At 36.9% G+C, this 59,082-nt stretch overlaps 4 protein-coding genes and 1 long non-coding RNA gene across 7 annotated transcripts; 2 read left to right on the forward strand and 3 right to left on the reverse strand.

Moving 5' to 3' along the window:
• The first annotated feature begins 4,344 nt into the window (after positions 1-4,344).
• Positions 4,345-8,820, forward strand: LOC130589775 (uncharacterized). Its single transcript, XM_057391337.1, has 3 exons — positions 4,345-5,523; positions 8,103-8,460; positions 8,552-8,820. The coding sequence occupies exon 1, from the start codon at positions 4,351-4,353 to the stop codon at positions 5,416-5,418; it is 1,068 nt and encodes a 355-aa protein (XP_057247320.1). The 5' UTR covers positions 4,345-4,350; the 3' UTR covers positions 5,419-5,523; positions 8,103-8,460; positions 8,552-8,820.
• A 746-nt stretch (positions 8,821-9,566) lies between these two features.
• LOC104884816 (uncharacterized) lies at positions 9,567-12,711 on the forward strand. Its single transcript, XM_057391338.1, has 8 exons — positions 9,567-9,688; positions 9,771-10,045; positions 10,143-10,462; positions 10,553-10,732; positions 10,819-10,929; positions 11,019-11,085; positions 11,173-11,271; positions 12,551-12,711. The coding sequence occupies exons 3-8, from the start codon at positions 10,251-10,253 to the stop codon at positions 12,641-12,643; spliced, it is 762 nt and encodes a 253-aa protein (XP_057247321.1). The 5' UTR covers positions 9,567-9,688; positions 9,771-10,045; positions 10,143-10,250; the 3' UTR covers positions 12,644-12,711.
• Positions 12,712-22,051: 9,340 nt separating this feature from the next.
• LOC125492566 (uncharacterized) lies at positions 22,052-25,241 on the reverse strand. Of its 2 annotated transcripts, none has more exons than XR_007269207.1 (2): positions 23,383-25,241; positions 22,052-23,274 (listed from the first exon to the last, which is right to left on the reverse strand). It is a non-coding gene; the product is annotated as an uncharacterized LOC125492566 (long non-coding RNA). The 2 variants fall into 2 exon arrangements; XR_007269208.1 differs by having other exon boundaries at positions 22,052-23,277.
• Positions 25,242-27,284: 2,043 nt separating this feature from the next.
• On the reverse strand, positions 27,285-32,815 carry LOC104909035 (probable pre-mRNA-splicing factor ATP-dependent RNA helicase DEAH5). Its single transcript, XM_010698212.4, has 2 exons — positions 29,426-32,815; positions 27,285-27,859 (listed from the first exon to the last, which is right to left on the reverse strand). Exons 1-2 carry the CDS (start codon positions 32,647-32,649, stop codon positions 27,466-27,468), a joined length of 3,618 nt encoding a protein of 1,205 aa, XP_010696514.1. The 5' UTR covers positions 32,650-32,815; the 3' UTR covers positions 27,285-27,465.
• Positions 32,816-49,341: 16,526 nt separating this feature from the next.
• LOC104909036 (DNA repair protein recA homolog 3, mitochondrial) lies at positions 49,342-55,968 on the reverse strand. Of its 2 annotated transcripts, none has more exons than XM_010698214.3 (8): positions 55,634-55,968; positions 54,948-55,005; positions 53,759-53,976; positions 53,331-53,418; positions 51,721-51,893; positions 51,258-51,404; positions 50,811-50,945; positions 49,342-50,153 (listed from the first exon to the last, which is right to left on the reverse strand). In XM_010698214.3, exons 1-8 carry the CDS (start codon positions 55,688-55,690, stop codon positions 49,776-49,778), a joined length of 1,254 nt encoding a protein of 417 aa, XP_010696516.1. In that variant the 5' UTR covers positions 55,691-55,968; the 3' UTR covers positions 49,342-49,775. The 2 variants fall into 2 exon arrangements, with proteins under 2 accessions (XP_010696516.1, XP_019102720.1); XM_019247175.3 differs by having other exon boundaries at positions 54,899-55,005; positions 55,634-55,840.
• Positions 55,969-59,082: the final 3,114 nt, after the last annotated feature.

The raw sequence follows: 59,082 nt of genomic DNA on the forward strand, positions 1-59,082 counted from the left end.
GGGTGAAACTACGGATAGATTGGTACGATGTTTAGTAAACAAGTCAGTAGATAGGCCCTCAGTAAAAATGTCTGCAACCTGAGACTGAGTAGGAACATGTCGAACAATAAGTCCTCCCTTGGCAACCATTTCTCGAACAAAATGATAATCCACGTCAATATGTTTGCTACGATCATGATGTACTGGGTTAGCAGTGAGATAAGTAGCAGAGACATTATCACAATAGACAATCACAAGACGACGAAGAAAATGACCAATGTCAGCAAGAAGTTGCTTGAGCCAAATAGTTTATGCAGCTGTGTAGGCAACATCCCTGTATTCAGCTTCAGTGGAGGATTTGGAGACAGTAGGTTGCTTTTTCGAACGCCAGGAAATTAAATTCTTCCCAAGAAAGACAGCATAACCAGTAGTAGAACGCCGTGTGCCAGGACATCTTACCCAGTCTGCATTAGAATAGGCAATAACAACAGTTGGAGAGCTGCTGCTATACAAATAGAGCCCATAATCCAAAGTGCCCTGCAGATATCTGAAATTTTTTTTCACAGCATGAAGGTGAGTAGTACGAGGAGCATGCATAAACTGAGACACCATATTAACAGCATAAGCAATATCAGGACAAGTCATAGTTAAGTACTGCAATGTACCAACCATACTACGATAATCTGTGGGATCAACAAGAAGTTCTCCATCAAGTAGAGACAACATTACTCTAGAGACAACAGGAGTGATAACTGGTTTAACAGTAAGAAGATGGAATTTACAAAGTAAATCAGAAACATACTTATGTTGAGAAAAAAATAAACCACTAGGGGAAAAAATCGAAAGGGCTGCGCAAGTAGGGCTGCGCTTTTTAAAAAAGCGCAGCCCTATTGATGAAGGGCTGCGCTTTTTAAAAAAAGCGCAGCCCTTCTGTGTGTAGGGCTGCGCTTTTTTGAAACTAGCGCAGCCCTTCATTCAAATTTTTTTTTCGATACAAGCTATGTAGCGCGCCTTACTTCATTATTTTCCCACTTTCATTCTCTCTCTTCACTTCTTACTACCCCAAGTGCGATATTCCTTCATTCTCTCTCTTCACTTCTTCGAGTTGCACCACCACCACCACCACCACACTTTGCTGCCTAATTCGAGCACCACCACCCTTCCGCACAATATTCGCGCACCACCACCCCTTCGCGCACCACCACCCCTTCGCACCACACATTTCGCGCACACACCACCCCAATTCGCACACCACATTTGCGCACCACCACCCCTTTGCGTACCACCCCTTGCGCACCACCCCCTTTGCGCACCACCCTCTTCTCTTCTCTTTTATTTTCTTCTCTTCTCCACCATTTGAGTGGTTAATTAGGTATGGATTAATTTTGTTTTTAAGTTACTTTTGTTTTTGTTAAATTGAATTAAATGGTTAATGTGCAATGTGGGTTTTGTCAATTGTAGGAAGAAGAGGCTAAGGAAGGCAAGTAAAGTTCCAAGTATCTCTTTTCTCTTCATTGCTCGTCGTTGGTGTTAAGAGGTAACTACTTTAACATGTAGACAAAGTTGATAATTTATTGAATGTATATGTATTTTTATAATGTATATATAATATATTATTTGTTGATATGAGATTGTATGAAAACGCAATGTGATTTAGCTATATATATGAAAATATATAAGTAGTTGTTTGAATCATCATCATATATGCCTAGATACCCGTTCAAGACTTACTCATTAGGGGTAAGTCTTGAATAGTCCCCGGTTTGGGACTGTTCTTGGACGTTTGATCTCACTTAGGTGGTGAATGTGTGTCTTCTTTTCAATTCTGAGGAAAATCTTGGCTTATCGTTTCGCTACATTGTTCTCTGGGTACATATGTAGATAAGCAATTATCTACATTGTGTACTTGGAGAACTGTAGGGAAATGCTGCCGGATTTTCCTTAGAATTGGAAAGTTGGCATATATTCACTAGTGAGATTAGACGTCCAAGGATGGGTTAGGTTGGAGTGATAAGGACCTTTGACTGCATGCATACAATTGAACATGTGACTATCTTAGCTTGTTGTATACGTGTGTGATTTGAATATGTGAGTGTATGTGTACTTTAATAATGATTGATGCATTATAATGAATGTTGTGTTTAATTATTAGAGGTGGTCTTCTTGAATGAGATGGATCGTACTTGGATGTATGGTAGTCGTGAATCGATTGAGTTTGTGAATGGGGTCTCGGAATTCTGTAGAAGTGCATTAGAATATCAAACATCCTCTGGAGCAGTCGACTTTTATTGTCCTTGTTTGGATTGTAGAAATGTGAGCAAGGTTAGTAGTATACATGTGGTTAGGGAGCATGTATTTCGCCGTGGGTTTAGGCCTCAATACCATGTATGGATTTGGCATGGTGAGCAGGGGAGGTATATGGGAAGCTCTGGATTAAAGAATGATGTATGTGAAGAAAGAAAAAGAAGGATGATGATGAGTTAGGGGATGAGAATTTGGATGATGAATTTGGAGATGATGATAGGGATCGGGTAGACGAGATGATACACGAGGTTGAAGATCAGTCGTGTAGACGACCTCGTATTTTTGAGTCTATGTCTAAGGCTGCTGAAAAGCCGTTGTATCCAGGTTGTACAAAGTACACCAAACTTTCTGCAGTGGTAACACTGTTCAACATTAAGTCGAACGCTGGTTGGACGGACTCTAGTTTCACATCGTTGTTGGAAGTTTTAGCTGAGATGCTCCCTGAAGGAAATGAACTGCCAAAGTCGTACTATTATGCGAAGAAGTTGATGTGTCCTTTGGGTTTAGAGTACGAGCGGATACATGCTTGTCCTAACGATTGTGTGCTCTATCGTAATGAGTATGAGCATTTACATGAGTGTCCACGTTGTGGATTGTCGAGGTACAAGCGTGAAGGAGCTGGAGGTAGTGAAGGACCACCAGCCAAGGTGTTGTGGTATCTACCCATAATACCTAGATTTAAGCGCATGTTCTCAATGAAAGGAGATGCGAAGAATTTGAGGTGGCATGCAGATCGTAGGAAGAAAGACGGTCTGCTCAAGCATCCGGCTGATTCGCCTGAGTGGAAAACTATCGACAGGGTGCATAAGTCATTTGGTAATGAGGATAGGAATCTGAGGCTTGGATTATGTACGGATGGCATGAACCCTTTTGGCAATCTCAGCTCGCAGCATAGCACATGGCCAGTAGTTTTAGTGGTTTATAACTTGCCTCCTTGGTTGTGCATGAAACGTAAGTACATGATGTTGTCGCTTCTTATATCGGGGCCCAAACAACCTGGAAATGACATAGATGTATACCTTCAGCCGCTTGTTGAAGATTTACAGAAGATGTGGAACGAAGGAGTGTTAGTATTTGATGCGTATGCTAATGAGATGTTCACTCTGCGTGCCATGCTTTTTTGTACTATGAACGATTATCCAGCTTATGGGAACTTATCTGGGTATAAGACTAAAGGAAAACAACCTTGCCCGATTTGTTTAGATGACATGAAATCTACACACCTTAAGGGCTGCAAACATGTGTATATGCGCACACGAAGGCTCCTCAGCCGCGACCATCCCTATCGGTTTAAGAAGAAGGCATTCGATGGGACGGTTGAAGAAGAAGTTGCTCGTAGACCATTAACTGGTACTGAAGTTTATAATCAGGTGAAGGGCATTGAAACAGTCTTTGGTAAACCTGCTAGTGAGGTTGATAGACCTACAGGATTATGGAAAAAACAGTCCATTTTTTGGAAACTCCCATATTGGAAAGATCTAAAGGTCAGACATTGTTTGGATGTCATGCACATAGAGAAGAATGTTTGTGAAGCTATTATCGCGACACTTATGAATATTCCGGGTAAGACAAAAGATGTTAAGGCGTCACGACTTTACTTGGAACAAGAGGGGATTCGACCAGAGTTGTGGGCTCAGAAAAGGGACGGAAGAAAGAAGAAAAGAGGGGAGGAAAGGGTTGATGATGATGAAACACAAAAAGTAAAAAGGTGGAGGATTCTGAGAGGAATTATTTGCCACCAGCTTGCTACACGATGTCGCGTGCAGAGAAACGGATTTTTTGCGAGTCATTGTATGGCATTAAGGTCCCTACTGGCTACTCATCGAATATGAAGCGCTTTGTTACCTTAAATGGTGAGTTGAAGTTATCGAGTATGAAATCGCACGATTGTCATGTCATGATGCAAGTATTCTTACCGATTGCAATTCGTGGGATACTTCCAAAGCATGTGAGGCACACCATTACAGAACTGTGTTCATTTTTTCATTCAATCTGCAGCAAAGTCCTAGACCCGTCGACCTCGATTCCTTGCAGACTAGAGTAGTTGAAACTCTATGCAAATTTGAGATGTATTTCCCCCCTGCATTCTTTGACATTATGGTCCATCTCATTGTCCATCTAGTTCGAGAAATTAAGCTGTGTGGTCCAGTGTTTTTGAGGTGGTGCTATCCTTTTGAGAGATATATGGGAACTTTGAAAGATAAAGTTCGTAATCCTGCACAACCAGAAGGTAGTATAATTCAAGGGATTGTGGGTGAAGAGATCAGTAATTTTGTGGCTGAGTATTTTGCTAGTGTTGATCCTGTTGGACTTCCGACATCCCGACACGAGGGCAGACTTGAGGGCAAGGGTACAATTGGTTCAAAATTGATCACACCTTCCGTAGAAAAGCGTAAACAAGCTCACTTATTTGTATTGCATCACGTACCAGATGTCCATCCTTATTTAAGTGAACATATGGAGGAATTACGTGTTAGCAATCCTGGAAAAGGAGTGAGGGCATTGACGCAAATGCATAACAAGACTTTCATTGATTGGTTTCATAAACGAGTACTCAATGATTTGGATGAAAGTGTTCCTGAAACAGTCAAGTGGTTAGCATTTGGTCCTCGTGAAGCTGTACGCTCTTATGAGGGTTATGATATTAATGGGTATACTTTTTGGACTGAACGTCAAGATCTCAAGTCAAGATCGCAACAAAATAGTGGTGTTTCACTTGTGGCGTCGTCTACACAATATGCAAGCTCGAAAGATAAGTCGCCTGTACATGCTGAAAGCAACTACTATGGGCGAATACAAGAAATCTGGGAGCTGGACTACTGTACATTTAATATTTGCCTCTTGTGTTGCACGTGGGTTGACAATAATCGCCGTTGTGTAAGAAACGATGATCCTTGCGGTTTCACCCTTGTTGACCTTAGTCGTTTACGTGAAACTGAGGAGCCATTTGTAATTGCATCACAAGTGAAGCAAGTATTTTTTGTAACTGATCCTGCTGATCATAAGTGGTCAATTGTTGTACCTGGTAAAAGGAGTATCCTCGGTATTGGTGATGTTGATAATGAGGAAGAATATGATGCATTTGAGGACCTCCCCCCTTTACCTATCCTGAAATTCGTGTGGAAGATGATGTAAATATGTCGGAGAATTATATGCGTGTAGATCACACGGAAGGGATACATGTACTTGAGGATCCTAAGAAAAGGCGGAAGCTCAATGAATCATGAGACATAAACTCAGGTGTGTGTAATTTCTCCAATTTTTAGGCTTCAATTTCTTGTTGGTTGCATTTTGGGAACGAAAAGGCCATTTCCGGCCTATTTTGGCCTATTTTGGCCTTTTCGCTCCCAAAATGTACTTATGAAGTGATTTAACCTCAAATTCTTTTTGAACATGATATATGATGTATAATGTAACTAGTATGTAGATTTTTAGGCTTTAATTTCTTGTTGGTTGCATTTTGGGAACGAAAAGGCCATTTCCGGCCTATTTTGGCCTATTTTGGCCTTTTCGCTCCCAAAATGTACTTATGAAGTGATTTAACCTCAAATTCTTTTTGAACATGATTATATGATGTATAATGTAACTAGTATGTAGATTTTTAGGCTTTAATTTCTTGTTGGTTGCATTTTGGGAACGAAAAGGCCATTTCCGGCCTATTTTGGCCTATTTTGGCCTTTTCGCTCCCAAAATGTACTTATGAAGTGATTTAACCTCAAATTCTTTTTGAACATGATATATGATGTATAATGTAACTAGTATGTAGATTTTTAGGCTTTAATTTCTTGTTGGTTCATTTTGGGAACGAAAAGGCCATTTCCGGCCTATTTTGGCCTATTTTGGCCTTTTCGCTCCCAAAATGTACTTATGAAGTGATTTAACCTCAAATTCTTTTTGAACATGATATATGATGTATAATGTAACTAGTATGTAGATTTTTAGGCTTTAATTTCTTGTTGGTTGCATTTTGGGAACGAAAAGGCCATTTCCGGCCTATTTGGCCTATTTTGGCCTTTTCGCTCCCAAAATGTACTTATGAAGTGATTTAACCTCAAATTCTTTTTGAACATGATATGATGTATAATGTAACTAGTATGTAGATTTTTAGGCTTTAATTTCTTGTTGGTTGCATTTTGGGAACGAAAAGGCCATTTCCGGCCTATTTGGCCTATTTTGGCCTTTTCGCTCCCAAAATGTACTTATGAAGTGATTTAACCTCAAATTCTTTTTGAACATGATATATGATGTATAATGTAACTAGTATGTAGATTTTTAGGCTTTAATTTCTTGTTGGTTGCATTTTGGGAACGAAAAGGCCATTTCCGGCCTATTTGGCCTATTTTGGCCTTTTCGCTCCCAAAATGTACTTATGAAGTGATTTAACCTCAAATTCTTTTTGAACATGATATATGATGTATAATGTAACTAGTATGTAGATTTTTAGGCTTTAATTTCTTGTTGGTTGCATTTGGGAACGAAAAGGCCATTTCCGGCCTATTTCGGCCTATTTTGGCCTTTTCGCTCCCAAAATGTACTTATGAAGTGATTTAACCTCAAATTCTTTTTGAACATGATCATATGATGTATAATGTAACTAGTATGTAGATTTTTAGGCTTTAATTTCTTGTTGGTTGATTTGGGAACGAAAAGGCCATTTCCGGCCTATTTCGGCCTATTTTGGCCTTTTCGCTCCCAAAATGTACTTATGAAGTGATTTAACCTCAAATTCTTTTTGAACATGATCATATGATGTATAATGTAACTAGTATGTAGATTTTTAGGCTTTAATTTCTTGTTGGTTGCATTTCGGGAACGAAAAGGCCATTTCCGGCCTATTTCGGCCTATTTTGGCCTTTTCGCTACCCATGCCCCGCCCCCACCCCCCCATGCCCACCCCCCACCCCCCCTTGCCCACCCTCCTCCCCCACCATGCTGCCCCCCCTTCCCCCACCCTGCTGCACACCCCCCTCCCCACCGCACTCCCGCCTCCCCACTATCCCCCCCACACCCCCTGCCCCCCACTTCCCCTGCACACCCCCAAACCCCCCCTGCCCCCCCTTTCCCCCCTGCAGACCCCCACACCCCCTGCCCCACTTCCCCCCCTGCAGACCCCCCACACCCCCCTGCCCCCACTTCCCCCTGCAGACCCCCACCCCCTGCCCCCTTTCCCCCCCCTGCAGAACCCCCACACCCCCCCCCTCTCGCCCCCCTTTCCCCCTGCAGACCCCCCCACACCCCCTGCTCCCCTTTCCCCCCTGCTGACCCCCATACCCCCCTGCCCCTTCCCCCTTGCAGACCCCCACCCCCCCCTGCCCCCCCTTTCCCCCCTGCAGACCCCCAACACCCCCCTGCCCCCTTTCCCCCCTGCAGACCCCCAACCCCCCCCTGCCCCCATTCCCCCCTGCAGACCCCCCAACCACCCCCTGCCCCCCCTTTCCCCCCCTGCAGACCCCCCCACACCCCCTGCCCCCCTTCCCCCCCTGCAGACCCCCCAACCCCCTGCCCCACCTTTCCCCCCCCAACCCCCTGCCCCACTTCCCCCCTGCAGACCCCCCCAACCCCCCGCCCCCTCCCCCCCTGCAGACCCCCCACCCCCCTGCCCCCACTTCCCCCTGAGACCCCCAACCCCCCCTGCCCCCTTTCCCCCCTGCAACCCCCACCCCCCTGCCCCCCTTCCCCCTGCAGACCCCCCACCCCCCCCCCGCCCCCCCTTCCCCCCCTGCAGACCCCCACCCCCCACCCCCACCTTACCACATACTAGTTACATTTTTTTTGCCAAATTTTTTTTAATTAATTCGTATGTTTTTTTACCATTTCAGGGACATGGAGGATGTGCATACGGATACGAGTGCGGAACACACTACCGAGGATGAGTGTTTCGATCACAAAAAGGAACAACGGCAAATGGTTATGGCTCGCCGTGAAGAAAAAGGTAAACAAACGTCAATTGCAAGTAAGAACTTGCAGACGAAAAAGAGGAAAGGAAGGGGACCTACAAAGTCACTAGGGAAACCCACCCTAATGACTTTGGAGTACGATCACTTGGGGCAACCTTGTGGAAAATGGCGTCAAAAGTATGCCATGCAAATTGGGATTTGCATGCATAAGCTCTCCATTCTCCACTCATGGAAAGAGGTCCCCGAGTCTTTGAAGAAGATGATTTGGGAAGATACTATGGTAAGATTCGCGTATACTTATTTAGAATTTTAACACTTTGGTTAAATATACTATGTAATATTGAGTAATTTGTGATATGCGTTCTTTGTAGAATCAATTCCATATTCCAAACGATGAAGCGAAGAAGAATTTGTTTCTATCCGCAGTTGCCCAAAGGTTCCGAGACTTCAAGGCCAAGCTAGTGTCGGGGTGGATCACGAAGCGGAGAAAAGTCGGGGGAACAAAGAAGAAGAAAATCTACGACGGGGAAGCAACACCTTCTTCTGAGGCTTCACGTGACACATCATTCGAGGATCCCTCCAAGCTTCCATATCAGATATGGAGGCATATCACAGCTGAGCAGTGGCATGCATTTGTTGCACAAAAAAAACTACCCCAGAAGTTGTTGTAAGAATTTTTTACTAGCTAAGATTTATTACTTCAGATCCAATATTATATAACACCATATCTAACCTTTGTTTATATTTGTGGTTTCAGGCAATTCGTGAGCAAAATAGCGCGAATGCAAAATCTAGGAAGCACTACCACCATCTGGGTGCTCATTCGTATGGTCAGGCGAGAGAATCGTGGATGTATGACCATTACCCCACGCTTGCGTCGACCACGACGCAATCGGGCACTAGCTCTACGACGACAGCTGCACAGCGGCAACCAGATAGAGTGCTCGATTGGTGGTGTTCCATGCATGGGGTTGATGCAAAGGGACAGAGAATCATACCTGATCCCGGAACAAAACAGATAGCTAATGCCATTGTAAGTACATATTATAAGTTATTGATAAGGTTTACATAATAATATAACTTCTGCGCTCACGAGTATTTCTCTCATCATTTATGCAGATTGGCTTGAAGGAAAAGGAGGCAGCTGGTGAGTTCACTCCTAGAGGACAAGTTGATGCCTTACACGAGACTCTAGGACGGGACCAGTATGGACGTGTGAGGGGCGTAGGAGGTGTCCGCCTCGGGGTGAGAAAGGTGTATGGTGATCAATACACCTCTACGTCCAGATCCACTACCTCCAGTGTCAATTCATCACCTTCCATAGATGTGGAGGCTATGAAAGCCGAACTTCGGGAGGAGCTCAGAGCGGAGATGACTCAGAATTTAACGCCATTTTGGCGCAGATGGGCTTACCGACTTTTGGTGCTTTCACGCAGGGCAATGTTCCTATGCAGCCTGTTCCTACGCAGCCTGTTCCTACGCAGCCTCGTCCACAACCGGAGTTAACGGTAATTGTTTAATATCACAACAACTATTGTTCTTAAATATGTTGTTTCATAGACTAACCTTGAATAGAGTTTTTTTTTAAAGGAAGAGACACCATGTGAGCTATGTAATCAAGGAGATGGTCATGGTAGATTCATTATCGTGGCTTATGGATCTGTACAGCCCCTAGGGACCGGCCACTATTGCACAACCAGCCAGTAGCTGATATTCACTATGTGGTCAGCGTTGAAGACATTGTGACCGGTTTCGAAGCATTTCCTCTTCCGCTGCCGAATGCAGCAGTTGGTCTACAGTTATTGTCTGATTCCATTGGCAGTTATATTCTATGGCCGCGTGCATTGGTGCGGTTAGCATATCAGGTACAATCTCTAACATAAGTTATATATATACATAGTTTTCTTTTATAGTTCCTATATATGATTGTCAGTAATATCTTTTAATTTAACTAATTACTAGGGTTCGGGGAAGGCCGACAGGAAGGGAAAGAAGGTAGCTTCACCTCAGGGAGGCCGACGTGCCCAAGTGGGAACGAATTCTTCAGCAAAGTATCCACTCATTACGGATATGGAGGTGGTGCAACGCCTTACTAAACCGTGCTTCTGGCTACATGAGTGCATTAGTGATGCAGCCGATGGAGCAATGATTGAGATTAAGTTGTCGCACCACCAATTCCACTACATTGATGAGGATACATCGACCTACATTTGTAAGGATGATATTAAAGAATTCTTACTTGGGGAAGAGTTGAATGTTTCCATGATACAAACATTCATGAGGTAATACTTTATTAATTAAGTAGTATTCAATCCAACTAATAATAACTTCCATAATAAGTAAGTTTTATTTTTATCAATATGAATTCTCAGGCTATTATACAATGATGTGAGGCGATCTAGTCAGCCAATCTTTGGTTGGTTATGTCCAAGCTTTGTACGAGATGACAGTTGCGTACAAAACGAAAAAGAGGTTAAAGTATATCTCAAGGATTCTTTGAACGCATGTTCTCGTCTTGGATATAAGATCGTTCTTCTTCCTTACATTGAATCGTATGCTTCGTAAACTGACTTTTTAATTAATTAAATTGACCTATTAGTTGTTCTACGATAACATAACATTATTTTTATTGCTGTAGGAACCATTGGACACTCATTGCAATATGTGTGTCAAGTAACGAAGTCTACCACTTTGATTCTTTGCGTAAAGAAACAATACGGTCCTTACTAGTCAAATCATTGTTAAATAGGTAGCCTAATTGAAACTATATATGCACACTTATTAGCTTATTAAATATTAAATGTACATCTAATCTTATAATAATGTGTATTGATGTAGTGTGATGAAGAAGATTACTTCATCTGGACTTCGACAAGGAAAAGCTCCTGTTTGGTATTTAGTCGAGGTAACATGTAATATTTTTTGCATCCTTTTATACAAACACATAATACACATATAACATGTCATTTATTGCATCTTTGGTGAATTTTAGTGTCCGGTACAAGAAGGTGGACTTGCGTGTGGGTATTACGTCATGAGGTTCATGCTTGATATCGTCAACTATTGCAAAGATGTTGTTGATCTTCGAAAGGTATGTAACTTTTAGGTTTCCAATTGTTGTTTCTTGTATTTCCGGCCTATTTTAGCCTTTTCGCTCCCAAAATGTAGTTATGATGTCATTTAACCTCAAATTCTCTTTGAACATGATTATATGAGTCATATTATAACTAGTATGTAGATTCTTAGGCTTTAATTTGTTGTTGGTTGCATTTCGGGAACGAAAAGGCCAATTCCGGCCTATTTTGGGCTATTTTGGCCTTTTCGCTCCCAAAATGTAGTTATGAAGTGATTTAACCTCAAATTCTCTTTGAACATGATTATATGAGGCATATTATAACTAGTATGTAGATTCTTAGGCTTTAATTTGTTGTTGGTTGCATTTCGGAACGAAAAGGCCAATTCCGGCCTATTTTGGGCTATTTTGGCCTTTTCGCTCCCAAAATGTAGTTATGAAGTGATTTAACCTCAAATTCTCTTTGAACATGATTATATGAGGCATATTATAACTAGTATGTAGATTCTTAGGATTTAATTTCTTGTTGGTTGCATTTCGGGAACGAAAAGGCCATTTCCGGCCTATTTCGGCCTATTTTGGCATTTTCGCTCCGAAAATGTATTTATGAAGTGATTTAACCTCAAATTCTCTTTGAACATGATTATATGAGGCATATTATAACTAGTATATAGATTCTTAGGCATTAATTTCTTGTTGGTTGCATTTTGGGAACGAAAAGGCCATTTCCGGCCAATTTTGGCCTATTTTGGCATTTTCGCTCCCAAAATGTATTTATGAAATGATTTAACCTCAAATTCTCTTTGAACATGATTATATGAGGCATATTATAACTAGTATATCGATTCTTAGGCTTTAATTTCTTGTTGGTTGGATTTTGGGAACGAAAAGGCCATTTCCGGCCTATTTTGGCATTTTCGCTCCCAAAATGTATTTATGAAGTGATTTAACCCCAAATTCTCTTTGAACATGATTATATGAGATATATTATAACTAGTGTGTAGACTTTTAGGCTTTAATTTCTTGTTGGTTGCATTTCGGGAACGAAAAAGGCCATTTCCGGCCTATTTTGGCCTAATTTGGCCTTTTCGCTCCCAAAATGTAGTTATGAAGTGATTTAACCTCAAATTCTCTTTGAACATGATTATATGAGATATATTATAACTAGTGTGTAGACTTTTAGGCTTGCATTTGATTTTGATTCCATTTCGGGAAGATATATGTCATTTTTAGAAGTACTAACTACGGTAAAATGATTGACTTTTTGTATATGTTTATTCCTTGGTTATTTTGCAAGGTTTATGCTAGTTCCAAACCACGTTTGAGGAACTTCACCAAAGAAGAAATTGACGAAGTTCGGGATAAGTTGGCGTCCTACATTACCGATTGATTGCATAGGATGAGATTTTCGCTCCAACAATAATGTACTAGCTAGTTTCTATCACCTATATATGTACACTTTTTACATTTTTAATATATTTGAAGTTAATTATTACCTTTCTCCACTTGTCATATATTATCGTATTGCAATTTGCATTTTTTTCTTGTCCAAGAGAGGTTATGGGTGGGGGTGGGGCTGGTGTGTGGGTGCAGGCTGTGCTGCTGGTATGTGCAGGCTGTGTGCAAGCAAAATAAAAAAAAAAAAAAATTATAGTGAAGGGCTGCGCTAGTTTAAAATAGCGCAGCCCTTCAAGTAAGAAGGGCTGCGCTAGTTTAAACTAGCGCAGCCCTTCTAGCAAGAAGGGCTGCGCTTGTGAAGGAGGCGCAGCCCTTCTATTAAGAAGGGCTGCGCTTTTTTCAAAAAGGCGCAGCCCTTCCTATCATGAAGGGCTGCGCCTTTTTGAAAAAAGCGCAGCCCTTCGTCTTGAAGGGCTGCGCTTTTCTAGCGCAGCCCTACTTGAATAATGAAGGGCTGCCCTCTAAAAGCGCAGCCCTACATACCATTTTCAGCGCAGCCCTACTGCTTTTTTCCACTAGTGAACCAGAGGGAGTACGCACAACCTGCACACCTAAGAAGTAATGAAGATACCCTAAATCCTTCATAGCAAATTGAGAAGAAAGAACAGAAATGAACTTGGCAACAAGAGGAGGACTACTACCAGTAAGGACAATGTCATCAACATATAATAGCAGAATAATGAGATGACCACGATATTTCAGAGTGAACACTAGCCTTCATATGCACGCGATGCGTGCGTTAATTTCAAAATTTGTTATTCTATTAGATACTTCATTCGTACTTTATTTATGATTAAACTTAAATGTGAAAAATTCAACAGTTAGATGAATTTAGATATATTAATTCGCTAATGTAAAAAAAATAAAAAGATTGTGAGTGATTGTTAACATTAATTTTTTGTGAATGAATATTGAACAGAATGAACAAAAAAATGAGTTGGTTTAACTGAATTAAAGAGTATTAAAGGTAGTGAATGTTCAGACTTTTCATGTGCACCTTATGTATGCCATCTTTTTTTATAAGGTATAAATATTTTGTCCATTTAATTATTGATTGAAGTATTTGATGCATATACCATTTTAAACTTGTTTTAAATGGCAAGTTGGAATGAGAATTTTTAAATGATTTGCTTTTGTAATTTTTTTCATTCCATTAATTAGATCATTAAGGGTATTTTAGTCACTTCAAAAGAGGACACCACACCTCCTCCCTTGGCTTATATAATAGAGATAGAAGTGTCACAACTGCTGCACTTGAAACCAATAGATAAGAGAAAATTGCTAAACTTAGAGAACCAAGCTCGAGGAGCTTGTTTCAAACCATAAATGGACTTACGAAGACGACCAATGTGAGTAGGTTTAGATGGATGAATAAAACCCGGAGGTTGACGCATATAAACCTCTTCATTAAGAAAACCATGAAGAAACACATTTTTGACATCTAACTGACGAATAGACCATTTAAGAGAAGCATCAATAGTAAGAACCAAGTGAACAGTAGTAGGTTTAACAACAGGACTAAAGGTTTCAAAGTAATCAATACCTTCCAGCTGATGATTTCCAAAGACAACAAGTCTGGCTTTGAACCGCTCCACAGAACCATCAGAATGATATTTAATCTGATAAACCCACTTGCAACCAAGTAAATTCTTATCATAGCTGCGAGGTACCAACTCCCATGTGTCATTATTAATCAAAGCATTATATTCATCTAACATAGCTTGACGCCAACGTGGGTCTTTAGAAGCTTGTTTAAAATTAGTAGGTTCAGACTCTACAAGTTCAGTTTTTAAGTTCATTAAGACAAGAGGCGTAGACACACCATCTTTAAGACGAGTAATTATGGGATGTTTGTTAGCAACAGAGATAGACGTAGAAGGAGGCAAGGAAGTGGAGGACACAGCAATATGTGGCGAGGGAGGTGGGGAGACGGGACTAGCCAGCGTTGGCGAGTTAGAAGCCAAGGGTGAGCTGGCGTGGGCAGCAACACTCAGCGATGAAGGCGAGGGAGGCCAAGCAGCAGCACGCAGCATGGGCGTGGGGGCGAGGAGACTCGAGGACGCTGGCCTGGCAGCATGAGGTGATGTTGAGCCGGCGTGCCAGCCAGCAGCACTCGTGTTCGAGGCCACGAGAGGCAAGGGCGAAGCTCGAGCCGACGATGCGAGGGGAGGGGAGTGAGGCACAGGGCTGGGCGAGCCAGACGACGCAGGAGACACATGAACAACATTGGTCAAATTCCAGTCAAAGGTAAGGACCAAGGGTGAAGTGTAAGGCACGGGTGACTCAGAGCTAGCCAACTAAAGCACGATACGGGAATTTATGTTCATGAAAAAGAACATGACGACTAGTGTATACTTTCTTGGTAGTAGGATCAAAACATCGATACCCTTTATATTCCAATGCATATCCAATAAAAACAGAGGTTTTAGATTTAGGTTGCAATTTGTGATTTTTAGAGTTCAGAAATAAAGGAAAGCATTCACATCCAAAGGTTTTCAAAAACTGATAGGAAGGGGGACAATGAAATAATTTTTCAAAAAGAGAAACACCCCCTAAAACCGAGCTGGATAATCGATTGATAGTGTAAGTGGCAGTATATGATGCATCAATCCAAAATTCCGCAGGATAAAGTCAGAATGAATAATCATAGCACGAGCCATTTCAATGATATGACGATGTTTGCATTCTGCAACACCGTTTTGAGCTGGAGTATGGGGACAAGTTTTTGGAAAAATAATACCATTGCCGGAAAAATGTTGAAGAAGAGGAGAATTGTCAAATTCTCTTCCTCCATCACTTTGAAATATTTTAATTTTGCAATTAAAAAGGTTTTCAACCATCTTTTGAAACATAAGGAATTCAGAATATGCTTCCGATTTTCGACGTAAAGGATAAATCTAGGAATAGCGCGAAAAATCATCAACAAACACAACATAGTAACGAAATAATTGATTTGACAAAATAGGAGATTGCCAAAGATCACTGTGAATTTTATATATAATGGATATGTAGAAATATGTTCAACTGAATCAAAAGATAAACGATGAATTTTTCCTAGCTTACATCCAACACAATCATCATGAAACTTAGAGGTATATGTGATATATTTATTTGAACATAAAGTTCCTAAAATGCTAGAAGATGTATGACCCAGACGAGCATGCCAAACATCACCCGAATCCTTAATGGCTAGGAAAGCAGGAACTGAAGGCTCGGGAGGGACAATGCTGGGCTGAAGAGGGTAGACACCTTGCTTACTGGTTCCCTGAAGCAGAAGCTCCCCCGTTATCTTATCCATAGCATAAACAGAATTTTTATCAAAACTCACAACACAATCATTTTCATGACACAACTTGTTAACTGATAATAAATTATGTTTTAAGTTAGGAACATGACAGACAGATGATAACTGGAGGGGACGACTTGTAGTTTTTAAAGTTAAATTTCTAGTACTTTTAATAGGGAGTAAGGTACCATTACCAACTACAACAGAACTAGACCCATATAAAGAGTTTTAGTAGAAAACGTACCATCCTGAGGAGTCATGTGAGATGCAGCTCCCGAATCCGGGTACCAGACTGAATCATTAGCTTCACCACCAACAGACAGTGCAACTAAGGCTCGAGTGACACTTTCAGAGGAAGAGGGAACAAAGCTGGAATTGAAACGTTGAGGACAATAGGTAGCTTGGTGACCTGGAAACCAACATAAACCACATGTATCGGAAGTATGGGTAGAGGTTACATTGTTACTTGATGAATTACTCCCTACAGACGACAAATTATTAGTAATATAATCTAGGCAAGGCATACTATAGGATGACAAGTTAGAATATTTACTCATACCATTTGAACGTCCCCAATTACCATTGTTGTTGTTGTTGTTAGTTCCAGAGCCACGATTATTATTATTTCCTCCATTCCCACCAGTATTACCTCGAGCATTCTGATTATTGTTACCACCACGATTATTATTACCCCCACGATTCCTATTATTTCTTCCCCGATTCCTCCCGTCAGAGTTAGACTTTGTGGAGGAACTTAATCCAGAACCAGTAGATTGAACAGCAAGTAATGCGTGATGAGAGGAGGAATCAGATCCATCCCGTGAATTTTTCAATCTTTGTTCATGTAGGAGCAACTTAGGCCTTAGATCATCAAAACTTATAGGAAACGAATAATGTAACAAAGTAGTAACAATGTGATCATATTCAGAATCACGATCCAGACCAAAAAGGGTACACTGAACTAAATCCTGATTTGACACAGGGCACTATACAGCAGCAAGAGAATCAGCAATAACCTTTATCTCCCTTAAATAACCATCCATAGTTTGGGAATCCTTCTTTTTAATACGAGTTAAACGTCCCTTTAACTCCATAGAACGAGCCATACTAGCATGCATAAATCTAGAATGTAATATATTCCAAATATCAACAGAGGTGTGCAAATCATGAACATCCACAAATACATCACGAGATAAAGTAGCAAAAATCCATGATTTTACTTGCTAATCAATACGAAGATATTCATAAAAGTGAACATTAGAAATAGTATTATCAGATTCATCAAGTACATTAGCAGGAGGAATAATAGCAGTACCATCAACAATGCCAAGTAATTGATGAGAAAGTAGTAGGCAAGTTATTTTCGTTTTCCATAAAAGATAATCCTTAGGAGAAGATAATTTAATGGTTACCAGATTCGTCAAATTTGGGGCCGATAACTTCGGAAGGGTGAAGGGAGACGCCGAGTGGGCGTTGTACTTGTAGGACATGCCGTGGTGGTTCGTCGGCATGGAGAAAAAGCCAGCCGGTTGAGCGGTGGCGGTGGGCGTCGTCAGCACGGTTGCCGGAAAACCAGGAGGATACCGGGGGGTCACTTGCGTGGAGGAAACCGGTGAGGCGTGGCTGTGCAGCGAGGTGGCGGCAGCCGACGTGATGTGACCAGTGGTCGTGACGTGGCTGGAGGTAGGCCACGGTGTCGAGAAGTATGAGCCAGCGTATGGTTGGGTCTGCGGCGGGAAGAGAAGGCCGAAGGGCTGCGTGGCAGCGCTGGTAGAGATGGCAGTGGGTAATGGATCCTACCCGGATCCGTGGATCCAGATCCATTTTTGATGGATCTGGATCCTCAAATTTTGGACCCTATGGATCCGGGTAGGTCTGGATCCTCCTTGATAAAAACGGATCTGGACCGGGTCCTAAATTATTATCCAGATCCGTTTACCCATTTTTATAATATTATTATAATTTAATATTATATTTTAATAATATTATAATATTAAGAGAACGTATTGTGTCGGACTCGTCCGACCATAATCTTTGGTCGGACGACTTTCAGGTGGTTCCAATTTTTTTTCAGTTAGTCTTAATTTTTTTTCAGGTAGTGTTCATTTTTTTCAGGTAGTCTTCATTTTGTTTTCAGTTAGTCTTCTTTTTTTTCAGTTGGTTTTTGTACTTCAGTTAGACTTACTTTGGGTTTCAGTTGGTCTTTATTCTTTTTCAGGTAGTCTTCATTTTTTTTTCAGGTAGTCTTCATTCTTTTTCAGGTAGTCTTCATTTTTTTTCAGGTAGTCCAACTGAAAAAAAAACAAAGTCCAACTGAAACAAAACAAAGTTCAACTAAAAGAAACACAAAGTCCAACTGAAAGAAACACAAAGTCCAACTGAAAGAAAACAAAGTCCAACTGAAAGAAAACAAAGTCCAACTGAAAGAAAACAAAGTCCAACTGAAAAGAAAACAAAACACTAACCTCGAGTTCAGGGCCATGTCATTCATACCCAAGCATTTCTGAAGTAGTTGAAGGAGATTTCTCAACTGAAAGAAGCCTTAATTTGAGTTAACTGCTTGCGTCTTAGAAAGGCGGTCTTTTAGTGGAGGTCAAGGTGAAATTTTCAATCTGCATCAAGCTTTAAGCAAGACTTGTTATCTCCGACAGATCTACGTTTGCCCTAGCCTCGGATAGGGCAGTAATCCGACACTAGTGGCAATTTTCTGCTTCCCTCCCTGTAAATTTGTACCAGATAAAGCCAACTGATCTTTATCTTGGCTGCTGATATAGTACATCTTGTTGAATTTTACAATTGAATGTAGAAGGCAAATGTGTAATCAAAGAACAAACTTTTAGTTGGATTATAGTATTCTATATACGATGGTTTGAATTCTCTTTGTTCTGATTTGTGAGAGCCCACACAACCATGAATTATCTTTTATATGTATTTGTAATGTCATTTTCTGGTAAATGAACAAAGTTGTTTGGTTGATCAAAAATAAGGAAGGAGCAGTAGAAGAAGATCCGAATAAATTCGGAGTTGAAGAAGAAGAAGTAGTAGCGGAGGAGAGAGAAAAAGAAGGTGAAGCTGAAGAGGTGGCGCCGAAGCCTTAATTTGAGTTGAGGGCCATGTCGTCTAACGAGAATATTGGGTCAGACGGTCTGACCCAATACTTTAACTAATATTAATTGTACATGTAAAAACAGATTTTCGCTTGAATTTCGAATTATTATTTTAATTAATGTGTGATGTTTGTGCGAATTTACGGGATAATTAATTTCGAAAATTGGGTTGATAACTAATCTACAGTTTGATAATTGAATACTTATAAGTAGTTGCAATGGTTATTTTTCAAAAATTAAATGTATTTTTTGGTTGATATTAGATAACTTTATCATTTAAAATCTTTAACTATTGTGAAAATTAGGTTAGTTTGAAGACAATAGGCAAGGATCCGTTTTAGATCCATTTAGGACCCGGATCCATAGGATCCATACGGATCTGGATTTGGATCCTCATTTTTATTACCCAGTGGATCCGGGTAGGATATGGATCCTTGCCTAAAAACGGATCTGGATCTGGATCCTAGAGGACTCTGTCCAGTTCCTACCCATTGTCATCTCTAAGCGCTGGTCACCGCTAGCGAAGGCAACGGGGGACTGGAGGTTGATGCCGGCGGTGGCTGGGTGGAGGCGACCATTGAAGCGGAAGAGGTGGCCGAAAATTCCATCAGGAAAGATCAAGGAAAAAAAAAATTATTTTGGAGAGGAGAAAAAAAAATTTAGAAAAACCTAAGCTGTGATACCATGTACAAGTGTGGGAAATAATTGTGTTAACCTGTTGTAGGTTAACCTGACATTCAATATATATATAATGTTTACAATACAGACCTATGACTAGTAAAGTATCATTCTACCCTTTACAATATAATATTATCCCTTTACATATAATATTATCTAATACAAACGGACCCTAAGTAGACAAAGTTTTTCCAAGCCTCCGGCAGTATGACACTCTTTGGTCGGTACCTTTTGTCCAGGCTTCATCCCTTTATTGCTCTGTCATATTACCAATTTGCCATGTTGGCTTTGATCATTATCCTTGAAATGTCCTGCTATCAGTTAAGATTTTAGAGAAACATAAATTTTCTCCACACCACAACTGCATCCCCCACAAAGCTGTCAAACTTCTTCAACGAATGACTATGTGTGATTGGTATTGGGATTGCTCTCTTGATTTCATAATATAAGCACCGAATCTTTCAAAACTGGCAAAGATTCAAAGTCTTTTTATATGCCTCACAATCAATAATTGTTATAATTAGTATTTGTTGTAAAACCTCTGATATCGTCCACAAAACATCGTTTTCAAATCAAATTTGACAAATTCCATGCAAGGCTAATTTTGTTAATCAAGTTAATGACCTATTGTCTATCTAAACCCTCCTTACCTGCTTAATTCCACCTCTAGCCAAATCTCAACCGGACCCTCTTTTAATTGGGAAATTGCGCCTAAAATTTGGAATCAAATCTTATTTTCATAGTTACATATAACTACAAACACCAAAGAAAATATTACCAAGATTGTTAGTTAGAAAAACATATGCTACACCGCCATTCGTTCCCAATATTCTTCCAATAATTATAATTAATATGTTGATGTACCATTACCGACATATACTTTCTCCGTTTTCATTTTATTATTCTACACTTTGACCTTATTTTTCTACGAATATATACTTTATCCATTCTTAAATACATTCAACATAACGCTATTCAATTCACTACCTTTATTCTTTAATATCTTTAATTATATATAAGTAAAAAATTAGAAAAAATCAATATTGTGAAAGTATGCGTCAAGACGAATCAAATAAGACCACATTCAACAATATTTTTTCTCACACATATGTGAGAAAACATAGAAGATGGTTGATTGATAAATAATGGTAACTATACAAGTGTTATTGTTACATGATTTAGAAATAAAGAAAATATATAAAAATATATTATCATTAAAATATTATCATATTTAACTCAATGTATATTTTCATAACATCAACTTTATATTTTTTTTTTTTTTACTAATTGATAAGCATATATATATATTAATCATCTAAGTTGTGCTAAATTTGTTTAAAAGTCAACATAACCATATATACAAAAAAAAAACAGAGCGCATAATTCAAAGGATTTTTTAACTACAATAATACAAACTTTTGCCCATTTTCTCACAATAATACAAACTTTTGATTATTTTTTAATAATACAAACTTTACATCAAAATTCTTCCAGTAGGTCAAGTTGACTTGTAACCGGTAAAAAAAGTCAAAAAAAATTACAAAATGATCTTTCTTCTTTCTCCCTCATCCCCCAACCCCCCACCCACCTGAACCACATCCGTTTGTTACCTCCCACAACAAGTTAAAAATCGGTATTGCCTTACTGGAGGAATTTTGATCAAAAGTTTGTATTATTAAAAAATAATCAAAAGTTTGTATTATTGCCAGAGAACGGGCAAAAGTTTGTATTATTCTTGTTAAAAAATCCTAATTCAAAAGTTTCTATAAATATAAAAATAAATATGACATTATCAATTTTTCTTAAAAATAGAGTCGTAATCAAAGGCCAGGATTTTCAGGCCCGAAATTTTGTGCCCAAACCCGAGAAAGTCAAGTAAGGTTAGTCGGGCTTTCTTCAGGCTTTAAGGCTACAAAATAGATTTCTGGTCCTAAAATAACACGGCCACGATAGGCACGACACAGAAATCAGGCCGGATAATTGATAAATGTACACAAACCCGCCTTTTTCTTTTTAAGCCAATCTAGACTTGATCACCCCTGCATTTAATCAATGAGACAAGAATTATAATTTGGAGCCAAGTACTTTCAGTTAACTTGCTCATTCAAGTTTGAAAGAACTTCCAGTTCATATATTATGGCACAAACATGAGAACCCAACATAACTTGTTTACCCGTTCTACATAATCCAATAAAACAATACACGAGGAAAATTCGAGGTTAGCAAATAGTGAGATCGGCTTAAATTCGTAATTCTGTCAATAATAAGGTTAATACCTTAACCCAAACCAGTTTCATTTGTAAAACTAGTTCAAAAAAAGTTAAACCAGCCTATCCAACCATGTAACCCATATAAGTATTTAACCAATTAATTACAAGGGCTAGAAAAACTCAGCCCTAATCCATTATTCTCGGTTAGGTATGCATTGGGACAAATTTTGCCAGCTCTAGGCAGAATGTTATTAGTTCAAGAGCATGCTGATGTAATGCTCTGGTTTTATACAACAATACATTTGCAAGTTGCAACAATTACAGTAAACCAGGGAATATGTCTTCCACTAAGAAGCATGCAATAATAGAAAGCAACAAGTATATCCACAGAATTGCCATCCCACCAGAAAGGTCAATGATGATTAGTAGCTGAATTGAATAATGCCAATGTACTATGCAACTCTCTGGTCATAAAAACGAAAAAGTTAGAAAGAAAAGACTATTCTGGGTAGTTTATGTTCTAACCAGAATTTTCTTCACTGCATAACATTCAACAACAAACTTTAAAGTTCTGCCATGATCACAGGGCAGCACAATTCGAATTCGGGGTAAAGTCAATGAATAAAGTTCATTCCATTAAGAAAGCTGGAATAAACCTAATGGCGGTAATCAGTAGTAATCAAATGAAGTTCTGGCAATAAAGTAGGACACCAAAGGCTTCAGAAAGGCAAAAGTTAATGATTATTTCAGCCCCAAAGTATAACATAACAAGGAAAAACAAAGCATGGAAACTATTAACACTATGTAGACACCTTTCCAGCACAACAATGGGCCCTTGCTAAACTTCTTTTCTGCAATTCCACAATATAGGCCCTACAATTTTAAAGGTACTGTGCTTTTCCAATTATCAAAATTTTCTTCTTTGATCGGGAAGGCAAGCGAGAGGAAGTTGCAGTCATATTCATGGCTAATGTCCAAAAACAATGCATCAAACAAACTACTAAGAAACAAGAATTTCTTGAACCTACTTTTCACTAACCTCCTGTTTGAAGACCTTTCACCTTGAAGGTGTGCGGAAGCTTCGGATGATGTGAACCCCGGCTCACATATGTCACTTCAATGACCCATTCTTTCTACTTTTCATCATTGAATTTCCTCCACAGCATATCTCGCTCCCATTGTTTTTTCTTCCCAATGAAAAGGAAGTCCTTTAGTGGAAGAGTCTTGCACAGTGGCCTTACGGCTTACATGAGTAACAATATCCCCTGTGCAAGAACTTGTTCTGCTGGAACAATTCAGAAAAAACATCAGCAAAAAAGGAAAGGAAAAAACAGAAAAGAAAACTCAGATTACTTTTCTACTAAAACATCCAGCAGAGAATGGTCTGAACCTCTGGGGCTCTGAGCTAAAGGAGCAAGTTTTCACAGCTTCAATATAATACAAGTTCAGTAACCTACTTCGGCACTCTAACTCATAATTGGGGCATTAATATTGGCCAAGCTGAAACAAGCACCACTTCTTCATGGAATATTAAGAAAAGAAACACTATTCACGGAAAAAATAGAGCCTTCATCCAACGGAGAAAAAGAACGAAAAAAAGAAAAAGATCAAAAGGCATGAGAATTCTGCCATTCAACTTATATTACCATAATGAACTATTCCCAACACGTTAAATGATCAGGACCAAGTTCCAATGAACCATTAAGCCACTATATGCGAGGATGAGCTGGGAGAGCAGCGGCTCTCTACCCCACCTTCCAGACAATAGGTCTGGGGGTCAATTCCTCATGCCAGCATTAGCTGGCTTTGGAGAGCGGACGGGGTGGGCCTGATGGGCTGGTTTAAGCTCTGAGATAGGTAAGCCCAGTCCTGGCCTGGCATGTACCAGCAAAAATAGTAAAAATAAGCCACTATATGCAGACAAATTATAATGACAAATACTCTTGATTATTTTGTGACATTATACTTCTGAAGTATGATTGAGATTTTGTTGAAAGGAAGCCTCCACACTGATTTATACATTTCCTGCACAATCCTGGGATGGTTGGACATTTTAAGATACTGCGCAATGAAAACAGTGTCAACTGTTCGTCCACACATACTGAAATCTGAAGACAACACAATGAGAAAGCCAAAACATAGGAGTTAGGACTCTCATATTTCGAAAACCCAAAAGGCCAAAATCCATACTCTAATTTCCCATTCAAAAGGAATCTATAATTTAACCGCTACTCATTATTGGAACGTTTAAACCAATAATTTACGGAGTTCATTGATATATCTCCTAAGGTAAATACCATGATTCGCCATGAAGGGTATACACTTTATAGCAGCCAAAGTCAACTAATGTGAATACATTCATTTTGGGATATAAGGGCATGGGAGACAAATCATCAACTAACAGGACCAACACTAAGAGAAGTTCACGCCGTCCGAAATCACAATTTGTCTACTGTGTTGTCACTTGTGAGCAGTACACTCTTTAACTGCATAGCTGGAAGTGAGATCTAGATATTTTGAAGTTGCCTTTTTCCAAATAAGAAAAAATTCAGTTACACAATAATCCTACCCACTTTTCACAATTTCAGTAGCCTCCATTTAGGTCACTAAAAGCTAATCTAACTAGTTATCCATTTCTTCAAGACATAACATCTCTTCATCGCAGATAACTCCTCCTATCATCTTTCTTAGGTTGTGGCAAACCTTGGAAATGAAGTATTCCTATTTAAAAATCTTGGATCTCTCCAAGTAACAAAATTCTCAATAAACTGAAAAAGTTGTTTATGAACTCTGCAGCAAAAGTATACTTATAACTAATAAGAACTTAATAATGGAAACTTGACACTAAGGATGAAGACCATGGTAAGCTGCCCGGCAAGAATCAACGAGACCATGGTAAATACATCGAAAAGAAAAAAGACTGCACAGCATACAGTCAATCTTTGAGTACAGTGTTAGCTTATTCACACCACGTACTATGATCCAAAAAAGTGAATTTGTTTACATGCAAGTGGTATAATTTGGGTGATTTATCAAAACTCGGTAACACTGTTTGAGTCGGTTGATTTTGGCAGGTATTAGATTTCAATATGTTCAGGTAGGTTTTATGTAGTAGGATCTGTGCAATACCAATAGATCCCACACATTAAATGCGTCATGCAAGTATCTACAATTTGGTAGATACGAGAAATATAACTGAAAAGTAGCAATAAATACGAAAACAACAATGATTAACCAAACACTATTACATTAACCCCTCTCCCCCCCCCCCCCCTTCCCAAAAGAAACTCACAGCTGGAGGGAACGGAGAATAAAAGACAAGAAGCTAAAGTAGGTACCATACTATGATATACAAGACTCAAAATAGTGTTCTTTTTTTTCCAGAAGACCATGTAATGATTTGGTAAGGTGACAAAGGCTAACTTTAACTATTTTTGATGCCACATAATATTTCTGGCAGCATCAGTAGAACAATGTTTCATGAGATATTTCAAAACACTAAACCAGCGTTTGAACAGGAGCACTTGAGACCAGTGTTTCACAGTTCGCTCCTACCCCCCGCGAATGGCGTTTCAGTTTGTTCGTTTCCAAACGCGGGTCGTTAGCAATCCCAATCTCCGGGGTACGCGAGCCAATACGGGAACGCAATTCAGTTCACTAATACAGCACTAAATAAATTGATAAAGAATTGTGAATAGCTCCAAAAGCACGAGTACACGATCAGGCACAAACAGACAATGATGAAAAGAGATGATACTCCAATCCAATAACAATGCCCAAAAAAGGTATGTATTTTTCTTAAGAGTATTAGAACCTTCTCATTGCAATCTACTATTACTTGTTCAGTAAAAAAAAAAAAGGTGATTTCCAGATTATATATTAGTTAAACATAATGTTACATTATTGTTAATCTGATGGTGCCAGGTGGATGAGCGCACCAACAGCTCATAGGACACGACAAAGATGCCATATTATGGGCATATTTCATGGTCTACTCATGGATCTATTAATAGGTGCGGCATTGCTATAGCTTCAGTAGAGAAAAAGGCAATGTACTTTATGATAAACAAAAGGCAGAAACCATGACAGATGAACAAGTAAATTGCAAAAAAAAAGATAACATAAATTGCCGAATTGTTATTAACAAATAAAAAACATAAGAGCTTATAATAAATGGACATGATTGGAATTAGCATGGAATTGATGCCCAAGGTAAAGCCATACCTTACCATTGCAGTGTCCTTGAGAGAAGAGAATAATTCAAGCAACCAGCATATTTGTGCTTCAATTTAGCTCTAAATTTTGTGACCTTGCTGGATCATTACCTACCTTTCTGCAAAGAACCTTCAAAAATCATTAATCTCTAACATCAATCAATCTCAAGTTGACCACAATATCCCTGCAACATATGTACACATAATACAAGTGTACAACCTTGGAGAACACCCAACCAGTGAAACAATTTGGGTAAAAAAGGGGATGCATATAGACAACCGGTCACCAAAACATTCCTGTAGACATGGTTTCAGGATTCCTGTTTCCTTGACCTCTCCCTTCTTCTGAACATTCATACCTAAAATGATATCAGTGGCATGAAAACTCTATCATGTAGCAAACTGTAACCATGTGGTACCCGTCCTCCTGCAAAGGAGAATAGAATTTCCACAGCTCCATGTTCTTCCATAAAAAGCACAGCAAATTCCAGGAGGCTGTGGATTTAGAGGCTTTATCCTCTCTCAACACCCTAAACCTAATAAACCATTACCCAGAAATAAACACCACATACCTTGCATTTAATACACTTCCCCTGTTCTATTCATAAGCCACAATCGACACTGCACAGTAGTCAAAGGCTCATCTCGAAAAGCCACAGAAATCCACTCAAGCAGTTTCCAACAGCAAATTAGAATACAAATGCACATGAAATAGCAGTTTAGCAGACAATCCAAAAGTAGACAATCCTTTGATTCGGTAGAATGAATAAATGTGCATCTCATGAAGTCAACTGCTGCGCTACCAGAAATCCGAAATGACAAACTACTACAAGCCTTAAGTCCTATAACTGATTCTGCATCACAAGTTATAAAATTACACATAAAGCCCCAAACTCCAAGAATTCTCCAAGAAAAATCACAATAATGTACGAGATCACAAGAAAACTAGGGGCCAACAAGATGATATAACGAAGCAATGCACCCACACCATCTTAGAAAGGGTACAGAAACAATAAGATAAACACAGACACCAAAATAAAGCACAAAAATTATTATCAAATAAGACAAGGAGAAAAAATTATGGCAACATTACGAGACAAAACTTCTGATTTCAATAGTAAAAAGGTAATTCCTTAATTTACAAAGAGCGATATGCATTTATAGTAAATAGGTAAATTAGAATTTTGGGATTACATCGAAAAACTAATAGCAATCCAAAGGGCATATTGAGAAGACCTGACATGAAAACGAAGAGAATACTAAGCACGCCTTTTACTCAAACGCCAAGAGTTAGGCTCGTGATATCTATCATAAAGAGGCTCAATGCGTTCTTGACGCTTCCGCTTGCTCATTTTTGTGGGATCTGCCACTTTGAAAAATCTAGGAGCCAATTCCACAAGCCACTTTGGATCTACTACTGTCACCTCCCTCATATACTCTTTTGTAGTCATAACTAGTTCGTGGTAGATGACCCAATCTGGTTGTCTCTGAAATAATGCACTGCTAGGGTGGATGTAAACAGGCTGATTCTCAACCAGGGTTCTGTAACCCTCCTGTGGATCTTTCCTGGCTGCATGAAAGAAGAAACCAGCAGCCATTGCTTTTCTTATTTTGGTAAAGTTCTTCCCAGCACTCACGACATCCAATTTATACCTAAAAAGAGAAATTAAAATTGATATAGTAACACAAGCCAAATTTATTTGGTCTTAAAAGTATAGAAATTTATCAGTAGCACCAAATCCACATATAAGCTTGCAAATGCGGGAATCACAGTTTATGTATAGCTTAAACCCCAGTAGCAGAAATACATGAGTACCATGATTCATGAAGAGAGGAAATATAAAATTACACACAAGAAGAAAAACTACATCGGAGCAATTAAACATCAAAACAAGGACATTTGATCCAGTAATATGAATCTCTCTTTGGATAAAACGAACCGAATTCAATGTTCATAATTTCCATTACATTTGCTGACTAGTTACCAATACTTGATAGCAACTATAAATGTTATTTTATATATACAACAGAACGAAAATTCAGGTAAAAAGTCAATTAGAATATTCACTGTTATCGATTTATCACTCCATTAAGAAGAGTGGTACAACTCTTTTCCGAATCCAAGAGGTTCTTCTACAGTTTGAACAGTTCCTACTGATTCATATTCAACCTTTTTGGACAGAACAAATATCATCCAACAAATAGGAAGGATTTCAAATTTCAACTCAAAAATCACGCAACAGGATAAGGTCCCATAGTAAAAAATAGAATAGATGCAGTCACACAAAGGTCTTTCAAGACCACCAATAGCTCAGGTCTCACACTCATTAGCAGTCGTGTACCTATAAACTCTAATTGCAGATTGAACCTAACAGAACACATCAAATTCAATATGGAACAAGCAGATATAGCAGATCAAGAGAGAATCCATCTAAGACAATTCCAATTTCCAAGAAGTCTATATGAACTCAATATAGAAACTCCCAGGTCTCGCACACACTATGTATGTCGATGATCAAATATGATTTGATAGAATGAAGAATAAACTTCAAGATTCGCACTAAAAAGTTTAGGACTTCTCGCAGCACTCTGTTTGAATATGAATACTCGTGAATCTCAAATATGAAAGGAGTAATTTGTTACGAATTAAAAATGAGTAGAAGACACCTCATTGAATTCCAGATGAAATTTTAAGCATAGAGTCATCATCACTTATCAGCAAAGAATTAGAAAGGATGAAAAACCAGACAGGTAGAGTATTCTTTTATTAAAGAGAGCATAACAATTCCAGTAAGATCAGTAATTGCAATGCGATTATACTGGGCCAGTTCTTTCTCGTATATACATTGTTTGGACTTAGACTTGTAATGTCTGACCAGTGAATGAACTTGGGTTACATGAGAAAGACATTGTACACCTTAAAGCAAACTTCCTTTTGGATATGGGGACAACATCACTTGGAGAAAGGATGGAACAAAAGTAACACAGAAAATGACCCCCTATATACCAATATTGCAATAACTCAACAATAGCTTCATATGTCTCTTGCGGCTACAGAAATATACAACTACAGTAAATCACAAACATGCAAAAATGATTGTCATAAGACATACTATGACACAATATATCCTAATAAAACCTACATTGTCTAATTGAGTGTGCATAAACATGCATATAGAGAGTTGGGAAAGCAGAAAATAGAAAAGTTGCATGACATACTTGTCCATGATACTGAGTAGTTGTTTCCTGACATCTTGTGCCCTTCGTAAAGATCGAGACTGAATGAAGTTTTCAAAGCACCATGGTCCGGAAAAATTCTTTGCTTTCCAAGCCTCATAAACAGCAAGCAGTGTTAAATGATCACCCTCAGGCTGGAAAAATTTGGCCCTCTTTTGATCTGCTTGTGCTTGTTTCTCCCTAGGTCTGTAGAATATATTGCCCGTTGTAATCATCGCAATTATGGTCAGAATCTCATCACTGCACCCAAGGTCCACACTGGCCAAAAGCATCTTAGACAATGGTGGCTCCATGGGAAACTCTGCCATCTTCCGACCCAATTTGGTCAAAAGGCCCTCCTCATCCAAAGCTCCCAAACTATACAATTGCTCCATAGCAGATATAAGTGCTTGAGGAGAAGGAGGATCCATAAAATCGAAGGATAGCAGATCATTAATTCCCATAGCTTTCATAGTCAATGTAGTCATCCCAAGATTAATTCTCTGAATCTCTGGAATTGAAGTGGGAGACATTTCATTCCGGTATGCACTCTCAGTATAAAGACGATAGCATTTCCCTGGCCCAGTACGCCCAGCACGTCCTGCTCGTTGCTTGGCTGAGGCTTGCGAAATCGGGGTTATAACTAGAGAATCAAGACCCTGTTTTGGATTGTATACATTCTGCTTTGCAAATCCCGGATCAACCACATAAAATATCCCATCAATGGTCAACGAAGCTTCAGCAATATTTGTAGCCACAACCACTTTTCTCTTTCCAGGAGGGGCAGGATCAAAAATCCTAGATTGCATTTCACTAGGAAGGGCACTATAAACTGGAAGAATTATCAATTCAGGAACATTTTTTCCAAGAACCTTCATCCTCTCATATAGACACTGGCATGCAAAATCAATTTCCTCCTGTCCAGTCAGGAAAAGGAGAACGTCACCTTCAGGTTCTGTCAAGTGAATCTGTAGCACTGTGATTAAAGCAGCATCTAAGTAATCACTCTCAGGTTGCTTGGTATACAAAATTTCCACAGGATAAGTTCTGCCAGGAATTGTGAAGATATTACAGTTAAAAAAATAACCCGAAAATTTTTCGGCATCCAGCGTAGCAGAGGTCACAATCAAACGAAGATCAGGTCTCCGTCTAATAAGCTGTTTTAGCAATCCAAAGAGGACATCTGTATATATTGTTCTCTCATGAGCTTCATCAAGCATTACAACTGAATACTGACTCAGATTTTCATCGATCAGGATCTCCCTAAGAAGCATACCATCTGTCATGTACTTAATCACCGTGTCAGGACCAGTGCAATCCTCGAAACGGATAGCATATCCAACTTCTTCCCCTAATCGACAACCGAATTCCTCCGCAACCCTCTTGGCTACGGACATTGCAGCCACTCTACGGGGCTGGGTACACCCAATTTTACCATTTGTGGTGTAACCTGCCTCTGCAAGATACTGAGTTACTTGAGTTGTTTTTCCAGATCCAGTCTCACCAATCACGACCAGAACCTGATTATCACGCACAGCCTGGATCAGTTCTTTCTTCAATTTGTAGATGGGTAAACTCTTCCTTTGCTCCTGAATGGACAGCTTCGATTTCTGACCAAAAGTCAGAGCCTTGCCATAAGCTTCCTTCTTCCATTCTGGCATATCATATGCTGATAAGCCAACACCTCTCAACTCCTGTGCAAGATGTCTCTCCCCAGTCTCTGGCATTGGATCTTCCCAAGGACGATTAAGATCCTTTGGAATTGAATCAAGCATTGTCCTCTGTTGTTGCTCACGAACTTCTCGCCTTTCCTTTATGAGAGCAGACTGGAGAGCAGCTGCACGACTCAAGGAACCTTCTGGGTTCTTAAAGATCTTAACAGGGGACATGTCAGCAGAGTATCGAGTCTGCCCCTGTAGAAAGGCAGGTTCATCTTCATTCAGCTCTATCTCAAGCTCTTCCTCAGCACCTTCTTCTTGGTAAAGCATCCCATCACCTTCTTCGTCAAAGCTTGGAAACTCCTTCACACTCAGAACCCCAGACGCAATCAGCTGCTTTGTTTCCCACTTCTCTGGTGAACTCATACGCTTAAGTGGACGCCGTGACGAGCCAGACTCAATCTCCTCCACTATCTGAATCCCAGAAAGACCTATCCTAGTGTTTCCCACAGTAACACCACTAGGATTAGCTCTTAAAGTATCATCCTGTGAGGTCTTCTTCAGTGGGAGCAAATCCTTCCCAGTATCCTGATCCACATCCTTCATTGCAAAACTCAACTTCTGACCTGAAACTGATATCACCTTCACATAAACTTCCTGGCCCCTCTTCACAACTTCTTTAGCATTCGGAATACGCCTAGTTGCCATCTGTGAAACATGAACCAACCCCTCCTTACCCCTAAAATCTTGCAATTGAACGAAACAACCCGAGTCCATAACTCTTGAAACTTTGCCCTTATAAACATTATACAACTCAGGTTCATCAGACTCCTGTCTCCTCCCATTCCTCTGATTGTTATCACCACCACCTCTCCTATCTTCCGTATCCACTCCATAATCCCTTTCCTCGTGCCTATCCCTTCCGTGTCTTCCCTCCACATCCCCTACCTTTTCTCGTCGATCATCATATTGTTCGTCATCTCTCTCCCTATACCTCTCAGATTTGTCATGTCTTCCTCTCCTATCCCTGTCTCTGTCCCTACCCCTGTCTCTATCCCTATCCCTATCCCTGTCTCGGTCTCTCTCCCTACCCCTCTCTCTATCCCTATCCCTATCACTATCTTTCTCCTTCCCACGGCGATCCCGACTCCTCACATCATCATCCTTCCCATCCTTCCCATCCTTCCTCCGGCGCTCCTCCGCCTCCAACTCAATCTCTCTCTCCAACTGCTTAACCCTATTTTTACCATCAGCAATAGACAAACTAGAAAACTTAGGTTTATCATTCCCATCACCACCCTCATTCTTAGGTTTTGGAGGTAAAATCGCATGAATAATCGTTAATAACGTTCTAACAAAATAATCAGGCATTTCTGCACCGTTTTTCTTCAACTGAACGTCGAATTCATCGACTGTCTCGCACTTATGGCCGAGGTCGGTGATGAATTCGGCCACTACTTTATCACCAAATCCGACATGAGTTTCGAGTTCGGAACATACCTTGGAAACGAGTGAAAGATACTCCAGTTCCTTCAATGCTTCGCCTTTGGGTTCCTCTTCCACCGCCATTGTTGCTCCTGAAGATATTGAATCGATTTGTAATTGAAAATTCGGCGAGAATGGAAGATTTTTGGGGATGATTGAAGATTTTATGTACGAATTTGGTGTTTAGGGGTGTTTCGAAGGTGAAAATTAAAAACCCTTGAAATTTTATGGTTTCCAAGTTTTTTAACATGGACATAAATCCGATTCCTACTCGATTCTGTTTGGGGACTTAGAGCATCTACAATGGGATGGGTTGGTCTTACTTGGTTTTGGAGTTTTTTTTTCTCTCTCCTTTCCTCCTTCTTACACCTCACATCCCACTAAAACTCTCACCAACTCATTTTTTTTCATGGTTGCTAAATGCAACCTTCATTTACTATATACAACTCATCTAAATACCCAAAACACCCCTCTTACGTCATACCCCATTTTCTTCTCCCTTCTCTTTCTCCCTCCTTTCTCCCTCTTGAATCAATTGACAGTAAGCATTACATACAATCACGATAATCATTTCGTCAGAACTCCAAAGCACATGTGTTATGCGGTTATGCCTTCCAAAACATCTATAGATGGACTTCCAATATATTAGGTTAGATAAAGCTTACATTTGATATACAACACAATGGTGTCGAACTGTCGATCTCTCAAACATTTGTTTGGTTTTGAAAGTGTAAAGTGATTTTAACAAATATAGATTGTTATTGAACCTTAGATGTCAGCGCAACAAATTTACCTAACCTTCAAAATCATGTCTTTGGACTTTGTAAAAAGCTTTTCTTCTTGTTGAAAAGTTCTTTAGCCTTTCATGTGCATCACACGAAATCAATACATCTATTTCGTTCAATATGCAGGAATTAGATGAACTGATTTCATACAATTTGTAAGAAATTATATGATCTGTTTCATAAAGATTGTACAAAACACAGGATCATATTCATATAAATTGAATGAAATTGGGAAAAAAAAGGTTCTACAAGAAAGGAACACTTATATTGAATATAATGTCCTGTTGCTCCAAATTTAAATCCATAATAGATCCAGTACACTTTTATTCAATTAATTATAATACTTTGATTTTAAAAAAATAAAATCTTAATCTAACCTTTATAAAGGTGCAAGGAGAAGAGAAGCATTTTCTAAGCGGGTAAAAATAAGGGTTTGAGGGGTTGCGTTTAGTAAATGGGAATCAATTGTTTCGTGTAGTCTACACGAAACAGACTAATCATGTTTGTGTAGATTGCACGAAATAAGGCAAATCATGCATTACGGAAAAAAATTCACAACTTACATCAGATTCAGATTCGATTGGGTCAAAATTATGGTCCATTATTGAATATCAAATTAAAATTTGTAGATCTTCAATGAAGTTTTTTATATCTAACAGTTTGAGAGGAGGAGAGAATTTTTTTAGAGAGAGAAAGGGTTTTTAAAAAGAATAGATAATAAGGGTTTTTTGGGGTTTTTTTAAAGCTGCGTTAGTAAAGTGAAGCTGCGTTTAGCAAACCCCTTTTTTTGTCACAATGGTGTGGTTGGTCTTACTTGGTTTTTCTATTTCTCTCTCCTACTTTTACCAAACCCCATCATATTCTCTCTCCTACTTTTACCAAACCCCACCATATACAATGTTTATTTTTTATATAAAATAGATGATTTAAATTAATAAAAGCTACTTTTTGTGCACGCCATCCCATGCTCATAAGGTCTGGATTTCCAGACCAACCAAGCCAAAGAGTCAAGTTCCACAACAACAAAACCAAGTTAAACTAGTTTTACTATTTGCTAGACGAAGCTAAACCCACCCCATTGTAGATGCTCTTAGAGCATGAGCAATGGGATTGGTTTTGGTTGGTCTAGCAAAAAGTAAAATTAGCTTTACTTAGCTTTACCATTGGAGCAATTGGCCCTTGGAGTTGGTTGGTCTGGAATTCTAGACCAACCATGCTTTGGATGGTGTGCATAACAACAAATGGGGTGTTGCCATATGTATCAATATTGCTTTATTGTTGCTGTTTTTTTTTACAAGATTGTTTTTTTGTTTTAAAGGTAATAAAATCAGCTTATAATTTTTTTAAAAAAATTACATTACAACTATAAAAAAAATTATCTATAAATTGAGCCTAAATTTGATATATTTTATAATATTTTTTCACAACCTACTTTTCTTTCTAATAACTTTCTCCGACCTAAAATTATTCAAAATGTATATAAATTAATTAATATATCACTAATTAAACATGAATAAAAATTATCTACTCTATATCAGAATAAGAACATATTCAATAGGAAAGAGAGTATATGATGGAGTATACCAAAAGTAAGAGAGAGAATTAGAAAAGCCAAGTAGAACTAGTCTGATCTACAAGGGATCATCCTCACGACTACAAGGGATCGTTAGATTGTCTCTCCAACAAGGCTGTATTTTCCAGCGATATAAGCGGGAGATGTTCCACATTGCAAGATTTGTTTGACGATCGTAGTTTTTATGAAGGAAATTTTTGTTTGATTCAACTTATGTATTTGTTTGATTCGATTGCTTATGTAGATGTCGTATGACTTTTTATTAATGAATTAATTTTACTATTCAAAAAAAAAAAAAGTAGAACTAGTCTAGCCATTGTGAGAAAAAAAAGATGAGTTGGTGGGAAGTTAGTGGGATGTGAGGTGTAAGAAGGAGGAAAGGAGAGAGAATGGAAAAACTACAAAGACCAACAAAAACCCACCCACCCATTGTAGATGCTCTTAGGGCCGGTTCTCTTCGGCATAAAACAGCTGAATTGAACTGAACTGAATTTATTGGAACTGAACTAAACTGAACTGAACTTATTGGAGCTGAACTGAACTGAACTGAACTGAATTGAATTGAATTGAATTAAATTAAATTGAATTAAATTAAATTGAATGTAATAAATATATAAATAATATTTTAAACAATAATAATATGAATATTAAATAATAATTATAACGATAAGTAATAATAATGAATAATAATAATAATAATAGTATTTTGGATATTTTTAAATGATAGTTATAAATAAATAATATTGATAATCATAAATTACTAATAATAATAATAATAATTAATGATAATAATGATAATTAATAATTATTATTTTATATTATTTGTATTAATATATTAATACTTGATGATGATATGTAATAACAATAATATCTAAGAAGTAAATTAGTATTACTATTTTAATAATTAGATTTATAATACTTCATAAACCGTCTTGACACGATTTGATTGGTTTATGGGCTAAAAAAGTGGGTTTATTTGTGCTTTGACCTAAACCATGTTCCTCCTAATAATAATAGTAATAATAATGAGTAAAGCTATAATAAACAAAATAATATATAGAAACAACAACAACAATAATAATATACTTAATAGTAATGATATATATTTAAATAATAATAATAATGATAATAATAATAATAATAATAAGAGTAATTAGTAAAATAAATTATACCAACATAATAATATTTAACAAAATGGTTATAAAAGAACTGAACTGAACTGAACTGACCTGATTGGAGCTGAACTGAACTGAACTGATGGGAGCTGAACTGAACTGAACTGAACTGAACTGAAAATAAGCTGGGGAGAACAGGCCCTTACCTTGGGAGGTTCGTGAGCTTTACCCAATTCCTTCCAAGTGTGCGGCGTGTTGGACACAAACTTTTTAAGTAGTTTTTAGTGTTTTGACTAGGTCAAAATAATAATCAAAATATAGTAGTGTTTGATAAGTTAGTTGTGTAAGTAGCTTTTAGTGATATAAGTAGTGTTTTAGTAGTGTTTGTGAAAAGCTATAATTTGTAGCTTTTGAATTAGCGTTTAGTGGTGCATAAATTATATATTTAAGTTTTGTTTGAGATTTTAATTAATTATTTGTAAAAAGCTACTTTGACAAATTTTGTTATCGAACATCAATATCTTATACCGCTGTTTGGATAGCTAATAGCTACACACTAAGCACTAACAGATACCAGCACAAGGGCTGCTATGGAAAGGGTTGCTGGCCAAAAACGCAGCCCTTAGGGCTGTTTTGACCGCAACCCTTCCTTATTTTTCCACTAGTGTTAACCAATAAACATACGAAGCGTAAGCCAGTTTTACAATATGGTCGATACATGATTATAAATATTTAAATATTACAAATTAATTTTCACACCATGATTACAGAATCATCCCAAAATTTTAAATTTATAAAACAAATAACTTTATATGCAATTTGCACGAGTTTAAAAGCTAGCTAATGAGCATAGTTACAACAAATATATGTAAGTGGGTTGATAGGCTTACTTAATTTTGAGGTTCTTAATTATCATTCCCATCACCACCCTCATTCTTATGTTTTGGGGGTAAAATGGCATGAATAATCATTAATAACGTTTTAACAAAATAATCGGTCATTTATGCACCGTTTTTCTTTAACTGAATGTCGAATTCATCAATTGTCTCGCACTTATGTCCGGGGTTGTGATGAATTCGGCCACTACTTTATTGCCAAATCCGACATGAGTTTCGAGTTTGGAACATAATCCAGTTCCTTTGATTTGCCTTCGGGTTCCTCCTCGACCGCCATTATTGCTCATTTGAATCGATTTGTAGTTGAAAATTTGGTGATAATGGAAGGTTATTTTTGGTGATGATTAAAGATTTTATGTACGAATTTGGTGTTGCGGGGTTTCGAAGGTGAAATTTTAAAAACGTTGATATTTTATGATTTTCAAATTTTAGCATGGATCAATTCTGACTCTGACTCAACTCTGTTTGGATTTGGGAATTAACTTGGGAGCTCGCTAGCTTGCCCAATTCCTCCTGCGAAGGATTATAAAATTACTCATATCATATTATGGGTAAACTTAGACCCCCCTTGTAATTGGATATCATATAGAAATAAATCAGAGTAATTCTTTTCAAGTTTAATGGAGAGTTATATTAAATCTCATATGTGGCATAGAGAATCATGTGGGAGCCCAATGGTTGGAGCTCCCACCTCCCAACCTCTTGGTCGGGAGTTCGATTTTCATTAGCCTCAATTTGGGGAGTTTGTGTAAATATTTGCTTCAGGGTATAAATTCTTAGTTTCTAGTCTCTGAAAGTTTCCTTATGGGTTGGGATCGGATTTCCCTTCTTATCCCCCGATTCATGAGGGTTGGCCTTGCTTGGACCAGTTAATTAACAAATCAAAAAAATGTGGCCTGCATCATTTTGATTTTCATTCAAAACAAATTCAGAGTTAGATTTCAACTTCTCGAAATTTGTTCTGGTATTTCTATAGAAATTGGAATCTTCAAGAACCAAACTTTATGATCCAGTAAGTTGGATACATAAATATAAAACTGAAGGAAGAAATGGACTAGGTTTCAATCATAAGAAGAAAAAAACAAAATGAAGAAGTATGTTGATCTGCCAAGCAATTGAATATGCTCTTACTGTGGGAACAATGGTCACTTAGTATCTGAATGTTCCACCATGGAAGAACATATTGAAAGAAACACTCGCTTAGTTAAGCAAGTATGGAAGATTAAAAGGAACTCAAGCGCGACAGAGGAACCCAAGTCTGACTGGGTTCCTACCACTGACTAATTATTCTGGGTACAAACTGAAGTGAGGGGGAACAACCTGTGCTACCTCGATAGCGGCTGTTCTAATCACATGACAGGAGACAAAACTAAATTTCTCTCACTTTCAGTCTATCAAGGAGGAACTGTAAGTGACATTTGGAGACAATCTTACAGGTAATATAGTAGTTGTAGGCAAGGTTAGGAAATCTTAGTCACATTCCATAGATAATGTATTTTTGGTCGAGGGTTTGAAACATAATTTACTTAGTATTTCCCAATTCTATGACAAGGGGAACAATGTGAAGTTTACTAATGAATGTTGTGTAGTAAGTGATATAAATACAGGTACCAAGATACTGGAAGGAACTAGGAAGGGAAACACTTATGTTGTTGACATGAACGTGGTTCCTAGGAGCAATCTGACTTGTCTAAGTGCAATAAAGGACGAACCATTCCTTTGGCATAAAAGGTGTGGTCATGCAAGCATGTCATTGCTTCATAAGCTAAGTGGTAAGGGCTTTGGTTTTGGTCTCCCAACAATCAAGGTCCCAAATCATGGAGTTTGTGGAGCATGTGTGAAAGGAAAACAAGTTAGATCATCGTTCAAAACAAAGAAGATGGTAAGTACACAAAGTCCACTTGAATTGATTCACAGGGACTTAGATGGCCTTGTACGTGTCCAAAGTAGATCAGGTAAGAGATATGTATTAGTCATAGTTGATGATTCTTCAAGATACACTTGGGTTCTTTTTCTTCATAGTAAAGATGAAACTTTTGATGAGTTTGTGACCGTTGCTAAGAGAATTCAAAGGATAAGTGGTTTTAAATTGAAGCATTTAATATCTGACCATGGTAAGGAGTTTGAAAACTCCAAGTTTGATGATTTTTGCAGCAATAAAGGACTAGATCACAACTTCTCTGCTCCTAGGACCCCACAACATAATGGTGTGGTGGAGAGGAAAAATCGAACTTTGGATAATGGTTAGAAAAATGCTTATAGCCAGCAGTCTTCCAAAGAATTTTCGGGCAGAGGCAGTCAACATAGCTTGCTACATCATCAATAGGGTCATATTGAGACCTATTACCTTGAAAACTCCTTATGAACTTCCCAAAGGAAGAAAACCTAACATCTCTTACTTTCGAGTCTTTGGATGTAGATGTTTTGTACACAACAATGGTAAAGATAACTTAGAAAAATTAGATGCAAGAAGTGATGAAGTAGTTTTCATTGGATATGTTATAAACAGTAAAGCTTATAAAGTGTATAACAAAAGAATGATGTGTGTTGAAGAGAGTGTCCATGTTATCTTTGATGAAACTAACTCTATGCAGGAACCAAGTTATAATAATGATTTTGAAATTGGATTGACTCAATCTGAAGAGTCAGTCAACTTTGATGAGGAACTAACTCCTGTAGATACTAATAGAAAGCATATTCCTGAGACAAAGATGATTGTTCCTGATCCTGATCCTAATCCTTAGGGGGAACAGATAGATGAAAGAACTCTTGATAAATGAACACAAGAATAAGAATTGCATCTAGAGAATGAATCAACAGAAGAACCTCAAGCAGATGAACGGGAACAAGGAAATTTGAACCAAAACCTTGGAAGCACCAAGACTCCCATCCATTGGAGTTGATCATAAGTGATATTGAGAAGGGAACTCAGACAAGATCCCAGCTCAAAAACTTTTGTGCATTCCAAGCTTTTCTGTCCATGACAGAACCTCGAGATTATAATGAAACCCTTCTAGAGTCTGACTGGATAAATGTCATGCAAGAGGAATTGAATGAAATCCAGAGGAACAAGGTCTGCTTGAGGCCAAGCCTAAAAACTAAAAGTTAATTGGCCTGAAATGGGTCTTCAGGAACAAGCTAGATGAGCATGGAACAGTCATAAGAAACAAAGCCATACTTATGGCTAAAGGGTATAGTCAACAAGAAGGTATTGATTTCGATGAGACCTTTGCTCCTATTGCTATAATAGAAGCTATTAAAATTTTGATTGCATTTGCTGCATTTATGGGTTTTAGGTTGTACCAAATGGACGTCAAATGTGCTTTCTTAAATGGATATTTAATGGAAGACGTCTATGTGGAACAACCTCCCGAATTTGAAAATTCTGATCTTCCAAACCAAGTCTATAAGCTAGATAAAGCTCTTTATGGGCTGAAACAAGCTCCTAGATCTTGGTATGAAAGACTTTCAAAATTCTTACTTTCACATAAGTTTGTTTGAGGTAAAGTTGATAGTACCATGTTACTTCGATCTAATGGAACAGACATTCTAGTAGTACAGATTTATGTTGATAATATAATCTTTGGTGCTACTAATGAATCTCTATGCAAGAAATTTGCTGATCTAATGAGTAGTGCATTTGAAATGAGCATGATGGAAGAATTGAACTTCTTTCTTGGATTGCAAATCAAGCAAACTGAAAGAGGAACAATGATCCATCAACAAAAATATGTAAAGGAACTATTGAAGAATTATGGACTTGAACAAGCAAAGACCAACCACACTCTTATAGGAACAGGAACAAGGTTGGATGAGGATCAAAGTGATAAAGTTGTAGATCATAAAAAATACAGAGGTATGATTGGATCTTTACTTTATCTAACTACTAGTAGACCTGACATTTCTTTTAGTGTTGGATTATGTGCTAGATGCCAGTCAAATCCGAAGGAATCTCATTTGACAGCAGTCAAAAGAATTCTTAGGTATTTGAAAGGTAGTGATGATCTTTGTTTGTTCTATCCTCGAAGTGACATCTTTGATCTAGTTAGCTACTCTGACGCTGACTATGCCAGGGACTTGGTAAATCGCAAAAGCACTTCTGGAATTACTTAGTTCCTAGGAACAAGCTCAGTTCCTTGGAGTTTAAAGAAACAAAATATTGTTGCTCTCTCAACAGCTGAATCTGAGTATGTAGCAGCAGCTGCTTGTTGTTCCCAGGTATTGTGGATCAAATAACAGGTACGTGATTTGGCATTAAGTACAAGTGTGTTACTATTTTCAGTGATAACACAAGTGCAATATGTATCTTCAAGGATTTAGTACACCATTTTACGGTCAAGCATATTCATATTAGACATCATTTCTTAAAGGACTATGTTGAAAAAGGCTTAGTTAAAGTAGAGTTTTTTCCTCTGACCTTTCTATTGCAGATATCTTGACATCCCTCTGATCTTTCTATGGACCAAAAATGGGAAAATTTTAAATTTTTTTGGTTGCCATCCCTCTGACCTTTCTATGGGCCAAAAATATCTAAACTTTTTTCACAACTTCCTCTTCGCGGTTCCTTGTTCCTCGTACCTATGAAAGAACTCAGACCAATCTTCTTGATCTTTCTCTCATGTATTGTCTAGCCAACAACATTCATATCAACCTCCCTGCAATAATTATAACTCATCTTACCCATTTTATTACACACAAGAACTGCATTGGTTATGGATACCTCATTTCCATAATCTTGAAAAAATGCAAGATTAAACTCCCATCCAAACCATATTTTGCATTGGAACCGGAGAACTATTTAACAAAAGATACCCTCTCAAGATTTAGCTTGAGAGTCCAAGGGGGTGTGCTAAGGTATGAAGTTGAGAAAGTTAAGGTAAAGGTGGATAAGGAGGTTAAACCTGCTGGCAAGAGGAAGAGAGAAGAGAAACTAGGTTCTGGGGTAAAGCAATCTGTCCGAAAGAGTCAGAGACTGGCAGAGTCCAGGAGGAACCAGGTTAGTGGCATCATGATTGACTTGGATGAGGTTCCAGTTCCTCAAGGAGCAGCTTCTCAAAATGTGGATTTTCCTCTTCTATCCACTGCTGGTCTTCATGGTTTATTAAAGGAGATTCAAGCTTCTATTTCATTATTGGGAACAAGGGTGCAAGCTTTAGAGGCTAGAATTATATTGCTCATCAAGATGTTCAGCATGATTAGCTTCTTCAAGCTATGAATAAGGGAGCCCCCGACATCTGCATCAAAATTGATTCTGTTACTGCATCCTTTACCATCCATGAACTGCCCTGATCTCAGTCCCTCCTAATTAAGACTTTAATTTCATTTTATTTTGGGATTGTATAATTTTTGAACAATTGCGTCTTACTTTCTTTTGCTTCTTCTTCTTGTGGTATCACAAGAAATTTCTGAACAAACTATGCATCCTCTTTTATCATATCAATCTTCTTTTGATCATTTGAACTCTGTTCCCGATATACTTATGCTTTATTGTGCCTGTTCCTGCCTTTCTTACTCTTGGAATGTTTGGATGGCTAATATTATGAGATAATATGTTAGATCTACTTGCCTTGATTTTAAGATTGTTGACTCTACTAGTGTTGCAGGTTCACTACTTAGTTTTGATGATGACAAAAGGGGGAAGATATATTGGCATTAGAAAAAAATTCTGAACTTTCCTTAGGCCCTGTTGCTTTTCTTGATGATCTTGTCTCTGTCCCTAGTCACAGTTAAGAGTCTTAGTTTTAGAGTCTTTGAGTTTGCAAATAATTCTTTTCTTAATTTTTTTGCCAATTATTTGCCATCATCAAAAAGGGGAAATATTGTTGTATTCACGGTTTTAGTGTGACAAATAATGTTATTGAGTCTAGGAGATTAATTGTTTAACTTAGGATTTATTTATAGACTTGGATTATTCTTATGTTTTAATCTTTGCATACAAATTAGTTTATTTTCTTTTGAGAATAATTTATTTAATTATAACTTGTGGAGAAATGGTTATGAGTATAACCTAGTCAAGTTATTTAAATAAATTAGTACATATGCTCGAAATGTTATGTGTTATAAATTGCTTTGAATTAACCTAATCGCATGGAATATTATTTTGAATAAAAATAATTTCCAAGATATTAGATGGAGTATGTCGTTGTTGTTTGCATATAGGTTGAACGGCTAAAATTAATGAAGTAACAAATTGTAACAAACCGAGCTGCTGAGAAGGAAACTGAATTCAAACTGATATTCCTAGATTCTAGAGAGACTGGAAACTGATTGGCAGTCAGTTCCTAGAGTCTCGGAGGAGTAACTAACCACCTAAGAAAATACTCCCTCTGTTTCAAAATATAAGGCATTCACGCTTTACGAAAATTTGCTTTGATCACCAATATCTCTCAAATACGATAAGTAAAAATTATAAAAATTATACCGTTGGATTCGTCTTGAAAAATACTTTAATAATATTATTTTTTAAAATTTTCTATCAACATAAATTGAGAGTAATTAACGGTCAAAGTTCAACCTCGAACATCGTGCGTGCCTTATATTGTGAAACAGAGGGAGTAGCGCTCAACAACTAACTTCATGCTGAAACTATGGAGTGGTAGTTGGATGTACGTGGATTTAGTAGGAAAACATCGTGGATATTATGGCTACATCAACAGATGGATCATTGGTCACTTCTAACACCCATGTCTGCGTAATGGAGCAAATTTAGGAGCTAATGTGGTCTTCCATAAATAGCTCAACTCTTCAAGTAATTATTCTTGTAATACTTTCGAGTGTTTGGTGAGTGAGATTTAGAGAACAAAATCGTTATAATCAGAGTGAAAAAGAGAAAGAGAAGACTTTGAGTAAAGTCAAGTGAGGAAAGTCACCTGTTCAAGGGGAAAGGTGACTGTGAACTTGTTCCTAGAGGAACAAAGTGAGGATTGATCCATAATAAGTTGTAATAACTGTTATAAATAAAAGATCAAGGTTTCTTCCTAAAGAATTGTGGAAGAGAGACCTTGTTAAAAGGATTTTCTTGTGTTCTTCCTTATTATCTATTCTCTTTATTAGCTTTCAAGTTTTATTATCCGCAAAAGGTTCAAAAATCTCCAAAACTACAATTCACCCCCCGTCTTGCAGTTGATCTAGTGTTTATACTAGACTATCATGACCCATAGCATCGGTTCACTTTTTTGGGGATGATTGAAGATTTTATATACGAATTTGGTGTTGCGGGGTTTCGAAGGTGAAAATTAAAAACCCTTGATAATTTATGATTTTCAAACTTTAACATGGATCGATTCTGACTCTGACTCAACTCTGTTTGGGTTTGGGGACTAACTTGGAAGCTCGCGAGCTTGCACGATTCCTCCTACAAAGGAATATAAAATTACTCATATTATGGCTAAACTTAGACCCCCTTGTAATTGGATATCATATAAAAATAAATCACAGAGTAACTCTTTTCAAGTTTAATGGAGAGTTATATTAAATCTCATACGTGGCATAGAAAATCATGTGGGAGCCTGATGGTTGGGTGTTCGATCTTCATTAGCCTCAATATGGGGAGTTTGTGTAAATATTTTCTTCTGGGTATAAATCCTTAGTTTTCAGTCGCTGGAAGTTTCTTTATGGGTTGGGATCTCCCTTCTTATCCCCCAACTCATGAAGGTTGGCCCTGCTTGGGCCAGTTAATTAACAAATCAAAAAAAAAAGCAGCCTGCATCATTTTGACCCATAGCATTAGTTCACTTTTTTGGGGATGATTGAAGATTTTATGTATGAATTTGGTGTTGTGGGGTTTCGAAGGTTAAAATTAAAAACCCTTGATATTTTATGGTTTTCAAATTTTAACATGGATTGATTCTGACTCTGACTCAATTATGTTTCGGTTTGGGACTTAACTTGAGAGCTCGCAAGCTTGCCCAATTACTCCTCCGAAGGAATATAAAATTACTCATATCATACTATGACTAAACTTAGACCCCCTTGTAATTGGATATCATATAAAAATAAATCAATGTAATTCTTTTCAAGTTTAATGGAGAGTTAGATTAAATCTCATATGTGGCATAGAGAATCATGTGGGAGCCCAATGGTTGGAGCTCCCACCTCCCAACCTCTTGGTCGGGTATTCGACTTTCATTAGCCTTAATCTGGTGTTGCGGGGTTTCGAAGGTGAAAATTAAAAACCCTTGATATTTTATGGTTTTCAAATTTTAACATGGATCGATTCTGACTCTGACTCAATTATGTTTGGGTTTAGGACTTAACTTAAGAGCTCGCGAGCTTGCCCAATTCCTCCTGCGTAGGAATATAAAATTACTCATATCATATTATGGCTAAACTTAGACCCTCTTGTAATTGGATATCATATAAAAATAAATCAGTGTAATTCTTTTCAAGTTTAATGAAGAGTTAAATTATATATCATATGTGGCATAGAGAATTATGTGGGAGCCCAATGGTTGGCGCTCCCACCTCCCAACCTCTTGGTCGGGTGTTCGACTTTCATTAGCCTCAATTTGGGGAGTTTGTGTAAATATTTGCTTATGGGTATAAATCCTTTGTTTCCAGTCTCTGGAAGTTTCCTTATGGGTTGGGATCCCCCTTCTTATCTCCCAACTCATGAGGGTTGGCCCATCTTGGACCAGTTCATTAACAAATTTAAAAAAAATGGGGCCTGCATCATTTTGACCCATAGCATTAGTTCACTTTTTTAATCAAGAAAACGTACAATAATCTATAAAAATATATTAATAGGTATGCGTGATAATTTACACATGTCACGTGGCACCTTTATTATTACTCCACTAGAATTGTCCAATATGTACATAAGTCATGTCAATTAACAAAAGTAAAATTAGCTTGCAACAAGATTTGAACCTGTGACCTCTTGTTATTATACATGACACAATTACTATCTCATCAAAATTTTAATCATGTTTTAAGTTCCACATTATTATATTTGTATCTTTTAAATGTTGAGTTTTTCTTAATATATTTTAATGAGAATGGGAAAAAAATGCATATTAAATTCGGAAAACAATACCAAGTCGGGACAACACCCAAACCCATACTAGTTTAATACTAAAGTACGGAATACAAGCATTGTGAAGATATGCCGCTAGATCATGAGGTCTATGAACTGTGGTCGTGCCACGATAATAACATCTATACTAATATATTAAAAGCCGTGCGTAACAACGTCGATGCGCCACGTGGCATCCTTCTCTTGCCACCAGAATTTCGCCACGTGTCTGTTAACCAACAAAGTCAAGTGGTCATTATTTTAAAAATAAATATGCTGAAGCTTGGTCTCGAACCCCTGACCTTATGTAAGGGTTTTCAAAGAATCACCTCATCTAATTCTCTTGGTGATCCATGTTTCCACAGTTAATGTTATTAAACATATCCCTTGCATTTTTAAAAATAAATAAATTTGCATGTTCATTAAAATTAATTATGTATGCATGATACCATTTGAAGAGCAGTATTGACCACTACAGTACTACCCCTAGGGAGTTTCAGGTCATGTAATCTATGTATAATAAAAAAAATTTAGAAATTGTGTAGTATAGGGTTTGATCCCGAGACCTCAAGTACATATACTAAAGTCTAAACCACTAGGCTAAGTTGTGTTTATTGTTATTATCATAAAGTATTATATTAATAAATGAATTTTTTTCTTACCCGGGGCATAGCCCGGGCCTAATAACTAGTTAGATCTCAATAGCTAATATGTTGTGGAAATTAGAATAATTCACTAATTTATTATGAATTTAATGAATTAGTTTTTACACATTATTGGTATGGAATTACAAATTGTGTTACAACTTCATCTATGCCAAGCAAAAAATTAGGATGTTGCCGGCTCGACAAAAAAAAAAAAAAAAAAAAAAAATCTACATGGTAGTCTCTTATTTTGAGTTTTTCTATTTGGGGGCAGGCTAAAAAAAAAAAATTATACCAAGTGCGTAGTAGCCTTAATTCACTTAAAACCTAACTAACTCATCATTTAAAGTAAATTTACTAACCTATGTCATAATTAATTACCCTAATTCAAAATCCCCATCCGTCATTAAAATAAATTATCTTGGGGTGTATTTATTGTTCAAATGCTTCAACAATTATAGCTAGTCAACATAGATTCTTGGTCTTCTCCCACCAAGTATGGTCCTGGGCAATGCTACATCTATCCGGTGGGTAGTTAACCCACAAGAAATAAAGCATTAAAAAACTATTAGAATTGATGAGTTGGATTCCACTATTTATTCGTTTCTATTAGTAGTGGATTGTTGACCCACTGGGTAGATAAAGTTTTTTCCTATGAACCTGTATAAGCGCTCACATCCAAAATAGTACAGGTACATGGCGAGCTCAAATTGATAAGATATTATGACTCAATCCTACTTTCAGACACAAGCTATAAGATACATACAACAGATAATTTTAGAAAACTAACTCGATAGTCATACTGAACGAATTAAACTAGTCACTAAATGGATTAAATTAGTCACGGAATGGATTAAAAAATGTTATTACTGAATAGATTAAACTGATCACGAAATAGATTAACTTTGTCCCTAAATAGATTAAAATAGTCACTATATTTAAAAAAATGTGACATGTTTTCTTCTTAATATTGGACTTGGGCCGTGCCTAATTTTAAGTTAAAATTAGGCGGTCTCTTACAAGACCAAATGAATTTGGTAATGTTGCAGTTAATATGAAACTACCAATTAAAGAAAATGCTGCAATAATAAAAGAATTGTTTAAAAAAATGATTGTTTAAAAAAATAGCAATGATTAGATTATTTGTATTATATAAAATTTTCATATAATTGTTAAAAAAATTGCAATGATTAGATTATTTCTATTATACAAGCTTTTCTTATTAAAAAAATGGAGCGAAAAAAGAAGTTATATGAGGTCGGATGTTAGTATTTTAAGTTGGAGTCGGATGTTAGAATTTTAAGTCGGATCATATTCGAATTTTGGTAATCCAGATTGAAATTATAATCCGATTTTTTGTGGGGTCGGAGTCGGATTATGTGTAATCCGGTCCAAGTCAAACCCGTTGTCATCCCATTTATATACGCACAATGCATATGAAAACAAATAGAAAGTTGAATTGCTAATTAAATAACTGAATCCTTGTGTTTAACTAAAAAAGTAAGTTAATGAATTTAAGAAACTACCTGGAGATTTGTTTAACGATTGTGTAATTTGGCCTATTTTTAAAAAAGAAAAATTGGTAAAAATAAATTTGTGTTTTTTATTTGATGGCGTAAATGTAATTTAAGGTGGACACCACGTCCTTCACTCTTCACTTATACTCTAGAGATTTGTAAATTTCTTAATTAAATAGGATGCAGGTTGTAAACTCGTATTGATGCGATTTGGTATGCAAGATTTCTTGTAATATTAAGATCATGTGTAAAAACTGATGGACCCACTTTTTTTTTAATGTATTTTAGGAGTATTATATAATCTCCTCTTCAAAATTTGGTATTATATCTCCTCCAAACTTAATAGATTTTTTTTTTGACACAAAACTTAATAGAATTTGTTTCTCCCCCTGTGTGCGGATATTCCAATACATTATTAGTGAACCATCTAAAAGTTTGTTTATAAATTGTTTTAATTCGTAATATGTAACACTAATCTTATTGTAAATAATGTTTATTTCGTTGTATAAATTTTTTGTTACTAGTAAATACTTCTTGAAGTTACAAAAGGCTTGGTTAAGAAATTATTGTATATAATTAGGTATATTTTAAAATTTTAAATAAAATAGATCCATCAGTTTTTATACATCATCCGAACATATATATGAATATTGCTAACCAAAAGGCAAAACATATTCATATAAGATCTTGTTTGATTCGTCTCGTTATTTACTTTTGGAATACCAACTTTTTATAATTTTTACATATGCAAATTCAAAGATATTAATGTACAAACATCAATATTGGCAAACGTGAGAAGATGGAGTATAACTATTAAACGGAAACAAATGGATATAAACTAATAATGGAAGTTTTCGACCACAGATGTAGTAGGCCCTTGACTAGCATCTTTATGGTTCTATAGAATGCACTTGCACCTTCAGTAATTGCACGACAATCAACAATTGCATTACTTGAGTAATGGTTGTCATGTTTGTAATACTAAGTCGCATACTGTTTTCTCTAATAGTGTTTTGGTTTGTAATAATAGTTGTAGCATTGGCCTTGTATCCCACGAAATGGCCTTTAGCCAGGAGTAGTGGGCTAGTTTGTTTTCCCTGTGTACTTATTGCAAAAAAAAATTGCTTTACTTCATTAGAATTATTCATACGTATAAGAAGATCAAAAAAATTTCTTTAACATAACAGGAGGTGTGAGATTTAGTATATGCCACTAATAGTGCGACAACAGATCTGCAATGATCATCAATAATAATTGAGAATTTTTAGAAAAAGTTGTTAAAAGTTCCGGTGTTTTCCACAGATGTCATAAACCAGCCATTCAAGCTTCACTTAAATTAGTACAAATATACACTATTCAAAACTGCAGAGATCTAACCCCACTTCTTATAATACATGATATATTGATGTGGTTGGGAATAGCTTAGATCTCTCCAATGTGAGAGAACCACCAAAATTCTACTCACCCATCCCAGTTTCAGCACTAATATTAACTCACAGGTCAGAGTATATCTTGACAAATCGCAAGCGAAGATCATGTATATATTCAAAGGTACCTTCCTGCACATGTGTATCATAACCAGTAGAGGATGCTTGAAATTTCTGACATCAAAAGCCACACAGAAAAGAATAGAGTGATATCCCTTTGCCAAACATACACCCAAATTCCTATGCTTCTGCTGCTGTCACAATATCTTCGTCAGTCGTGTCAGGCGAGAGTGTCTCTTCCACTGGTTCAGTGCCCTGTCCCCCTTCAGCTTCCTCTGTTGAATGTAGTAGTTTTTCTCTAAGTGTCTTCTCAAGCTCTTCTCTTACACTTAAATTCTCACTGAAATACTTTCTGATCGCATCTTTCCCATGGAGAGTCTGGCCATCAAAGCCGTAATAAGCGCCTTGCTTTTTAATTAGCTTGTGCTTGACACCGAGGCTTATGAGCTCCGCATCTCGGCATATACCCTTGCCGAACTCGAGTTCAAATTCAGCAGTTCTAAAGGGAGGTGCATGCTTATTTTTTATGACCTTCACAAGGACTTGACTCCCAATAGTCTGCAGTATGGAACATCATTAAATAGGTAAGGAGATAAAATTAGTCTAACAAGCTTTTTGAGCAGTCCAAAAAAGACATCTATATGTATCTTATGTTTAGCTGTTAACCACTATCATCTTTCTATTTTAGATTACCACTTTAACATTTATACTCTGTTTGCAATGTGATTGAGTTAGTTCTTAGTTATGATATCACTTCTGTAAACCGACTTTACATGTTTGTAATGCCTTAACAAATGAAGCTTTTGGAAAACGACCAAGACTTGAAAGATTTTTAAGAGAGGACCAGTTTAGAAAAGTCATATGAAGCAATGAAGCTAAATATTCCCAAAAAATTCTCCAATATCATAAAATAGCAGCAAACCCATGACCATATAATTAGCTCAATAAGTATAGACTCCACTTTGAGGGTCATTGGAATGTACCATATGGATCAGTAAATGTATAATACCACACCAGCCCTCGAGAAAATGTGGAATGAAGGAACTAAAATAAAATGAAAACTTTTACCAAGGAACATAGATTTAAATGTAGAGAAGGACGAGACTACTACGATCCAATTAGCTCCATGGATTCATAATTCGGTTTGAATACGACTTTCCCAAACTGGGACATTTTATACTATAAAATCTTGTCAGCCAAAAAGCAACTTTATACCTCTTCTCCTTTCTTGATAAGTCCAGTTCTCCTAATGTTCAGCCGCACTGATGCATAGAACTTCAAAGCATTACCTCCACAAGTGACTTCAGTGGGACCACCAAATCCCCCAAAAGTTGAAATCTTTGCCCTCACCTAAACAAATGTCATCCTGTCAGGAATGAAAGACTGACATTTGTTTCAACAAATTTGCTGAACAAGCTCTTGTAAAGGAGCCAAAAAACATTGTACATCAAAAAGAACTCAGAAAGCACATCAAGATGGCACTCTTGTCCATAAACCATATACAATAGCATAAAAGGATAGTCCCTGATTAGTGATTACAGCTGCGCTTATAATCTCAGACACATTCTACAAAGGGATAAGTTTCCATCAAATCTAAGATATTTATTTCCCACAGCAACATTAACCAGGAGAAAGTACAATATTAAGTAATGGTATCTATACCTGATTCAGAAATAACAATATACTCTGTGACTGAGACAATGAATGGCTCAACTTGCGAAGTGCTTGGCTCATTAATCTTGCTTGCATTGCCATATGTGCATCACCCATTTCACCGTCAAGTTCTCCTTTCGGTACAAGGGCAGCCACCTGCAATCAAGAATAAATTATAAAAAAGTGCACATCACTATATGAATCTAGGAGTTCATGCATACAAGTCAGAGCATCAAGCAAGCCACAGAAACAGTGTATATTCAAATGAATACAGTGATCTCCCAGTCAGCAAAACAGAGAATAGAAGATAATTTAAGGGAAAAATAACTCCCCCATCCCAAAACGAAGGATAAGAGACACGTGGGAATGCATAAAAGCAAGCATATGTATATACACATACACTTTCCAGGGACTGGGAAGTAGAGAAGCGAAAGGAAACTAAAATATCAGGTGAGAAAGAAATCTTCCTTACACTATCAACCACCACAACATCAACTGCACCACTTCGTATAAGGGTGTCCACGAGGCTAAGAGCTTGTTCACCAGAATCTGGCTGTGAAAGAAGCAGATTTTGAGTATTTACACCAATAGCTTCAGCCAGAGCTGGATCAAGGGCATGTTCAGCATCAACAAAGGCACAGTAGCCTGCATAAATAAAATAACAAAAGAAATTACAAAACTGACAACTAAGGATACAGAAAAAAAAAACAGACAATTTTGAATCTAACCGACCCGTAAGAAGTAGAATAGTAATGAGTATGACAAAAAAAAAAGCAAACCAAAGAGGCAGAGAACACAATGAACAAGAAGTTCAATTGTAAAAGTTCAAATCATGAGCTAAGGAGCAATGGCAAAATAAAGGAGTGATGTGATCACCATATGATGATTAAGCATATGATTTACCCTAGTAGAAGTTGACTATTAGAGTGAATAATCTTGATGCTTTCCAACTACAGCCTATAAATCCACTCCATACTATCCCCATATAAACTACTAAGTGGAGAGAAAATTGGAGGCAGAATCTATCAGCAAGCACAACATCAAAGAACTCATTACCTACTGCTCCTGTCCAATCTGCCAGAGGAAGAACCCAAGCAAAGTATGCTCACATGAATAAGACAAAGGACCTGTTTGGCAGAGCTCACGGTTCTAGTAGCTGTTAGTTGTAGCTATAGTTGTAGCTGTTAGTTGTAACTATAGTTGTAGCTGTTAGTTGTAGCTATAGTTTTAGCTGTTGGGGATAACTGCTAGCTGTTAGCGATTAGCGTTTAAAGTAGCTGTTTAATTAAAAGTGTGGCAAAAGTAGATGTTGATATAAAAGACAATAAATGACATTTATTCAAATATGAAATGAACTAAAACAATTTCATTAGTTGGTTCAATAATTAAATTCAATACTTATTTTTCATAGAACTTACACAGAAAACGGAGTACACGACCTTTTAACAACTCAAAAAGTTTCAAATATATGATAATATTCAAGTCCGAAAAAATTTATATTATATTACCTATTTTTACTAAAATGCTTGTGGAATTTGGAGTATAAAATATTTTGAAATATCAGTTATGTCTTCTCTTGAAAATAAATATTTCAATCACATCCATGCTATTGTAAAGGAAAAAAACAATGAATTACATGAAAAAAGCAATTAATAAATAGAATAAGGAAACTGAAACTAAAAACATTGGTGAACAGTTCTACCTTATACTATTATATAGTGTTTAATCGCTAGACCGCTACATCTCAAAAGTTACTTGTAGTAATGTTCTACTACCATTACCCATAATCTACTCTAACCCGCTACTACAACCACTACCTTACCAAACACTCATAATTTTCTTAAGTAACGTTTTGATCTTATCCAATTGCTACCCGTTACTTATAACGCTAGTGCCAAACGGGAGCAAAGTATTGCAAGTGTATGAATTGATTGCGAGGAATGATTACCACCTATGAACTAATACCAAACGTTCGACCATTTTCCCATTACTATCAGACAAAGAAAGAAACATACAAAAAACATTACAATTAGTTTCTCAAGAAAACCAATGCAGGTAACCAAAATACTATTAGCAGCTAACCTCCAAGCTTCTGTGCTTCAGCAATTACATGAAGGGCTAAGGTAGTCTTCCCGGACGCCTCTGGCCCAAATACCTCGACCACACGCCCCTGTATGAATACAATGCAAGCATCATACTCATTGGCATAAAAGCACTATAATATATATGCTGAAACCCATTGCGTTGTTAATTTACCAGCTAGATGTAAATTTTTCCAGAATACATAAAAAAGACATGCATATGAAGAACTAGATATGTAACTATTCCAGATGCCAATAAAATAGACGTCTAAAACATGCCTAAACTATCATTGCATGATCGTATAGGATTGAGTTTTAGTGCCACAGCATATAAATTTAAGCGCAGCACCATATTTTCCCTTTCCAACATGAATAACTACTAATCTACATAAATTATCTGAAGGGAGCCAATACCACAATAGAAAGTACCTTAGGAAGTCCACCAATACCTAATGCTATGTCCAGAGCAAATGAACCAGTAGACACAACTGGGACATGTCTAGGAGTTACAGATCGACCAAGCCACATTATAGATCCTTTTCCAAATGAAGCCGTGATCTGGTCTAAGGCTAGTTGTAGTGCTGTCTCTTTCTTTGACAATCCATCATCACTAGAGTCACTTCCCTCTGATTTAGATTTCTTCCGGCCTTCACCAGCAAACCAGGAGTTGTCATTTAGCAGTTATATAGAAGGTAAAGCATCACCACTACTAAAAGATTTCATGCACTATCGTTACTCTTGTTCTTTAAATAAGAGGAAGGATAACAACAGAAGATTCCATATAATCTAGATGACAAAGTTCCCAGCTGATAAAGAAGTAGATGTTCTATCTAACATCATTAAAACATATAAGACCTTTGAAACCTTAACCTTTATAATGGTGCCAAATGATCTGGGCAATCTAATAGATTCAAAAACACTCAAACACAAACCCTCACAGGCTAAGGGCATATCATAATGTTGGGATGCGTCAAATCTACTTCTTCAAACGACTCCACACAAGGTGGGCCATTCCGTCTATGTAGAAATACTATATAAACTTCATCCTGACCTATTGCATTCCTAATAAGAAATTTGTATTTTGTCTCCTCAAAACCACATCTGTTTCTCTCCCTACATGTGGATTAGCCAGCACATTATTGGTGAACCACTTAAATATTGTGCTGATTATTCGTTCTTTGTGTTTCTTTGACTGCTTTTGTTTATACCACTTAATACCAAATTTAAAGACAGTAAGCAAAACAAGCGACTGGTGCTGTGAACAATTCATTTTAACCTCTCATGTAATAGAAGGCAAAATGTGATTACTAAAATACCTCACGAGTCACGACTACTTGTAATCAAAAACTACAAAATCATCTAAAACCAAATTTTACATGATAAAGCAACACAATACTCAGCACACAATCCAATTTCAATGATAATAATATGACACAGTAAATAAAAGAAACCATTTAATCAAGCCTTCTTCAAGAAAATTTTTGCATTTCAATCGACGTGACCACGCAAGTGGCAAGACTATACAAAAATAAAGTAACAAGAATCATTTTAAGTCTATAACAACTTAACCAGGATACCGCCGTTTGGTCCAAAGACAAAAGCTTGAAACGTTTATCACCTTTTGCAGAAAACTCTCTACACTGAAAAGACATTCCCAATCTCTCTTTCTTGAAGCTCTGAAGCAGGAAAAACACTCAATTGTTAGTACTTCACAATAATATACTAATAGAGTAACAACAATTGCACTTTTTTCAAACTTGCAGCAACATCTCTATTCGATAAGGAAACCCCTGAGGACTTTGGTATCCCCTAAAATGCCTAGAATACCACTATGTAATTAATATTTAAATTGTTAAAAAAAAAATGTCATTGTTTTAGTGATGAAATAAGATTCTAAAGCTAATTTTTCTACCAATGATACATTTTGTACATCAACGCATGCATCACGTGCATATAGCCATATAGGACTATTATTAACATAAGCGAAGTTTTTTTTTTTCTTTACTCGCCAAATACTAAAATCTATCTTCACTTCTACAATAAAAAAAATTACATCACTTCTTCAACATTTCAATATCTATGAGTACTAATACTTTGCACCATATTATACTACTGCATATTACATAGATAAATTTCAAACACAAAATAAAGTCTCTAAATTACACAATAAATTAAAAGTGATCTTCTTCCAAAACGATATCATTAGCATGAATAATCAAAGCACCGAAAATCCAAAAAAAAAAAAAAAAGAATAGTGTACATATACAGAAAAAGAAAAGGAAAAAAGGAGTAAGAGAAATGGACCTCGGCAGAAAACAGAGAGCGTCGAAAAGAGAAGGCGTGGCGAAGAAGCTTCGCCATGGGAGATTGTTTGAGCTGTAAGGTTGAACCCTTGGAGAAATTTGGGGAAAAGGGTTCAAAAATTGGAGAGAGAAAATGGAGATGAATACTAACAATGTTACAGCATTTTTGTACGAGTAATTAAAGAATTTGAGAGAGAAGAACAGAACACAGTGTCACTGGGTTTTTTTTAGGGTTTATGGGAATGGAGACTTTGGGGTTTGTCGAGCAAAGTGAGGGGTTTTCCCTCCTTTTTTAATTCTTTTTGTCTCTTGAGGAAATCGGAGAAGTCGGAATTTTAAATTTGTAGTAGTAGTTTAAATTGAATCTTATGAATTTATGATGTTGTAATGGTGAATTTAACGAGCCGAACCGAGATCGACGCTGGTGTTACTTACTCACCTCGGCTCGTAACACTTTTACTCGAACTTGAGTCAAGTCTTAAGCTTTTTCGAGCTTAAATATTCTAATTTAATATACCTTAAAATTCAACTTGAGTTAAAAAAATTATATTACATATATTTTATAAATAGGTTTAGAATACTTATTTTTAGTTTTTCACAAGTATTGTGCACAATTTAAGTATAACTTTTCATTTAATTTTTGCAATATGTAAAATAATGTAGTACTTAAAACATATTTCGAGCTTGATCACGAACTGTTTGAATCGAACTTTGATATGCTCGGCTCGAGAAAATTTTGAGTAGAGCTCGAATAGTTTGCGAGCCAGTTAGACTTATTACCACCCCTAGTTGAACCCATGAGTTTTCGACAAATATCGATTGTCGTCTATTACCAATATAAATTTAATGCTATACTTAATTTTAGGTATAAAAAATGCAAAAAATTAACTTCCGTTAATATACAATAATTTCACTGTCAATAATATATGTTGTCATTGCAAAAATTGCATAAATAGAAAATATCTTGGACCAGCTTGTAATCCGCAATTTCTATACATGAAAATCTTTTGTTCATCATATTCCTTCATATTTCGTTGCGTTTTGGTTTAATTTTTGCTCTCAAGCAAGAATAAGTCATGTTGATTGTGATGTTTGATGACAAAAGTCTTTACTTGAAAAATATCAAAATCTAGATTGCTAGTTCGCCAATGATTAATTATGCGTTATTTCTTTCTTCCTTTTTTGTGTAATTAATTCGATTAATTTAATGGATTATAAGTTGCTTTAAATGAAAATTTTCGATAAATTAGGGTAGCTAATAATTTCCAAATTTATTCTATCATAATGGTGATCGACATTTATTGTAGAATTTTCGTTCGTTGGATTGAAAGGATAAACAACTCGAAATTTTGTATTTGCATATCAAATGTCATAGAGTTTGAGGAAATAAATCCATACAAACACACTAAATGCCAATATTAAGTTTCCACCTTACCGTTAGTTAAGCAATTGCATTTCATAATTTCTCACTTTTCAAGAAAAATTAACTGAAAAATAAAGTTCAAAAGATGAACTAATCTTACAAATACCCTCAAAGAAAGCAAAGACAAGCATAACAGTCACATCGCTCTTCGAGATCATTCTCCTAAATCCTGGCGTACTACGATTCAATACCAAATTGTATTGGGTCGTTGTAACTTCAACTATGGTGGCATTCTCAACATTAATAATCTGTCGGTGTGGTATAGCAACCCCCGACTCTACATGAGAAACTCTTAGTAACCAACCGTTTGAGTCCCTTTAAGACTCAAACAGCCCAAAAAAAAATATATAATGTGGGGCCACAACAAAAAAAAGTGAAGAAAGAGAAAAAAAGCAGGCGCGTGTTAATTTTTTCCCAACAAAACAAGAGATTGAGGGAGAAATAAAAGAGAGAGAAAAAATTATTCTTCTTTAAACTTTCATGTTCATTTAATTTTTCTTTTCAATTTTGTTACAACTCCATTTCTCCGAATTGCTTATGGGAGAAACCAAGAGGAAATCCTTGAAGAATTAAAGATGGAAATTTTTTCGGCGATTTTTCTAAGCATTGTTCATTCTTAAAAATTTAGATGTAAAACTGAAATTTAGATTATTTTTTATTTTTTGGTAAATAGCTTAGATCTTGAATATGTTGGTTTTTTAGTGAGATTAGTTTTTTTTCCTTTATTCAAGATCTCGATTTGAATTTTGACTGAGTAAGTCGTTTTTTTAGTCTTGAGAAACAAAATTTTTATTGAACTCAAAATCATATTTTTTAAAAAAAAATATATTAAACTCGTATCTTAACACTTTTTTGTTGGATTCGGTTATTTTTCTAGATCTTAAAATATTGAATAACTATTTTGAATCCTAATAAAAATTCAAGGTTTTGAGTTTTATGAATCAAATTTTGAATTATGTTCCAACATACAGTGAGATTTGAAATCAAGTTTTGAGTTATATGGGGTTATTTGATTATGGGTTTTTTTTGTTTTTAGTTTAGTTCTACAAATTTATGAAACTATCGCATGTATTATTGCATTATTTTTATTTGCTTTGATTTTAAAGTTTGATTCTCACTAAAGATGGTGAACTTGTTGCTTAGCATAAATCAAGATGTGATCTTATTATTTCATTTCAGTTAACCTGAAACATGTAGTTGATTCGAAATATCTCACTCTTGTGTCTGTTTTTGTACTTAATTGCCTTTGTAGGGAAGATTTACAAGTAGAGATAAAAAAAAGAATAGATTACTTGTATATTATTTTATATTTTTTGTTTCTTTATCTATATTTAAATTTCGATGTAATATGTAGTTCTACGTAATATGTAGTCGTTGTATTTGCATTTAATATTACCAAGCGCTAAATAGCATGATTAAAACAATGAATTTTTTGAAACTCGATCACCAGTCATCTTTCCTAGCTAAGGGCATCAATGAGGCCAATCAAGATGTAATTCAATGTGCTTAAATAGTAATTTAAGGATCTAATTAGTACCCATAAGACTACTCCTTCGATACCAAATTACACTTCTATTGATACCAATAGGTTCCTCCTCTGGTACCAATATGCTCCATTTTTGGTACTAAATTACTCTCCCATTGGTACAAATAGACTATTTCTTTGGTACCCAATTACTCTTTCATTGATGTCTAATTAATTTAATCTTACACGTGTTCAAATTTATTTTTCAATCGGTATTAATATACTATATTAAATCACATTTAATAATACATACTACATTACTTATTAAATAAATTTCTTATTTTAACTAAAGTTCTCACTTACATTAGTATCAAATAATATTTTTAATAGGTTAACTTTACTTGTAAGATTTTGAGAACATTAAGTAATCATAGATCACTTTTTTCTTCACGGGGCTAGTCTTTGCTAAATGAAATTCGAACATCAATCTGATCTAAATCCGGTACAACTTGAATAAAATTCAAATAAAGATAGGTTGATTATGAAGTTTATAAAATATTTG

The sequence above is a fragment of the Beta vulgaris genome, chromosome 8 (assembly GCF_026745355.1).
Source record: "Beta vulgaris subsp. vulgaris cultivar EL10 chromosome 8, EL10.2, whole genome shotgun sequence".
In the NCBI taxonomy this organism is placed as follows: domain Eukaryota; kingdom Viridiplantae; phylum Streptophyta; class Magnoliopsida; order Caryophyllales; family Amaranthaceae; genus Beta; species Beta vulgaris.

Excerpts from the sequence above, each read along its gene's own strand:
- LOC130589775 (XM_057391337.1), top strand. The coding sequence starts at position 4,351 with ATGTATTTCCCCCCTGCATTCTTTGACATTATGGTCCATCTCATTGTC.
- LOC104884816 (XM_057391338.1), top strand. The coding sequence starts at position 10,251 with ATGGAGGTGGTGCAACGCCTTACTAAACCGTGCTTCTGGCTACATGAG. Across the intron at positions 10,463-10,552 it reads ATGATACAAACATTCATGAG|GCTATTATACAATGATGTGA; the intron begins GTAATACTTTAT and ends ATGAATTCTCAG. Across the intron at positions 11,086-11,172 it reads CTGTTTGGTATTTAGTCGAG|TGTCCGGTACAAGAAGGTGG; the intron begins GTAACATGTAAT and ends GGTGAATTTTAG.
- LOC104909035 (XM_010698212.4), bottom strand. The coding sequence starts at position 32,649 with ATGGCGGTGGAAGAGGAACCCAAAGGCGAAGCATTGAAGGAACTGGAG. Across the intron at positions 27,860-29,425 it reads CTACTCAGTATCATGGACAA|GTATAAATTGGATGTCGTGA; the intron begins GTATGTCATGCA and ends TTCTCTTTTTAG.
- LOC104909036 (XM_010698214.3), bottom strand. The coding sequence starts at position 55,690 with ATGGCGAAGCTTCTTCGCCACGCCTTCTCTTTTCGACGCTCTCTGTTT. Across the intron at positions 55,006-55,633 it reads GCTCTCTGTTTTCTGCCGAG|AGCTTCAAGAAAGAGAGATT; the intron begins GTCCATTTCTCT and ends TTCCTGCTTCAG. Across the intron at positions 50,946-51,257 it reads TATTGTTATTTCTGAATCAG|GTGAGGGCAAAGATTTCAAC; the intron begins GTATAGATACCA and ends ACATTTGTTTAG.